The sequence below is a fragment of the Macaca fascicularis genome, chromosome 8 (assembly GCF_037993035.2).
Source record: "Macaca fascicularis isolate 582-1 chromosome 8, T2T-MFA8v1.1".
NCBI classification, from domain to species: Eukaryota; Metazoa; Chordata; class Mammalia; order Primates; family Cercopithecidae; genus Macaca; species Macaca fascicularis.
The window spans coordinates 49,952,304-50,024,392 of NC_088382.1; positions in this window are offsets into that span (position 1 = coordinate 49,952,304).

Consider the following 72,089-nt stretch of genomic DNA (forward strand, 5'->3'; position numbering starts at 1 on the left):
CTTTCTGAGAAACTGCTCTGTGACGTGTGACTTCCACTCACAGAGTTACATCTGTATTTCGTGGATCTCTTTGCTAGCCTTATTTCTGTGGAATCTCAGAACAGATATTTCCGATCCCTTTGAAGACTATAGGGCCAAAGGAAATATCCTCCGATAACAAAGAGAAAGAAACTTTCTGAGTAACTTCTTTGTGTTCTGTGAAATCATCTCACAGAGTTACAGCTTTCCCCTCAAGATGCCTTTCGCTAAGACAGTTCTTGTGGAATTGGCAAAGTGATATTTGGAAGCTCATAGAGGGCTGTGGTGAAAAAGGAAATATCCTCAGATGAAATCTGGAAAGAAGCTTTCTGAGAAACTACTTAGTGTTCTGTTAATTCATCTCACAGAGTTACATCTGTATTTCGTGGATCTCTTTGCTAGCCTTATTTCTGTGGAATCTGAGAACAGATATTTCGGATCCCTTTTGAAGACTATAGGGCCATAGGAAATATCCTCCGATAACAAAGAGAAACAAGCTTTCTGAGAAACTTCTTTGTGTTCTGTGAAATCATCTCACAGAGTTAGAGCTTTCCCCTCAAGAAGCATTTCGCTGAGACAGTTCGTGTGGAATTGGTAATGTGATATTTGGAAACCCATAGAGGGCTATGGTGAAAAAGGAAATATCCTCAGATGAAATCTGGAAAGAAGCTTTCTGAGAAACTGCTCTGTGATGTGTGACTTCCACTCACAGAGTTACATCTGTATTTCGTGGATCTCTTTGCTAGCCTTATTTCTGTGGAATCTGAGAACAGATATTTCTGATCCCTTTGAAGAATATAGGGCCAAAGGAAATATCCTCCGATAACAAAGAGAAAGAAGCTTTCTGAGAAACTTCTTTGTGTTCTGTGAAATCATCTCACTGAGTTACAGCTTTCCCCTCAAGAAGCCTTTCGCTAACACAGTTCTTGTGGAATTGGCAAAGTGATATTTGGAAGCCCATAGAGGGCTACGGTGAAAAAGGAAATATCCTTAGATGAAATCTGGAAAAAAGCTTTCTGAGAAACTGCTCTGTGACGTGTGACTTCCACTCACAGAGTTACATCTGTATTTCGTGGATCTCTTTGCTAGCCTTATTTCTGTGTAATCTGAGAACAGATATTTTTGATCCCTTTGAAGACTACAGAGCCAAAGGAACTATCCTCCGATAACAAAGAGAAAGAAGCTTTCTGAGAAACTTCTTTGTGTTCTGTGAAATCATCTCACAGAGTCACAGCTTTCCCCTCAAGAAGCCTTTCGCTAAGACAGTTCTTGTGGAATTGGCAAAGTGATATTTGGAAGCCCCTACAGGGCTATGGTCAAAAAGGAAATATCGTCAGATAAAATCTGGAAAGAAGCTTTCTGAGAAACTGCTCTGTGACGTGTGACTTCCACTCACAGAGTTACATCTGTATTTCGTGGATCTCTTTGCTAGCCTTATTTCTGTGGAATCTCAGAACAGATATTTCCGATCCCTTTGAAGACTATAGGGCCAAAGGAAATATCCTCCGATAACAAAGAGAAAGAAGCTTTCTGAGAAACTTCTTTGTGTTCTGTGAAATCATCTCACAGAGTTACAGCTTTCCCGTCAAGAAGCCTTTCGGTAAGACATTTCTTATGGAATTGACAAAGTGATATTTGGAAGCCCATAGAGGGCTATGGTGAAAAGGAAATATCCTCAGATGAAATCTGGAAAGAAGATTTCTGAGAAACTGCTTAGTGTTCTCTTCATTCATCTCACAGAGTTACATCTGTATTTCGTGGATCTCTTTCCTAGCCTTATTTCTGTGGAATCTGAGAACAGATAATCAGATCCTTTGAAGACTATAGGGCCAAAGGAAATATCCTCCGATAATAAAGAGAAAGAAGCTTTCTGAGAAACTTCTTTGTGTTTTGTGAAATCATCTCACAGAGTTACAGCTTTCCCCTCAAGAAGCCTTTCGCTAAGACAGTTCTTGTGGAAATGGCAAAGTGATATTTGGAAGCCCATAGAGGGCTATGTTGAAAAAGGAAATATCCTCAGATGAAATTTGGAAAGAAGCTTTCTGAGAAACTGCTCTGTGACGTGTGACTTCCACTCACAGAGTTACATCTGTATTTCGTGGATCTCTTTGCTAGCCTTATTTCTGTGGAATCTGAGAACAGATATTTCGGATCCCTTTGAAGACTATAGGACCAAAGGAAATATCCTCCGATAACAAAGAGAAAGAAACTTTCTGAGAAACTTCTTTGTGTTCTGTGAAATCATCTCACAGAGTTACAGCTTTCCCCTCAAGATGCCTTTCGCTAAGACAGTTCTTGTGGAATTGGCAAAGTGATATTTGGAAGCTCATAGAGGGCTGTCTTGAAAAAGGAAATATCCTCAGATGAAATCTGGAAAGAAGCTTTCTGAGAAACTACTTAGTGTTCTGTTAATTCATCTCACAGAGTTACATCTCTATTTCGTGGATCTCTTTGCTAGCCTTATTTCTGTGGAATCTGAGAACAGATATTTCCGATCCCTTTTGAAGACTATAGGGCCATAGGAAATATCCTCCGATAACAAAGAGAAAGAAGCTTTCTGAGAAACTTCTTTGTGTTCTGTGAAATCATCTCACAGAGTTACAGCTTTCCCCACAAGAAGCCTTTCGCTAAGATAGTTCTTGTGGAATTGGCAAGGTGATATTTTGAAGCCCATAGAGGGCTATGGTGTAAAAGGAAATATCCTCAGATGAAATCTGGAAAGAAACTTTCTGAGAAACCTCTCTGTGATGTGTGACTTCCACTCACAGAGTTACACCTGCATTTCGTGGATCTCTTTGCTAGTCTTATTTCTGTGGAGTCTGAGAACAGATATTTGGATCCCTTTGAAGAGTACAGGGCCAAAGGAAATATCCTCCGATAACAAAGAGAAAGAAGCTTTCTGAGAAACTTCTTTGTGTATTGTGAAATCATCTCACAGAGTTACAGCTTTCCCCTCAAGAAGCCTTTCGCTAAGACAGTTCTTGTGGAATTGGCAAAGTGATATTTGGAAGCCCATAGAGGGCTATGGTGAAAAAGGAAATATCCTCAGATGAAATCTGGAAAGAAGCTTTCTTGGAAACTCCTTAGTGTTCTGTTCATTCATCTCACAGAGTTACATCTGTATTTCGTGGATCTCTTTGCTAGCCTTATTTCTCTGGAATCTGAGAACAGATATTCAGATCCCTTTGAAGACTAGAGCCAAAGGAAATATCCTCCGATAACAAAGCGAAAGAAGCTTTCTGAGAAACTTCTTTGTGTTCTGTGAAATCATCTCACTGAGTTACAGCTTTCCCCTCAAGAAGCCTTTCGCTAACACAGTTCTTGTGGAATTGGCAAAGTGATATTTGGAAGCCCATAGAGGGCTACGGTGAAAAAGGAAATATCCTTAGATAAAATCTGGAAAAAAGCTTTCTGAGAAACTGCTCTGTGACGTGTGACTTCCACTCACAGAGTTACATCTGTATTTCGTGGATCTCTTTGCTAGCCTTATTTCTGTGTAATCTGAGAACAGATATTTTTGATCCCTTTGAAGACTACAGAGCCAAAGGAACTATCCTCCGATAACAAAGAGAAAGAAGCTTTCTGAGAAACTTCTTTGTGTTCTGTGAAATCATCTCACAGAGTCACAGCTTTCCCCTCAAGAAGCCTTTCGCTAAGACAGTTCTTGTGGAATTGGCAAAGTGATATTTGGAAGCCCCTACAGGGCTATGGTCAAAAAGGAAATATCGTCAGATGAAATCTGGAAAGAAGCTTTCTGAGAAACTGCTCTGTGACGTGTGACTTCCACTCAGAGAGTTACATCTGTATTTCGTGGATCTCTTTGCTAGCCTTATTTCTGTGGAATCTCAGAACAGATATTTCCGATCCCTTTGAAGACTATAGGGCCAAAGGAAATATCCTCCGATAACAAAGAGAAAGAAGCTTTCTGAGAAACTTCTTTGTGTTCTGTGAAATCATCTCACAGAGTTACAGCATTCCCCTCAAGAAGCCTTTCGCTAAGACATTTCTTGTGGAATTGACAAAGTGATATTTGGAAGCCCATAGAGGGCTACGGTGAAAAGGAAATATCCTCAGATGAAATCTGGAAAGAAGCTTTCTGAGAAACTGCTTAGTGTTCTCTTCATTCATCTCACAGAGTTACATCTGTATTTCGTGGATCTCTTTGCTAGCCTTATTTCTGTGGAATCTGAGAACAGATAATCAGATCCTTTGAAGACCATAGGGCCAAAGGAAATATCCTCCGATAATAAAGAGAAAGAAGCTTTCTGAGAAACTTCTTTGTGTTTTGTGAAATCATCTCACAGAGTTACAGCTTTCCCCTCAAGAAGCCTTTCGCTAAGACAGTTCTTGTGGAATTGGCAAAGTGATATTTGGAAGCCCATAGAGGGCTATGTTGAAAAAGGAAATATCCTCAGATGAAATTTGGAAAGAAGCTTTCTGAGAAACTGCTCTGTGACGTGTGACTTCCACTCACAGAGTTACATCTGTATTTCGTGGATCTCTTTGCTAGCCTTATTTCTGTGGAATCTCAGAACAGATATTTCCGATCCCTTTGAAGACTATAGGGCCAAAGGAAATATCCTCCGATAACAAAGAGAAAGAAACTTTCTGAGTAACTTCTTTGTGTTCTGTGAAATCATCTCACAGAGTTACAGCTTTCCCCTCAAGATGCCTTTCGCTAAGACAGTTCTTGTGGAATTGGCAAAGTGATATTTGGAAGCTCATAGAGGGCTGTGGTGAAAAAGGAAATATCCTCAGATGAAATCTGGAAAGAAGCTTTCTGAGAAACTACTTAGTGTTCTGTTAATTCATCTCACAGAGTTACATCTGTATTTCGTGGATCTCTTTGCTAGCCTTATTTCTGTGGAATCTGAGAACAGATATTTCGGATCCCTTTTGAAGACTATAGGGCCATAGGAAATATCCTCCGATAACAAAGAGAAACAAGCTTTCTGAGAAACTTCTTTGTGTTCTGTGAAATCATCTCACAGAGTTAGAGCTTTCCCCTCAAGAAGCATTTCGCTGAGACAGTTCGTGTGGAATTGGTAATGTGATATTTGGAAACCCATAGAGGGCTATGGTGAAAAAGGAAATATCCTCAGATGAAATCTGGAAAGAAGCTTTCTGAGAAACTGCTCTGTGATGTGTGACTTCCACTCACAGAGTTACATCTGTATTTCGTGGATCTCTTTGCTAGCCTTATTTCTGTGGAATCTGAGAACAGATATTTCTGATCCCTTTGAAGACTACAGAGCCAAAGGAAATATCCTCCGATAACAAAGAGAAAGAAGCTTTCTGAGAAACTTCTTTGTGTTCTGTGAAATCATCTCACAGAGTCACAGCTTTCCCCTCAAGAAGCCTTTCGCTAAGACAGTTCTTGTGGAATTGGCAAAGTGATATTTGGAAGCCCCTACAGGGCTATGGTCAAAAAGGAAATATCGTCAGATAAAATCTGGAAAGAAGCTTTCTGAGAAACTGCTCTGTGACGTGTGACTTCCACTCACAGAGTTACATCTGTATTTCGTGGATCTCTTTGCTAGCCTTATTTCTGTGGAATCTCAGAACAGATATTTCCGATCCCTTTGAAGACTATAGGGCCAAAGGAAATATCCTCTGATAACAAAGAGAAAGAAGCTTTCTGAGAAACTTCTTTGTGTTCTGTGAAATCATCTCACAGAGTTACAGCATTCCCCTCAAGAAGCCTTTCGCTAAGACATTTCTTGTGGAATTGACAACGTGATATTTGGAAGCCCATAGAGGGCTATGGTGAAAAGGAAATATCCTCAGATGAAATCTGGAAAGAAGCTTTCTGAGAAACTGCTTAGTGTTCTCTTCATTCATCTCACAGAGTTACATCTGTATTTCGTGGATCTCTTTGCTAGCCTTATTTCTGTGGAATCTGAGAACAGATAATCAGATCCTTTGAAGACCATAGGGCCAAAGGAAATATCCTCCGATAATAAAGAGAAAGAAGCTTTCTGAGAAACTTCTTTGTGTTTTGTGAAATCATCTCACAGAGTTACAGCTTTCCCCTCAAGAAGCCTTTCGCTAAGACAGTTCTTGTGGAATTGGCAAAGTGATATTTGGAAGCCCATAGAGGGCTATGGTGAAAAAGGAAATATCCTCAGATGAAATTTGGAAAGAAGCTTTCTGAGAAACTGCTCTGTGACGTGTGACTTCCACTCACAGAGTTACATCTGTATTTCGTGGATCTCTTTGCTAGCCTTATTTCTGTGGAATCTGAGAACAGATATTTCGGATCCCTTTGAAGACTATAGGGCCAAAGGAAATATCCTCCGATAACAAAGAGAAAGAAACTTTCTGAGAAACTTCTTTGTGTTCTGTGAAATCATCTCACAGAGTTACAGCTTTCCCCTCAAGATGCCTTTCGCTAAGACAGTTCTTGTGGAATTGGCAAAGTGATATTTGGAAGCTCATAGAGGGCTGTGGTGAAAAAGGAAATATCCTCAGATGAAATCTGGAAAGAAGCTTTCTGAGATACTACTTAGTGTTCTGTTAATTCATCTCACAGAGTTACATCTGTATTTCGTGGATCTCTTTGCTAGCCTTATTTCTGTGGAATCTGAGAACAGATATTTCGGATCCCTTTTGAAGACTATAGGGCCATAGGAAATATCCTCCGATAACAAAGAGAAAGAAGCTTTCTGAGAAACTTCTTTGTGTTCTGTGAAATCATCTCACAGAGTTACAGCTTTCCCCTCAAGAAGCCTTTCGGTAAGACAGTTCTTGTGGAATTGGCAAAGGGATATTTGGAAGCCCATAGAGGGCTACGGTGAAATAGGAAATATCCTCAGATGAAATTTGGAAAGAAACTTTCTGAGAAACTGCTCTGTGATGTGTGACTTCCACTCACAGAGTTACATCTCTATTTCGTGGATCTCTTTGCTGGCCTTATTTCTGTGATATCTGAGAACAGATATTTAGGATCCCTTTGAAGACTATAGGTCCAAAGGAAATATACTCCGATAACAAAGAGAAAGAAGCTTTCTGAGAAACTTCTTTGTGTTCTGTGAAATCATCTCACAGAGTTACAGCTTTCGCCTCAAGAAGCCTTTCGCTAAGACAGTTCTTGTGGAATTGAGAAAGTGATATTTGGAAGCCCATAGAGGGCTATGGTGAAAAGGAAATGTCCTCAGATGAAATCTGGAAAGAAGCTTTCTGAGAAACTGCTTAGTGTTCTCTTCATTGATCTCACAGAGTTACATCTGTATTTCCTGGATCTCTTTGCTAGCCTTATTTCTGTGGAATCTGAGAACAGATATTTCGGATCCCTTTGAAGACTATAGGGCCAAAGGAAATATCCTCCGATAACAAAGAGAAAGAAGCTTTCTGAGAAACTACTTTGTGTTCTGTGAAATCATCTCACACAGTTACAGCTTTCCCCTCAAGAAGACTTTCACTAAGACAGTTCTTATGGAATTGGCAAAGTGATATTTGGAAGCCCATAGAGGGCTATGGTGAAAAAGGAAATATCCTCAGATGAAATTTGGAAAGAAGCTTTCTGAGAAACTGCTCTGTGATGTGTTACTTCCACTCACAGAGTTACATCTGTATTTCGTGGATCTCTTTGCTAGCCTTATTTCTGTGGAATCTGAGAACAGATATTTCGGATCCCTTTGAAGTCTATAGGGCCAAAGGAAATATCCTCCGATAACAAAGAGAAAGAAGCTTTCTGAGAAACGTCTTTGTGTTCTGTGAAATCATCTCACAGAGTTAGAGCTTTCCCCTCAAGAAGCCTTTCGCTGAGACAGTTCGTGTGGAATTGGCAATGTGATATTTGGAAACCCATAGAGGGCTATGGTGAAAAAGGAAATATCCTCAGATGAAATCTGGAAAGAAGCTTTCTGAGAAACTGCTCTGTGATGTGTGACTTCCACTCACAGAGTTACATCTGTATTTCGTGGATCTCTTTGCTAGCCTTATTTCTGTGGAATCTGAGAACAGATATTTCTGATCCCTTTGAAGAATATAGGGCCAAAGGAAATATCCTCCGATAACAAAGAGAAAGAAGCTTTCTGAGAAACTTCTTTGTATTCTGTGAAATCATCTCACAGAGTTACAGCTTTCCCCTCAAGAAGCCTTTCGCTAAGACAGTTCTTGTGGAATTGGCAAAGTGATATTTGGAATCCCATAGAGGGCTATGGTGAAAAAGGAAATATCCTCAGATGAAATCTGAAAGAAGCTTTCTGAGAAACTGCTTGCAGTTCTGTCCATTCATCTAACAGAGTTACATCTCTATTTCGTGGATCTCTTTGCTAGCCTTATTTCTGTGGAATCTGAGAACAGATATTTTCGATCCCTTTGAAGACTAGAGGGCCAAAGGAAATATCCTCCGATAACAAAGAGAAAGAAGCTTTCTGAGAAACTTCTTTCTGTTCTGTGAAATCATCTCACAGAGTTACAGCTTTCCCCGCAAGAAGCCTTTCGCTAAGATAGTTCTTGTGGAATTGGCAAGGTGATATTTTGAAGCCCATAGAGGGCTATGGTGTAAAAGGAAATATCCTCAGATGAAATCTGGAAAGAAACTTTCTGAGAAACTGCTCTGTGATGTGTGACTTCCACTCACAGAGTTACACCTGCGTTTCGTGGATCTCTTTGCTAGCCTTATTTCTGTGGAGTCTGAGAACAGATATTTCGGATCCCTTTGAAGAGTATAGGGCCAAAGGAAATATCCTCCGATAACAAAGAGAAAGAAGCTTTCTGAGAAACTTCTTTGTGTATTGTGAAATCATCTCACAGAGTTACAGCTTTCCCCTCAAGAAGCCTTTCGCTAAGACAGTTCTTGTGGAATTGGCAAAGTGATATTTGGAAGCCCATAGAGGGCTATGGTGAAAAAGGAAATATCCTCAGATGAAATCTGGAAAGATGCTTTCTGAGAAACTGCTTACAGTTCTGTTCATTCATCTCACAGAGTTACATCTGTATTTCGTGGATCTCTTTGCTAGCCTTATTTCTGTGGAATCTGAGAACAGATATTTCGGATCTCTTTGAAGACTATAGGGCCAAAGGAAATATCCTCCGATAACAAAGAGAAAGAAGCTTTCTGAGAAACTTCTTAGAGTTCTGTGAAATCGTCTACCACAGTTACAGCTTTCCCCTCAAGAAGCCTTTCGCTAAGACAGTTCTTGTGGAATTAGCAAAGTGATATTTGGAAGCCCATAGAGGGCTATGGTGAAACAGGAAATATCCTCAGATGAAATCTGGAAAGAAGCTGTCTGAGAAACTGCTCTGTGATGTGTGACTTCCACTCACAGAGTTACATCTGTATTTCGTGGATCTCTTTGCTAGCCCTATTTCTGTGGAATATGAGAAGACATATTTCGGATCCATTTGAAGACTATTGGGCCAAAGGAAATATCCTCCGATAACAAAGAGAAAGAAGCTTTCTGAGAAACTTCTTTGTGTTCTGTGAAATCATCTCACAGAGTAACAGCTTTCCTCTCAAGAAGCCTTTCGCTAAGACAGTTCTTGTGGAATTGGCAAAGTGATATTTGGAAGCCCATAGAGAGCTATAGTGAAAAAGGAAATATCCTCAGATGAAATCGGAAAAGAAGCTTTCTGAGAAACTGCTTAGTGTTCTGTTCATTCATCTCACAGAGTTACATCTGTATTTCGTGGATCTCTTTGCTAGCCTTATTTCTGTGGAATCTGAGAACAGATATTTCTGATCCCTTTGAAGACTATAGGGCCAAAGGAAATATCCTCCGATAACAAAGAGAAAGAAGCTTTCTGAGAAACTACTTTGTGTTCTGTGAAATCATCTCACACAGTTACAGCTTTCAACTCAAGAAGACTTTCACTAAGACAGTTCTTGTGGAATTGGCAAAGTGATATTTGGAAGGCCATAGAGGGCTATGGTGAAAAAGGAAATATCCTCAGATGAAATCGGGAAAGAAGCTTTCTGAGAAACTGCTCTGTGATGTGTGACTTCCATTCACAGAGTTACATCTGTATTTCGTGGATCTCTTTGCTAGCCCTATTTCTGTGGAATATGAGAAGACATATTTCGGATCCATTTGAAGACTATAGGGCCAAAGGAAATATCCTCCGATAACAAAGAGAAAGAAGCTTTCTGAGAAACTTCTTTGTGTTCTGTGAAATCATCTTACAGAGTAACAGCTTTGCCCTCAAGAAGCCTTTCGCGAATGCAGTTCTTGTGGAATTGGCAAAGTGATATTTGGAAGCCCATAGAGGGCTATAGTGAAAAAGGAAATATCCTCAGATGAAATCGGAAAAGAAGCTTTCTGAGAAACTGCTTAGTGTTCTGTTCATTCATCTCAGAGAGTTACATCTGTATTTCGTGGATCTCTTTGCTAGCCTTATTTCTGTGGAATCTGAGAACAGATATTTCGGATCCCTTTGAAGACTATAGGGCCAAAGGAAATATACTACGATAACAAAGAGAAAGAAGCTTTCTGAGAAACTACTTTGTGTTCTGTGAAATCATCTCACACAGTTACAGCTTTCCCCTCAAGAAGACTTTCACTAAGACAGTTCTTATGGAATTGGCAAAGTGATATTTGGAAGCCCATAGAGGGCTATGGTGAAAAAGGAAATATCCTCAGATGAAATCGGGAAAGAAGCTTTCTGAGAAACTGCTCTGTGATGTGTTACTTCCACTCACAGAGTTACATCTGTATTTCGTGGATCTCTTTGCTTGCCTTATTTCTGTGGAATCTGAGAACAGATATTTCGGATCCCTTTGAAGTCTATAGGGCCAAAGGAAATATCCTCCGATAACAAAGAGAAAGAAGCTTTCTGAGAAACTTCTTTGTGTTCTGTGAAATCATCTCACAGAGTTACAGCTTTCCCCTCAAGAAGCCTTTCGCTGAGACAGTTCGTGTGGAATTGGCAATGTGATATTTGGAAACCCTTAGAGGGCTATGGTGAAAAAGGAAATATCCTCAGATGAAATCTGGAAAGAAGCTTTCTTAGAAACTGCTGTGTGATGTGTGACTTCCACTCACAGAGTTACATCTGTATTTCGTGGATCTCTTTGCTAGCCTTATTTCTGTGGAATCTGAGAACAGATATTTCTGATCCCTTTGAAGAATATAGGGCCAAAGGAAATATCCTCCGATAACAAAGAGAAAGAAGCTTTCTGAGAAACTTCTTTGTATTCTGTGAAATCATCTCACAGAGTTACAGCTTTCCCCTCAAGAAGCCTTTCGCTAAGACAGTTCTTGTGGAATTGGCAAAGTGATATTTGGAATCCCATAGAGGGCTATGGTGAAAAAGGGAATATCCTCAGATGAAATCTGAAAGAAGCTTTCTGAGAAACTGCTTGCAGTTCTGTCCATTCATCTAACAGAGTTACATCTCTATTTCGTGGATCTATTTGCTAGCCTTATTTCTGTGGAATCTGAGAACAGATATTTCCGATCCCTTTGAAGACTAGAGGGCCAGAGGAAATATCCTCCGATAACAAAGAGAAAGAAGCTTTCTGAGAAACTTCTTTCTGTTCTGTGAAATCATCTCACAGAGTTACAGCTTTCCCCTCAAGAAGCCTTTCGGTAAGACAGTTCTTGTGGAATTGGCAAAGGGATATTTGGAAGCCCATAGAGGGCTACGGTGAAATAGGAAATATTCTCAGATGAAATCTGGAAAGAAATTTTCTGAGAAACTGCTCTGTGATGTGTGACTTCCACTCACAGAGTTACATCTCTATTTCGTGGATCTCTTTGCTAGCCTTATTTCTGTGGAATCTGAGAACAGATATTTAGGATCCCTTTGAAGACTATAGGTCCAAAGGAAATATACTCCGATAACAAAGAGAAAGAAGCTTTCTGAGAAACTTCTTTGTGTTCTGTGAAATCATCTCACAGAGTTACAGCTTTCCCCTCAAGAAGCCTTTCGCTAAGACAGTTCTTGTGGAATTGACAAAGTGATATTTGGAAGCCCATAGAGGGCTATGGTGAAAAGGAAATGTCCTCAGATGAAATCTGGAAAGAAGCTTTCTGAGAAACTGCTTAGTGTTCTCTTCATTGATCTCACAGAGTTACATCTGTATTTCCTGGATCTCTTTGCTAGCCTTATTTCTGTGGAATCTGAGAACAGATATTTCGGATCCCTTTGAAGACTATAGGGCCAAAGGAAATATCCTCCGATAACAAAGAGAAAGAAGCTTTCTGAGAAACTACTTTGTGTTCTGTGAAATCATCTCACACAGTTACAGCTTTCCCCTCAAGAAGACTTTCACTAAGACAGTTCTTATGGAATTGGCAAAGTGATATTTGGAAGCCCATAGAGGGCTATGGTGAAAAAGGAAATATCCTCAGATGAAATTTGGAAAGAAGCTTTCTGAGAAACTGCTCTGTGATGTGTTACTTCAACTCACAGAGTTACATCTGTATTTCGTGGATCTCTTTGCTAGCCTTATTTCTGTGGAATCTGAGAACAGATATTTCGGATCCCTTTGAAGTCTATAGGGCCAAAGGAAATATCCTCCGATAACAAAGAGAAAGAAGCTTTCTGAGAAACTTCTTTGTGTTCTGTGAAATCATCTCACAGAGTTAGAGCTTTCCCCTCAAGAAGCCTTTCGCTGAGACAGTTCGTGTGGAATTGGCAATGTGATATTTGGAAACCCTTAGAGGGCTATGGTGAAAAAGGAAATATCCTCAGATGAAATCTGGAAAGAAGCTTTCTGAGAAACTGCTCTGTGATGTGTGACTTCCACTCACAGAGTTACATCTGTATTTCGTGGATCTCTTTGCTAGCCTTATTTCTGTGGAATCTGAGAACAGATATTTCTGATCCCTTTGAAGAATATAGGGCCAAAGGAAATATCCTCCGATAACAAAGAGAAAGAAGCTTTCTGAGAAACTTCTTTGTATTCTGTGAAATCATCTCACAGAGTTACAGCTTTCCCCTCAAGAAGCCTTTCGCTAAGACAGTTCTTGTGGAATTGGCAAAGTGATATTTGGAATCCCATAGAGGGCTATGGTGAAAAAGAAATATCCTCAGATGAAATCTGAAAGAAGCTTTCTGAGAAACTGCTTGCAGTTCTGTCCATTCATCTAACAGAGTTACATCTCTATTTCGTGGATCTCTTTGCTAGCCTTATTTCTGTGGAATCTGAGAACAGATATTTCCGATCCCTTTGAAGACTAGAGGGCCAAAGGAAATATCCTCCGATAACAAAGAGAAAGAAGCTTTCTGAGAAACTTCTTTCTGTTCTGTGAAATCATCTCACAGAGTTACAGCTTTCCCCTCAAGAAGCCTTTCGGTAAGACAGTTCTTGTGGAATTGGCAAAGGGATATTTGGAAGCCCATAGAGGGCTATGGTGAAAAAGGAAATATCCTCAGATGAAATCTGGAAAGAAACTTTCTGAGAAACTGCTCTGTGATGTGTGACTTCCACTCACAGAGTTACAGGTGTATTTCGTGGATCTCTTTGCTAGCCTTATTTCTGTGGAATCTGAGAACAGATATTTCGGATCCCTTTGAAGACTATAGGTCCAAAGGAAATATACTCCGATAACAAAGAGAAAGAAGCTTTCTGAGAAACTTCTTTGTGTTCTGTGAAATCATCTCACAGAGTTACAGCTTTCCCCTCAAGAAGCCTTTCGCTAAGACAGTTCTTGTGGAATTGACAAAGTGATATTTGGAAGCCCATAGAGGGCTATGGTGAAAAGGAAATGTCCTCAGATGAAATCTGGAAAGAAGCTTTCTGAGAAACTGCTTAGTGTTCTCTTCATTGATCTCACAGAGTTACATCTGTATTTCGTGGATCTCTTTGCTAGCCTTATTTCTGTGGAATCTGAGAACAGATAATCAGATCCTTTTGAAGACTATAGGGCCAAAGGAAATATCCTCCGATAACAAAGAGAAAGAAGCTTTCTGAGAAACTTCTTTGTGTTTTGTGAAATCATCTCACAGAGTTAAAGCTTACCCCTCAAGAAGCCTTTCGCTAAGACAGTTCTTGTGGAATTGGCAAAGTGATATTTGGAAGCCCATAGAGGGCTATGGTGAAAAAGGAAATATCCTCAGATGAAATTTGGAAAGAAGCTTTCTGAGAAACTGCTCTGTGACGTGTGACTTCCACTCACAGATTTACATCTGTATTTCGTGGATCCCTTTGCTAGCCTTATTTCTGTGGAATCTGAGAACAGATATTTCGGATCCCTTTGAAGACTATAAGGCCAAAGGAAATATCCTCCGATAACAAAGAGAAAGAAACTTTCTGAGAAACGTCTTTGTGTTCTGTGAAATCATCTCACAGAGTTAGAGCTTTCCCCTCAAGAAGCCTTTCGCTGAGACAGTTCGTGTGGAATTGGCAATGTGATATTTGGAAACCCATAGAGGGCTATGGTGAAAAAGGAAATATCCTCAGATGAAATCTGGAAAGAAGCTTTCTGAGAAACTGCTCTGTGATGTGTGACTTCCACTCACAGAGTTACATCTGTATTTCGTGGATCTCTTTGCTAGCCTTATTTCTGTGGAATCTGAGAACAGATATTTCTGATCCCTTTGAAGAATATAGGGCCAAAGGAAATATCCTCCGATAACAAAGAGAAAGAAGCTTTCTGAGAAACTTCTTTGTATTCTGTGAAATCATCTCACAGAGTTACAGCTTTCCCCTCAAGAAGCCTTTCGCTAAGACAGTTCTTGTGGAATTGGCAAAGTGATATTTGGAATCCCATAGAGGGCTATGGTGAAAAAGGAAATATCCTCAGATGAAATCTGAAAGAAGCTTTCTGAGAAACTGCTTCCAGTTCTGTCCATTCATCTAACAGAGTTACATCTCTATTTCGTGGATCTCTTTGCTAGCCTTATTTCTGTGGAATCTGAGAACAGATATTTTCGATCCCTTTGAAGACTAGAGGGCCAAAGGAAATATCCTCCGATAACAAAGAGAAAGAAGCTTTCTGAGAAACTTCTTTCTGTTCTGTGAAATCATCTCACAGAGTTACAGCTTTCCCCGCAAGAAGCCTTTCGCTAAGATAGTTCTTGTGGAATTGGCAAGGTGATATTTTGAAGCCCATAGAGGGCTATGGTGTAAAAGGAAATATCCTCAGATGAAATCTGGAAAGAAACTTTCTGAGAAACTGCTCTGTGATGTGTGACTTCCACTCACAGAGTTACACCTGCATTTCGTGGATCTCTTTGCTAGCCTTATTTCTGTGGAGTCTGAGAACAGATATTTCGGATCCCTTTGAAGAGTATAGGGCCAAAGGAAATATCCTCCGATAACAAAGAGAAAGAAGCTTTCTGAGAAACTTCTTTGTGTATTGTGAAATCATCTCACAGAGTTACAGCTTTCCCCTCAAGAAGCCTTTCGCTAAGACAGTTCTTGTGGAATTGGCAAAGTGATATTTGGAAGCCCATAGAGGGCTATGGTGAAAAAGGAAATATCCTCAGATGAAATCTGGAAAGATGCTTTCTGAGAAACTGCTTACAGTTCTGTTCATTCATCTCACAGAGTTACATCTGTATTTCGTGGATCTCTTTGCTAGCCTTATTTCTGTGGAATCTGAGAACAGATATTTCGGATCTCTTTGAAGACTATAGGGCCAAAGGAAATATCCTCCGATAACAAAGAGAAAGAAGCTTTCTGAGAAACTTCTTAGAGTTCTGTGAAATCGTCTACCACAGTTACAGCTTTCCCCTCAAGAAGCCTTTCGCTAAGACAGTTCTTGTGGAATTAGCAAAGTGATATTTGGAAGCCCATAGAGGGCTATGGTGAAACAGGAAATATCCTCAGATGAAATCTGGAAAGAAGCTGTCTGAGAAACTGCTCTGTGATGTGTGACTTCCACTCACAGAGTTACATCTGTATTTCGTGGATCTCTTTGCTAGCCCTATTTCTGTGGAATATGAGAAGACATATTTCGGATCCATTTGAAGAGTATAGGGCCAAAGGAAATATCCTCCGATAACAAAGAGAAAGAAGCTTTCTGAGAAACTTCTTTGTGTTCTGTGAAATCATCTCACAGAGTAACAGCTTTCCTCTCAAGAAGCCTTTCGGTAAGACAGTTCTTGTGGAATTGGCAAAGTGATATTTGGAAGCCCATAGAGAGCTATAGTGAAAAAGGAAATATCCTCAGATGAAATCGGAAAAGAAGCTTTCTGAGAAACTGCTTAGTGTTCTGTTCATTCATCTCACAGAGTTACATCTGTATTTCGTGGATCTCTTTGCTAGCCTTATTTCTGTGGAATCTGAGAACAGATATTTCGGATCCCTTTGAAGACTATAGGGCCAAAGGAAATATCCTCCGATAACAAAGAGAAAGAAGCTTTCTGAGAAACTACTTTGTGTTCTGTGAAATCATCTCACACAGTTACAGCTTTCACCTCAAGAAGACTTTCACTAAGACAGTTCTTGTGGAATTGGCAAAGTGATATTTGGAAGGCCATAGAGGGCTATGGTGAAAAAGGAAATATCCTCAGATGAAATCGGGAAAGAAGCTTTCTGAGAAACTGCTCTGTGATGTGTGACTTCCATTCACAGAGTTACATCTGTATTTCGTGGATCTCTTTGCTAGCCCTATTTCTGTGGAATATGAGAAGACATATTTCGGATCCATTTGAAGACTATAGGGCCAAAGGAAATATCCTCCGATAACAAAGAGAAAGAAGCTTTCTGAGAAACTTCTTTGTGTTCTGTGAAATCATCTTACAGAGTAACAGCTTTGCCCTCAAGAAGCCTTTCGCGAAGACAGTTCTTGTGGAATTGGCAAAGTGATATTTGGAAGCCCATAGAGGGCTACAGTGAAAAAGGAAATATCCTCAGATGAAATCGGAAAAGAAGCTTTCTGAGAAACTGCTTAGTGTTCTGTTCATTCATCTCAGAGAGTTACATCTGTATTTCGTGGATCTCTTTGCTAGCCTTATTTCTGTGGAATCTGAGAACAGATATTTCGGATCCCTTTGAAGACTATAGGGCCAATGGAAATATACTACGATAACAAAGAGAAAGAAGCTTTCTGAGAAACTACTTTGTGTTCTGTGAAATCATCTCACACAGTTACAGCTTTCCCCTCAAGAAGACTTTCACTAAGACAGTTCTTATGGAATTGGCAAAGTGATATTTGGAAGCCCATAGAGGGCTATGGTGAAAAAGGAAATATCCTCAGATGAAATCGGGAAAGAAGCTTTCTGAGAAACTGCTCTGTGATGTGTTACTTCCACTCACAGAGTTACATCTGTATTTCGTGGATCTCTTTGCTAGCCTTATTTCTGTGGAATCTGAGAACAGATAATCAGATCCTTTGAAGACCATAGGGCCAAAGGAAATATCCTCCGATAATAAAGAGAAAGAAGCTTTCTGAGAAACTTCTTTGTGTTTTGTGAAATCATCTCACAGAGTTACAGCTTTCCCCTCAAGAAGCCTTTCGCTAAGACAGTTCTTGTGGAATTGGCAAAGTGATATTTGGAAGCCCATAGAGGGCTATGGTGAAAAAGGAAATATCCTCAGATGAAATTTGGAAAGAAGCTTTCTGAGAAACTGCTCTGTGACGTGTGACTTCCACTCACAGAGTTACATCTGTATTTCGTGGATCTCTTTGCTAGCCTTATTTCTGTGGAATCTGAGAACAGATATTTCGGATCCCTTTGAAGACTATAGGGCCAAAGGAAATATCCTCCGATAACAAAGAGAAAGAAACTTTCTGAGAAACTTCTTTGTGTTCTGTGAAATCATCTCACAGAGTTACAGCTTTCCCCTCAAGATGCCTTTCGCTAAGACAGTTCTTGTGGAATTGGCAAAGTGATATTTGGAAGCTCATAGAGGGCTGTGGTGAAAAAGGAAATATCCTCAGATGAAATCTGGAAAGAAGCTTTCTGAGATACTACTTAGTGTTCTGTTAATTCATCTCACAGAGTTACATCTGTATTTCGTGGATCTCTTTGCTAGCCTTATTTCTGTGGAATCTGAGAACAGATATTTCGGATCCCTTTTGAAGACTATAGGGCCATAGGAAATATCCTCCGATAACAAAGAGAAAGAAGCTTTCTGAGAAACTTCTTTGTGTTCTGTGAAATCATCTCACAGAGTTACAGCTTTCCCCTCAAGAAGCCTTTCGGTAAGACAGTTCTTGTGGAATTGGCAAAGGGATATTTGGAAGCCCATAGAGGGCTACGGTGAAATAGGAAATATCCTCAGATGAAATTTGGAAAGAAACTTTCTGAGAAACTGCTCTGTGATGTGTGACTTCCACTCACAGAGTTACATCTCTATTTCGTGGATCTCTTTGCTGGCCTTATTTCTGTGGAATCTGAGAACAGATATTTAGGATCCCTTTGAAGACTATAGGTCCAAAGGAAATATACTCCGATAACAAAGAGAAAGAAGCTTTCTGAGAAACTTCTTTGTGTTCTGTGAAATCATCTCACAGAGTTACAGCTTTCGCCTCAAGAAGCCTTTCGCTAAGACAGTTCTTGTGGAATTGAGAAAGTGATATTTGGAAGCCCATAGAGGGCTATGGTGAAAAGGAAATGTCCTCAGATGAAATCTGGAAAGAAGCTTTCTGAGAAACTGCTTAGTGTTCTCTTCATTGATCTCACAGAGTTACATCTGTATTTCCTGGATCTCTTTGCTAGCCTTATTTCTGTGGAATCTGAGAACAGATATTTCGGATCCCTTTGAAGACTATAGGGCCAAAGGAAATATCCTCCGATAACAAAGAGAAAGAAGCTTTCTGAGAAACTTCTTTGTGTTCTGTGAAATCATCTCACACAGTTACAGCTTTCCCCTCAAGAAGACTTTCACTAAGACAGTTCCTATGGAATTGGCAAAGTGATATTTGGAAGCCCATAGAGGGCTATGGTGAAAAAGGAAATATCCTCAGATGAAATTTGGAAAGAAGCTTTCTGAGAAACTGCTCTGTGATGTGTTACTTCCACTCACAGAGTTACATCTGTATTTCGTGGATCTCTTTGCTAGCCTTATTTCTGTGGAATCTGAGAACAGATATTTCGGATCCCTTTGAAGTCTATAGGGCCAAAGGAAATATCCTCCGATAACAAAGAGAAAGAAGCTTTCTGAGAAACGTCTTTGTGTTCTGTGAAATCATCTCACAGAGTTAGAGCTTTCCCCTCAAGAAGCCTTTCGCTGAGACAGTTCGTGTGGAATTGGCAATGTGATATTTGGAAACCCATAGAGGGCTATGGTGAAAAAGGAAATATCCTCAGATGAAATCTGGAAAGAAGCTTTCTGAGAAACTGCTCTGTGATGTGTGACTTCCACTCACAGAGTTACATCTGTATTTCGTGGATCTCTTTGCTAGCCTTATTTCTGTGGAATCTGAGAACAGATATTTCTGATCCCTTTGAAGAATATAGGGCCAAAGGAAATATCCTCCGATAACAAAGAGAAAGAAGCTTTCTGAGAAACTTCTTTGTATTCTGTGAAATCATCTCACAGAGTTACAGCTTTCCCCTCAAGAAGCCTTTCGCTAAGACAGTTCTTGTGGAATTGGCAAAGTGATATTTGGAATCCCATAGAGGGCTATGGTGAAAAAGGAAATATCCTCAGATGAAATCTGAAAGAAGCTTTCTGAGAAACTGCTTGCAGTTCTGTCCATTCATCTAACAGAGTTACATCTCTATTTCGTGGATCTCTTTGCTAGCCTTATTTCTGTGGAATCTGAGAACAGATATTTTCGATCCCTTTGAAGACTAGAGGGCCAAAGGAAATATCCTCCGATAACAAAGAGAAAGAAGCTTTCTGAGAAACTTCTTTCTGTTCTGTGAAATCATCTCACAGAGTTACAGCTTTCCCCGCAAGAAGCCTTTCGCTAAGATAGTTCTTGTGGAATTGGCAAGGTGATATTTTGAAGCCCATAGAGGGCTATGGTGTAAAAGGAAATATCCTCAGATGAAATCTGGAAAGAAACTTTCTGAGAAACTGCTCTGTGATGTGTGACTTCCACTCACAGAGTTACACCTGCGTTTCGTGGATCTCTTTGCTAGCCTTATTTCTGTGGAGTCTGAGAACAGATATTTCGGATCCCTTTGAAGAGTATAGGGCCAAAGGAAATATCCTCCGATAACAAAGAGAAAGAAGCTTTCTGAGAAACTTCTTTGTGTATTGTGAAATCATCTCACAGAGTTACAGCTTTCCCCTCAAGAAGCCTTTCGCTAAGACAGTTCTTGTGGAATTGGCAAAGTGATATTTGGAAGCCCATAGAGGGCTATGGTGAAAAAGGAAATATCCTCAGATGAAATCTGGAAAGATGCTTTCTGAGAAACTGCTTACAGTTCTGTTCATTCATCTCACAGAGTTACATCTGTATTTCGTGGATCTCTTTGCTAGCCTTATTTCTGTGGAATCTGAGAACAGATATTTCGGATCTCTTTGAAGACTATAGGGCCAAAGGAAATATCCTCCGATAACAAAGAGAAAGAAGCTTTCTGAGAAACTTCTTAGAGTTCTGTGAAATCGTCTACCACAGTTACAGCTTTCCCCTCAAGAAGCCTTTCGCTAAGACAGTTCTTGTGGAATTAGCAAAGTGATATTTGGAAGCCCATAGAGGGCTATGGTGAAACAGGAAATATCCTCAGATGAAATCTGGAAAGAAGCTGTCTGAGAAACTGCTCTGTGATGTGTGACTTCCACTCACAGAGTTACATCTGTATTTCGTGGATCTCTTTGCTAGCCCTATTTCTGTGGAATATGAGAAGACATATTTCGGATCCATTTGAAGACTATTGGGCCAAAGGAAATATCCTCCGATAACAAAGAGAAAGAAGCTTTCTGAGAAACTTCTTTGTGTTCTGTGAAATCATCTCACAGAGTAACAGCTTTCCTCTCAAGAAGCCTTTCGCTAAGACAGTTCTTGTGGAATTGGCAAAGTGATATTTGGAAGCCCATAGAGAGCTATAGTGAAAAAGGAAATATCCTCAGATGAAATCGGAAAAGAAGCTTTCTGAGAAACTGCTTAGTGTTCTGTTCATTCATCTCACAGAGTTACATCTGTATTTCGTGGATCTCTTTGCTAGCCTTATTTCTGTGGAATCTGAGAACAGATATTTCTGATCCCTTTGAAGACTATAGGGCCAAAGGAAATATCCTCCGATAACAAAGAGAAAGAAGCTTTCTGAGAAACTACTTTGTGTTCTGTGAAATCATCTCACACAGTTACAGCTTTCAACTCAAGAAGACTTTCACTAAGACAGTTCTTGTGGAATTGGCAAAGTGATATTTGGAAGGCCATAGAGGGCTATGGTGAAAAAGGAAATATCCTCAGATGAAATCGGGAAAGAAGCTTTCTGAGAAACTGCTCTGTGATGTGTGACTTCCATTCACAGAGTTACATCTGTATTTCGTGGATCTCTTTGCTAGCCCTATTTCTGTGGAATATGAGAAGACATATTTCGGATCCATTTGAAGACTATAGGGCCAAAGGAAATATCCTCCGATAACAAAGAGAAAGAAGCTTTCTGAGAAACTTCTTTGTGTTCTGTGAAATCATCTTACAGAGTAACAGCTTTGCCCTCAAGAAGCCTTTCGCGAATGCAGTTCTTGTGGAATTGGCAAAGTGATATTTGGAAGCCCATAGAGGGCTATAGTGAAAAAGGAAATATCCTCAGATGAAATCGGAAAAGAAGCTTTCTGAGAAACTGCTTAGTGTTCTGTTCATTCATCTCAGAGAGTTACATCTGTATTTCGTGGATCTCTTTGCTAGCCTTATTTCTGTGGAATCTGAGAACAGATATTTCGGATCCCTTTGAAGACTATAGGGCCAAAGGAAATATACTACGATAACAAAGAGAAAGAAGCTTTCTGAGAAACTACTTTGTGTTCTGTGAAATCATCTCACACAGTTACAGCTTTCCCCTCAAGAAGACTTTCACTAAGACAGTTCTTATGGAATTGGCAAAGTGATATTTGGAAGCCCATAGAGGGCTATGGTGAAAAAGGAAATATCCTCAGATGAAATCGGGAAAGAAGCTTTCTGAGAAACTGCTCTGTGATGTGTTACTTCCACTCACAGAGTTACATCTGTATTTCGTGGATCTCTTTGCTTGCCTTATTTCTGTGGAATCTGAGAACAGATATTTCGGATCCCTTTGAAGTCTATAGGGCCAAAGGAAATATCCTCCGATAACAAAGAGAAAGAAGCTTTCTGAGAAACTTCTTTGTGTTCTGTGAAATCATCTCACAGAGTTACAGCTTTCCCCTCAAGAAGCCTTTCGCTGAGACAGTTCGTGTGGAATTGGCAATGTGATATTTGGAAACCCTTAGAGGGCTATGGTGAAAAAGGAAATATCCTCAGATGAAATCTGGAAAGAAGCTTTCTTAGAAACTGCTGTGTGATGTGTGACTTCCACTCACAGAGTTACATCTGTATTTCGTGGATCTCTTTGCTAGCCTTATTTCTGTGGAATCTGAGAACAGATATTTCTGATCCCTTTGAAGAATATAGGGCCAAAGGAAATATCCTCCGATAACAAAGAGAAAGAAGCTTTCTGAGAAACTTCTTTGTATTCTGTGAAATCATCTCACAGAGTTACAGCTTTCCCCTCAAGAAGCCTTTCGCTAAGACAGTTCTTGTGGAATTGGCAAAGTGATATTTGGAATCCCATAGAGGGCTATGGTGAAAAAGGGAATATCCTCAGATGAAATCTGAAAGAAGCTTTCTGAGAAACTGCTTGCAGTTCTGTCCATTCATCTAACAGAGTTACATCTCTATTTCGTGGATCTCTTTGCTAGCCTTATTTCTGTGGAATCTGAGAACAGATATTTCCGATCCCTTTGAAGACTAGAGGGCCAGAGGAAATATCCTCCGATAACAAAGAGAAAGAAGCTTTCTGAGAAACTTCTTTCTGTTCTGTGAAATCATCTCACAGAGTTACAGCTTTCCCCTCAAGAAGCCTTTCGGTAAGACAGTTCTTGTGGAATTGGCAAAGGGATATTTGGAAGCCCATAGAGGGCTACGGTGAAATAGGAAATATTCTCAGATGAAATCTGGAAAGAAATTTTCTGAGAAACTGCTCTGTGATGTGTGACTTCCACTCACAGAGTTACATCTCTATTTCGTGGATCTCTTTGCTAGCCTTATTTCTGTGGAATCTGAGAACAGATATTTAGGATCCCTTTGAAGACTATAGGTCCAAAGGAAATATACTCCGATAACAATGAGAAAGAAGCTTTCTGAGAAACTTCTTTGTGTTCTGTGAAATCATCTCACAGAGTTACAGCTTTCCCCTCAAGAAGCCTTTCGCTAAGACAGTTCTTGTGGAATTGACAAAGTGATATTTGGAAGCCCATAGAGGGCTATGGTGAAAAGGAAATGTCCTCAGATGAAATCTGGAAAGAAGCTTTCTGAGAAACTGCTTAGTGTTCTCTTCATTGATCTCACAGAGTTACATCTGTATTTCCTGGATCTCTTTGCTAGCCTTATTTCTGTGGAATCTGAGAACAGATATTTCGGATCCCTTTGAAGACTATAGGGCCAAAGGAAATATCCTCCGATAACAAAGAGAAAGAAGCTTTCTGAGAAACTACTTTGTGTTCTGTGAAATCATCTCACACAGTTACAGCTTTCCCCTCAAGAAGACTTTCACTAAGACAGTTCTTATGGAATTGGCAAAGTGATATTTGGAAGCCCATAGAGGGCTATGGTGAAAAAGGAAATATCCTCAGATGAAATTTGGAAAGAAGCTTTCTGAGAAACTGCTCTGTGATGTGTTACTTCAACTCACAGAGTTACATCTGTATTTCGTGGATCTCTTTGCTAGCCTTATTTCTGTGGAATCTGAGAACAGATATTTCGGATCCCTTTGAAGTCTATAGGGCCAAAGGAAATATCCTCCGATAACAAAGAGAAAGAAGCTTTCTGAGAAACTTCTTTGTGTTCTGTGAAATCATCTCACAGAGTTAGAGCTTTCCCCTCAAGAAGCCTTTCGCTGAGACAGTTCGTGTGGAATTGGCAATGTGATATTTGGAAACCCTTAGAGGGCTATGGTGAAAAAGGAAATATCCTCAGATGAAATCTGGAAAGAAGCTTTCTGAGAAACTGCTCTGTGATGTGTGACTTCCACTCACAGAGTTACATCTGTATTTCGTGGATCTCTTTGCTAGCCTTATTTCTGTGGAATCTGAGAACAGATATTTCTGATCCCTTTGAAGAATATAGGGCCAAAGGAAATATCCTCCGATAACAAAGAGAAAGAAGCTTTCTGAGAAACTTCTTTGTATTCTGTGAAATCATCTCACAGAGTTACAGCTTTCCCCTCAAGAAGCCTTTCGCTAAGACAGTTCTTGTGGAATTGGCAAAGTGATATTTGGAATCCCATAGAGGGCTATGGTGAAAAAGAAATATCCTCAGATGAAATCTGAAAGAAGCTTTCTGAGAAACTGCTTGCAGTTCTGTCCATTCATCTAACAGAGTTACATCTCTATTTCGTGGATCTCTTTGCTAGCCTTATTTCTGTGGAATCTGAGAACAGATATTTCCGATCCCTTTGAAGACTAGAGGGCCAAAGGAAATATCCTCCGATAACAAAGAGAAAGAAGCTTTCTGAGAAACTGCTCTGTGATGTGTGACTTCCACTCACAGAGTTACATCTGTATTTCGTGGATCTCTTTGCTAGCCTTATTTCTGTGGAATCTGAGAACAGATATTTCTGATCCCTTTGAAGAATATAGGGCCAAAGGAAATATCCTCCGATAACAAAGAGAAAGAAGCTTTCTGAGAAACTTCTTTGTATTCTGTGAAATCATCTCACAGAGTTACAGCTTTCCCCTCAAGAAGCCTTTCGGTAAGACAGTTCTTGTGGAATTGGCAAAGGGATATTTGGAAGCCCATAGAGGGCTATGGTGAAAAAGGAAATATCCTCAGATGAAATCTGGAAAGAAACTTTCTGAGAAACTGCTCTGTGATGTGTGACTTCCACTCACAGAGTTACAGGTGTATTTCGTGGATCTCTTTGCTAGCCTTATTTCTGTGGAATCTGAGAACAGATATTTCGGATCCCTTTGAAGACTATAGGTCCAAAGGAAATATACTCCGATAACAAAGAGAAAGAAGCTTTCTGAGAAACTTCTTTGTGTTCTGTGAAATCATCTCACAGAGTTACAGCTTTCCCCTCAAGAAGCCTTTCGCTAAGACAGTTCTTGTGGAATTGACAAAGTGATATTTGGAAGCCCATAGAGGGCTATGGTGAAAAGGAAATGTCCTCAGATGAAATCTGCAAAGAAGCTTTCTGAGAAACTGCTTAGTGTTCTCTTCATTGATCTCACAGAGTTACATCTGTATTTCGTGGATCTCTTTGCTAGCCTTATTTCTGTGGAATCTGAGAACAGATAATCAGATCCTTTTGAAGACTATAGGGCCAAAGGAAATATCCTCCGATAACAAAGAGAAAGAAGCTTTCTGAGAAACTTCTTTGTGTTTTGTGAAATCATCTCACAGAGTTAAAGCTTACCCCTCAAGAAGCCTTTCGCTAAGACAGTTCTTGTGGAATTGGCAAAGTGATATTTGGAAGCCCATAGAGGGCTATGGTGAAAAAGGAAATATCCTCAGATGAAATTTGGAAAGAAGCTTTCTGAGAAACTGCTCTGTGACGTGTGACTTCCACTCACAGATTTACATCTGTATTTCGTGGATCCCTTTGCTAGCCTTATTTCTGTGGAATCTGAGAACAGATATTTCGGATCCCTTTGAAGACTATAAGGCCAAAGGAAATATCCTCCGATAACAAAGAGAAAGAAACTTTCTGAGAAACGTCTTTGTGTTCTGTGAAATCATCTCACAGAGTTAGAGCTTTCCCCTCAAGAAGCCTTTCGCTGAGACAGTTCGTGTGGAATTGGCAATGTGATATTTGGAAACCCATAGAGGGCTATGGTGAAAAAGGAAATATCCTCAGATGAAATCTGGAAAGAAGCTTTCTGAGAAACTGCTCTGTGATGTGTGACTTCCACTCACAGAGTTACATCTGTATTTCGTGGATCTCTTTGCTAGCCTTATTTCTGTGGAATCTGAGAACAGATATTTCTGATCCCTTTGAAGAATATAGGGCCAAAGGAAATATCCTCCGATAACAAAGAGAAAGAAGCTTTCTGAGAAACTTCTTTGTATTCTGTGAAATCATCTCACAGAGTTACAGCTTTCCCCTCAAGAAGCCTTTCGCTAAGACAGTTCTTGTGGAATTGGCAAAGTGATATTTGGAATCCCATAGAGGGCTATGGTGAAAAAGGAAATATCCTCAGATGAAATCTGAAAGAAGCTTTCTGAGAAACTGCTTCCAGTTCTGTCCATTCATCTAACAGAGTTACATCTCTATTTCGTGGATCTCTTTGCTAGCCTTATTTCTGTGGAATCTGAGAACAGATATTTTCGATCCCTTTGAAGACTAGAGGGCCAAAGGAAATATCCTCCGATAACAAAGAGAAAGAAGCTTTCTGAGAAACTTCTTTCTGTTCTGTGAAATCATCTCACAGAGTTACAGCTTTCCCCGCAAGAAGCCTTTCGCTAAGATAGTTCTTGTGGAATTGGCAAGGTGATATTTTGAAGCCCATAGAGGGCTATGGTGTAAAAGGAAATATCCTCAGATGAAATCTGGAAAGAAACTTTCTGAGAAACTGCTCTGTGATGTGTGACTTCCACTCACAGAGTTACACCTGCATTTCGTGGATCTCTTTGCTAGCCTTATTTCTGTGGAGTCTGAGAACTGATATTTCGGATCCCTTTGAAGAGTATAGGGCCAAAGGAAATATCCTCCGATAACAAAGAGAAAGAAGCTTTCTGAGAAACTTCTTTGTGTATTGTGAAATCATCTCACAGAGTTACAGCTTTCCCCTCAAGAAGCCTTCCGCTAAGACAGTTCTTGTGGAATTGGCAAAGTGATATTTGGAAGCCCATAGAGGGCTATGGTGAAAAAGGAAATATCCTCAGATGAAATCTGGAAAGATGCTTTCTGAGAAACTGCTTACAGTTCTGTTCATTCATCTCACAGAGTTACATCTGTATTTCGTGGATCTCTTTGCTAGCCTTATTTCTGTGGAATCTGAGAACAGATATTTCGGATCTCTTTGAAGACTATAGGGCCAAAGGAAATATCCTCCGATAACAAAGAGAAAGAAGCTTTCTGAGAAACTTCTTAGAGTTCTGTGAAATCGTCTACCACAGTTACAGCTTTCCCCTCAAGAAGCCTTTCGCTAAGACAGTTCTTGTGGAATTAGCAAAGTGATATTTGGAAGCCCATAGAGGGCTATGGTGAAAAAGGAAATATCCTCAGATGAAATCTGGAAAGAAGCTGTCTGAGAAACTGCTCTGTGATGTGTGACTTCCACTCACAGAGTTACATCTGTATTTCGTGGATCTCTTTGCTAGCCCTATTTCTGTGGAATATGAGAAGACATATTTCGGATCCATTTGAAGAGTATAGGGCCAAAGGAAATATCCTCCGATAACAAAGAGAAAGAAGCTTTCTGAGAAACTTCTTTGTGTTCTGTGAAATCATCTCACAGAGTAACAGCTTTCCTCTCAAGAAGCCTTTCGGTAAGACAGTTCTTGTGGAATTGGCAAAGTGATATTTGGAAGCCCATAGAGAGCTATAGTGAAAAAGGAAATATCCTCAGATGAAATCGGAAAAGAAGCTTTCTGAGAAACTGCTTAGTGTTCTGTTCATTCATCTCACAGAGTTACATCTGTATTTCGTGGATCTCTTTGCTAGCCTTATTTCTGTGGAATCTGAGAACAGATATTTCGGATCCCTTTGAAGACTATAGGGCCAAAGGAAATATCCTCCGATAACAAAGAGAAAGAAGCTTTCTGAGAAACTACTTTGTGTTCTGTGAAATCATCTCACACAGTTACAGCTTTCACCTCAAGAAGACTTTCACTAAGACAGTTCTTGTGGAATTGGCAAAGTGATATTTGGAAGGCCATAGAGGGCTATGGTGAAAAAGGAAATATCCTCAGATGAAATCGGGAAAGAAGCTTTCTGAGAAACTGCTCTGTGATGTGTGACTTCCATTCACAGAGTTACATCTGTATTTCGTGGATCTCTTTGCTAGCCCTATTTCTGTGGAATATGAGAAGACATATTTCGGATCCATTTGAAGACTATAGGGCCAAAGGAAATATCCTCCGATAACAAAGAGAAAGAAGCTTTCTGAGAAACTTCTTTGTGTTCTGTGAAATCATCTTACAGAGTAACAGCTTTGCCCTCAAGAAGCCTTTCGCGAAGACAGTTCTTGTGGAATTGGCAAAGTGATATTTGGAAGCCCATAGAGGGCTACAGTGAAAAAGGAAATATCCTCAGATGAAATCGGAAAAGAAGCTTTCTGAGAAACTGCTTAGTGTTCTGTTCATTCATCTCAGAGAGTTACATCTGTATTTCGTGGATCTCTTTGCTAGCCTTATTTCTGTGGAATCTGAGAACAGATATTTCGGATCCCTTTGAAGACTATAGGGCCAATGGAAATATACTACGATAACAAAGAGAAAGAAGCTTTCTGAGAAACTACTTTGTGTTCTGTGAAATCATCTCACACAGTTACAGCTTTCCCCTCAAGAAGACTTTCACTAAGACAGTTCTTATGGAATTGGCAAAGTGATATTTGGAAGCCCATAGAGGGCTATGGTGAAAAAGGAAATATCCTCAGATGAAATCGGGAAAGAAGCTTTCTGAGAAACTGCTCTGTGATGTGTTACTTCCACTCACAGAGTTACATCTGTATTTCGTGGATCTCTTTGCTTGCCTTATTTCTGTGGAATCTGAGAACAGATATTTCGGATCCCTTTGAAGTCTATAGGGCCAAAGGAAATATCCTCCGATAACAAAGAGAAAGAAGCTTTCTGAGAAACTTCTTTGTGTTCTGTGAAATCATCTCACAGAGTTACAGCTTTCCCCTCAAGAAGCCTTTCGCTGAGACAGTTCGTGTGGAATTGGCAATGTGATATTTGGAAACCCATAGAGGGCTATGGTGAAAAAGGAAATATCCTCAGATGAAATCTGGAAAGAAGCTTTCTGAGAAACTGCTGTGTGATGTGTGACTTCCACTCACAGAGTTACATCTGTATTTCGTGGATCTCTTTGCTAGCCTTATTTCTGTGGAATCTGAGAACAGATATTTCTGATCCCTTTGAAGAATATAGGGCCAAAGGAAATATCCTCCGATAACAAAGAGAAAGAAGCTTTCTGAGAAACTTCTTTGTATTCTGTGAAATCATCTCACAGAGTTACAGCTTTCCCCTCAAGAAGCCTTTCGCTAAGACAGTTCTTGTGGAATTGGCAAAGTGATATTTGGAATCCCATAGAGGGCTATGGTGAAAAAGGAAATATCCTCAGATGAAATCTGAAAGAAGCTTTCTGAGAAACTGCTTGCAGTTGTGTCCATTCATCTAACAGAGTTACATCTCTATTTCGTGGATCTCTTTGCTAGCCTTATTTCTGTGGAATCTGAGAACAGATATTTCCGATCCCTTTGAAGACTAGAGGGCCAGAGGAAATATCCTCCGATAACAAAGAGAAAGAAGCTTTCTGAGAAACTTCTTTCTGTTCTGTGAAATCATCTCACAGAGTTACAGCTTTCCCCTCAAGAAGCCTTTCGGTAAGACAGTTCTTGTGGAATTGGCAAAGGGATATTTGGAAGCCCATAGAGGGCTACGGTGAAATAGGAAATATTCTCAGATGAAATCTGGAAAGAAACTTTCTGAGAAACTGCTCTGTGATGTGTGACTTCCACTCACAGAGTTACATCTCTATTTCGTGGATCTCTTTGCTAGCCTTATTTCTGTGCAATCTGAGAACAGATATTTAGGATCCCTTTGAAGACTATAGGTCCAAAGGAAATATACTCCGATAACAAAGAGAAAGAAGCTTTCTGAGAAACTTCTTTGTGTTCTGTGAAATCATCTCACAGAGTTACAGCTTTCCCCTCAAGAAGCCTTTCGCTAAGACAGTTCTTGTGGAATTGACAAAGTGATATTTGGAAGCCCATAGAGGGCTATGGTGAAAAGGAAATGTCCTCAGATGAAATCTGGAAAGAAGCTTTCTGAGAAACTGCTTAGTGTTCTCTTCATTGATCTCACAGAGTTACATCTGTATTTCCTGGATCTCTTTGCTAGCCTTATTTCTGTGGAATCTGAGAACAGATATTTCGGATCCCTTTGAAGACTATAGGGCCAAAGGAAATATACTCCGATAAAAAAGAGAAAGAAGCTTTCTGAGAAACTACTTTGTGTTCTGTGAAATCATCTCACACAGTTACAGCTTTCCCCTCAAGAAGACTTTCACTAAGACAGTTCTTATGGAATTGGCAAAGTGATATTTGGAAGCCCATAGAGGGCTATGGTGAAAAAGGAAATATCCTCAGATGAAATTTGGAAAGAAGCTTTCTGAGAAACTGCTCTGTGATGTGTTACTTCAACTCACAGAGTTACATCTGTATTTCGTGGATCTCTTTGCTAGCCTTATTTCTGTGGAATCTGAGAACAGATATTTCGGATCCCTTTGAAGTCTATAGGGCCAAAGGAAATATCCTCCGATAACAAAGAGAAAGAAGCTTTCTGAGAAACTTCTTTGTGTTCTGTGAAATCATCTCACAGAGTTAGAGCTTTCCCCTCAAGAAGCCTTTCGCTGAGACAGTTCGTGTGGAATTGGCAATGTGATATTTGGAAACCCATAGAGGGCTATGGTGAAAAAGGAAATATCCTCAGATGAAATCTGGAAAGAAGCTTTCTGAGAAACTGCTCTGTGATGTGTGACTTCCACTCACAGAGTTACATCTGTATTTCGTGGATCTCTTTGCTAGCCTTATTTCTGTGGAATCTGAGAACAGATATTTCTGATCCCTTTGAAGAATATAGGGCCAAAGGAAATATCCTCCGATAACAAAGAGAAAGAAGCTTTCTGAGAAACTTCTTTGTATTCTGTGAAATCATCTCACAGAGTTACAGCTTTCCCCTCAAGAAGCCTTTCGCTTAGACAGTTCTTGTGGAATTGGCAAAGTGATATTTGGAATCCCATAGAGGGCTATGGTGAAAAAGGAAATATCCTCAGATGAAATCTGAAAGAAGCTTTCTGAGAAACTGCTTGCAGTTCTGTCCATTCATCTAACAGAGTTACATCTCTATTTCGTGGATCTCTTTGCTAGCCTTATTTCTGTGGAATCTGAGAACAGATATTTCCGATCCCTTTGAAGACTAGAGGGTCAAAGGAAATATCCTCCGATAACAAAGAGAAAGAAGCTTTCTGAGAAACTTCTTTCTGTTCTGTGAAATCATCTCACAGAGTTACAGCTTTCCCCTCAAGAAGCCTTTCGGTAAGACAGTTCTTGTGGAATTGGCAAAGGGATATTTGGAAGCCCATAGAGGGCTATGGTGAAAAAGGAAATATCCTCAGATGAAATCTGGAAAGAAACTTTCTGAGAAACTGCTCTGTGATGTGTGACTTCCACTCACAGAGTTACAGGTGTATTTCGTGGATCTCTTTGCTAGCCTTATTTCTGTGGAATCTGAGAACAGATATTTAGGATCCCTTTGAAGACTATAGGTCCAAAGGAAATATACTCCGATAACAAAGAGAAAGAAGCTTTCTGAGAAACTTCTTTGTGTTCTGTGAAATCATCTCACAGAGTTACAGCTTTCCCCTCAAGAAGCCTTTCGCTAAGACAGTTCTTGTGGAATTGACAAAGTGATATTTGGAAGCCCATAGAGGGCTATGGTGAAAAGGAAATGTCCTCAGATGAAATCTGGAAAGAAGCTTTCTGAGAAACTGCTTAGTGTTCTCTTCATTGATCTCACAGAGTTACATCTGTATTTCGTGGATCTCTTTGCTAGCCTTATTTCTGTGGAATCTGAGAACAGATAATCAGATCCTTTTGAAGACTATAGGGCCAAAGGAAATATCCTCCGATAACAAAGAGAAAGAAGCTTTCTGAGAAACTTCTTTGTGTTTTGTGAAATCATCTCACAGAGTTAAAGCTTACCCCTCAAGAAGCCTTTCGCTAAGACAGTTCTTGTGGAATTGGCAAAGTGATATTTGGAAGCCCATAGAGGGCTATGGTGAAAAAGGAAATATCCTCAGATGAAATTTGGAAAGAAGCTTTCTGAGAAACTGCTCTGTGACGTGTGACTTCCACTCACAGATTTACATCTGTATTTCGTGGATCCCTTTGCTAGCCTTATTTCTGTGGAATCTGAGAACAGATATTTAGGATCCCTTTGAAGACTATAAGGCCAAAGGAAATATCCTCGGATAACAAAGAGAAAGAAACTTTCTGAGAAACTTCTTTGTGTTCTGTGAAATCATCTCACGGAGTTACAGCTTTCCCCTCAAGAAGCCTTTCGCTAAGACAGTTCTTGTGGAATTGGCAAAGTGATATTTGTAAGCCCGTAGAGGGCTATGGTGAAAAAGGAAATATCCTCAGATGAAATCTGGAAAGAAGTTTCTGAGAAAATGCTTAGTGTTCTGTTAATTCATCTCACAGAGTTACATCTGTATTTCGTGGATCTCTTTGCTAGCCTTATTTCTATGGAATCTGAGAACAGATATTTCGGATCCCTTTGAAGACTATAGGGCCATAGGAAATATCCTCCGATAACAAAGAGAAAGAAGCTTTCTGAGAAACTTCTTTGTGTTCTGTGAAATCATCTCAGAGAGTTACAGCTTTCCCCTCAAGAAGCCTTTCGCTAAGACAGTTCTTGTGGAATTGGCAAAGTGATATTTGGAAGCCCATAGAGGGCTATGGTGAAAAAGGAAATATCCTCAGATAAAATCTGGAAAGAAGCTTTCTGAGAAAATGCTTACAGTTCTGTTCATTCATCTCACAGAGTTACATCTGTATTTCGTGGATCTCTTTGCTAGCCTTATTTCTCTGGAATCTGAGAACAGATATTCAGATCCCTTTGAAGACTATAGGGCCAAAGGAAATATCCTCCGATAACAAAGAGAAAGAAGCTGTCTGAGAAACTTCTTTGTGTTCTGTGAAATCATCTCACTGAGTTACAGCTTTCCCCTCAGGAAACCTTTCGCTAACACAGTTCTTGTGGAATTGGCAAGGTGATATTTTGAAGCCCATAGAGGGCTATGGTGTAAAAGGAAATATCCTCAGATGAAATCTGGAAAGAAACCTTCTGAGAAACTGCTCTGTGATGTGTGACTTCCACTCACAGAGTTACACCTGCATTTCGTGGATCTCTTTGCTAGTCTTATTTCTGTGGAGTCTGAGAACAGATATTTGGATCCCTTTGAAGAGTACAGGGCCAAAGGAAATATCCTCCGATAACAAAGAGAAAGAAGCTTTCTGAGAAACTTCTTTGTGTATTGTGAAATCATCTCACAGAGTTACAGCTTTCCCCTCAAGAAGCCTTTCGCTAAGACAGTTCTTGTGGAATTGGCAAAGTGATATTTGGAAGCCCATAGAGGGCTATGGTGAAAAAGGAAATATCCTCAGATGAAATCTGGAAAGAAGCTTTCTTGGAAACTCCTTAGTGTTCTGTTCATTCATCTCACAGAGTTACATCTGTATTTCGTGGATCTCTTTGCTAGCCTTATTTCTCTGGAATCTGAGAACAGATATTCAGATCCCTTTGAAGACTAGGGCCAAAGGAAATATACTCCGATAACAAAGAGAAAGAAGCTTTCTGAGAAACTTCTTTGTGTTCTGTGAAATCGTCTCACTGAGTTACAGCTTTCCCCTCAAGAAGCCTTTCGCTAACACAGTTCTTGTGGAATTGGCAAAGTGATATTTGGAAGCCCATAGAGGGCTACGGTGAAAAAGGAAATATCCTTAGATGAAATCTGGAAAAAAGCTTTCTGAGAAACTGCTCTGTGACGTGTGACTTCCACTCACAGAGTTACATCTGTATTTCGTGGATCTCTTTGCTAGCCTTATTTCTGTGTAATCTGAGAACAGATATTTTTGATCCCTTTGAAGACTACAGAGCCAAAGGAACTATCCTCCGATAACAAAGAGAAAGAAGCTTTCTGAGAAACTTCTTTGTGTTCTGTGAAATCATCTCACAGAGTCACAGCTTTCCCCTCAAGAAGCCTTTCGCTAAGACAGTTCTTGTGGAATTGGCAAAGTGATATTTGGAAGCCCCTACAGGGCTATGGTCAAAAAGGAAATATCGTCAGATGAAATCTGGAAAGAAGCTTTCTGAGAAACTGCTCTGTGACGTGTGACTTCCACTCACAGAGTTACATCTGTATTTCGTGGATCTCTTTGCTAGCCTTATTTCTGTGGAATCTCAGAACAGATATTTCCGATCCCTTTGAAGACTATAGGGCCAAAGGAAATATCCTCCGATAACAAAGAGAAAGAAGCTTTCTGAGAAACTTCTTTGTGTTCTGTGAAATCATCTCACAGAGTTACAACTTTCCCCTCAAGATGCCTTTCGCTAAGACAGTTCTTGTGGAATTGGCAAAGTGATATTTGGAAGCTCATAGAGGGCTGTGGTGAAAAAGGAAATATCCTCAGATGAAATCTGGAAAGAAGCTTTCTGAGAAACTACTTAGTGTTCTGTTAATTCATCTCACAGAGTTACATCTGTATTTCGTGGATCTCTTTGCTAGCCTTATTTCTGTGGAATCTGAGAACAGATATTTCGGATCCCTTTTGAAGACTATAGGGCCATAGGAAATATCCTCCGATAACAAAGAGAAACAAGCTTTCTGAGAAACTTCTTTGTGTTCTGTGAAATCATCTCACAGAGTTACAGCTTTCCCCTCAAGAAGCCTTTCGCTAAGATAGTTCTTGTGGAATTGGCAAGGTGATATTTTGAAGCCCATAGAGGGCTATGTTGTAAAAGGAAATATCCTCAGATGAAATCTGGAAAGAAACTTTCTGAGAAACTGCTCTGTGATGTGTGACTTCCACTCACAGAGTTACACCTGCATTTCGTGGATCTCTTTGCTAGCCTTATTTCTGTGGAGTCTGAGAACAGATATTTCGGATCCCTTTGAAGAGTATAGGGCCAAAGGAAATATCCTCCGATAACAAAGAGAAAGAAGCTTTCTGAGAAACTTCTTTGTGTATTGTGAAATCATCTCACAGAGTTACAGCTTTCCCCTCAAGAAGCCTTTCGCAAAGACAGTTCTTGTGGAATTGGCAAAGTGATATTTGGAAGCCCATAGAGGGCTATGGTGAAAAAGGAAATATCCTCAGATGAAATCTGGAAAGATGCTTTCTGAGAAACTGCTTACAGTTCTGTTCATTCATCTCACAGAGTTACTTCTGTATTTCGTGGATCTCTTTGCTAGCCTTATTTCTGTGGAATCTGAGAACAGATATTTCGGATCTCTTTGAAGACTATAGGGCCAAAGGAAATATCCTCCGATAACAAAGAGAAAGAAGCTTTCTGAGAAACTTCTTAGAGTTCTGTGAAATCGTCTACCACAGTTACAGCTTTCCCCTCAAGAAGCCTTTCGCTAAGACAGTTCTTGTGGAATTAGCAAAGTGATATTTGGAAGCCCATAGAGGGCTATGGTGAAAAAGGAAATATCCTCAGATGAAATCTGGAAAGAAGCTGTCTGAGAAACTGCTCTGTGATGTGTGACTTCCACTCACAGAGTTACATCTGTATTTCGTGGGTCTCTTTGCTAGCCCTATTTCTGTGGAATATGAGAAGACATATTTCGGATCCATTTGAAGACTATAGGGCCAAAGGAAATATCCTCCGATAACAAAGAGAAAGAAGCTTTCTGAGAAACTTCTTTGTGTTCTGTGAAATCATCTCACAGAGTAACAGCTTTGCTCTCAAGAAGCCTTTCGCTAAGACAGTTCTTGTGGAATTGGCAAAGTGATATTTGGAAGCCCATAGAGAGCTATAGTGAAAAAGGAAATATCCTCAGATGAAATCGGAAAAGAAGCTTTCTGAGAAACTGCTTAGTGTTCTGTTCATTCATCTCACAGAGTTACATCTGTATTTCGTGGATCTCTTTGCTAGCCTTATTTCTGTGGAATCTGAGAACAGATATTTCGGATCCCTTTGAAGACTATAGGGCCAAAGGAAATATCCTCCGATAACAAAGAGAAAGAAGCTTTCTGAGAAACTACTTTGTGTTCTGTGAAATCATCTCACACAGTTACAGCTTTCCCCTCAAGAAGCCTTTCGCTAAGACAGTTCTTGTGGAATTGGCAAAGTGATATTTGGAAGGCCATAGAGGGCTATGGTGAAAAAGGAAATATCCTCAGATGAAATCGGGAAAGAAGCTTTCTGAGAAACTGCTCTGTGATGTGTGACTTCCACTCACAGAGTTACATCTGTATTTCGTGGATCTCTTTGCTAGCCCTATTTCTGTGGAATATGAGAAGACATATTTCGGATCCATTTGAAGACTATAGGGCCAAAGGAAATATCCTCCGATAACAAAGAGAAAGAAGCTTTCTGAGAAACTTCTTTGTGTTCTGTGAAATCATCTTACAGAGTAACAGCTTTGCCCTCAAGAAGCCTTTCGCGAAGACAGTTCTTGTGGAATTGGCAAAGTGATATTTGGAAGCCCATAGAGGGCTATAGTGAAAAAGGAAATATCCTCAGATGAAATCGGAAAAGAAGCTTTCTGAGAAACTGCTTAGTGTTCTGTTCATTCATCTCAGAGAGTTACATCTGTATTTCGTGGATCTCTTTGCTAGCCTTATTTCTGTGGAATCTGAGAACAGATATTTCGGATCCCTTTGAAGACTATAGGGCCAAAGGAAATATACTCCGATAACAAAGAGAAAGAAGCTTTCTGAGAAACTACTTTGTGTTCTGTGAAATCATCTCACACAGTTACAGCTTTCCCCTCAAGAAGACTTTCACTAAGACAGTTCTTATGGAATTGGCAAAGTGATATTTGGAAGCCCATAGAGGGCTATGGTGAAAAAAGAAATATCCTCAGATGAAATCGGGAAAGAAGCTTTCTGAGAAACTGCTCTGTGATGTGTTACTTCCACTCACAGAGTTACATCTGTATTTCGTGGATCTCTTTGCTTGCCTTATTTCTGTGGAATCTGAGAACAGATATTTCGGATCCCTTTGAAGTCTATAGGGCCAAAGGAAATATCCTCCGATAACAAAGAGAAAGACGCTTTCTGAGAAACATCTTTGTGTTCTGTGAAATCATCTCACAGAGTTACAGCTTTCCCCTCAAGAAGCCTTTCGCTGAGACAGTTCGTGTGGAATTGGCAATGTGATATTTGGAAACCCATAGAGGGCTATGGTGAAAAAGGAAATATCCTCAGATGAAATCTGGAAAGAAGCTTTCTGAGAAACTCCTTAGTGTTCTGTTCATTCATCTCACAGAGTTACATCTGTATTTCGTGGATCTCTTTGCTAGCCTTATTTCTCTGGAATCTGAGAACAGATATTCAGATCCCTTTGAAGACTATAGGGCCAAAGGAAATATCCTCCGATAACAAAGAGAAAGAAGCTTTCTGAGAAACTTCTTTGTGTTCTGTGAAATCATCTCACTGAGTTACAGCTTTCCCCTCAAGAAGCCTTTCGCTAACACAGTTCTTGTGGAATTGGGAAAGTGATATTTGGAAGCCCATAGAGGTCTACGGTGAAAAAGGAAATATCCTTAGATGAAATCTGGAAAAAAAGCTTTCTGAGAAACTGCTCTGTGACGTGTGACTTCCACTCACAGAGTTACATCTCTATTTCGTGGATCTGTTTGCTAGCCTTATTTCTGTGGAATCTGAGAACAGATATTTTTGATCCCTTTGAATACTATAGAGCCAAAGGAAATGTCCTCCGATAACAAAGAGAAAGAAGCTTTCTGAGAAACTTCTTTGTGTTCTGTGAAATCATCTCACAGAGTTACAGCTTTCCCCTCAAGAAGCCTTTCGCTAAGACAGTTCTTGTGGAATTGGCAAAGTGATATTTGGAAGCCCCTACAGGGCTATGGTCAAAAAGGAAATATCGTCAGATGAAATCTGGATAGAAGCTTTCTGAGAAACTGCTCTGTGACGTGTGACTTCCACTCACAGAGTTACATCTGTATTTCGTGGATCTCTTTGCTAGCCTTATTTCTGTGGAATCTGAGAACAGATATTTCGGATCCCTTTGAAGACTATAGGGCCAAAGGAAATATCCTCCGATAACTAAGAGAAGAAACTTTCTGAGAAACTTCTTTGTGTTCTGTGAAATCATCTCACAGAGTTACAGCTTTCCCCTCAAGAAGCCTTTCGCTAAGACAGTTCTTGTGGAATTGGCAAAGTGATATTTGGAAGCCCATAGAGGGCTGTGGTGAAAAAGGAAATATCCTCAGATGAAATCTGGAAAGAAGCTTTCTGAGAAACTGCTTAGTGTTCTGTTAATTCATCTCACAGAGTTACATCTGTATTTCGTGGATCTCTTTGCTAGCCTTATTTCTGTGGAATCTGAGAACAGATATTTCGGATCCCTTTGAAGACTATAGGGCCAAAGGAAACATCCTCCGATAACAAAGAGAAAGAGTTTTCTGAGAAACTTCTTTGGGTTCTGTGAAATCGTCTACCACAGTTACAGCTTTCCCCTCAAGAAGCCTTTCTCTAAGACAGTTCTTGTGGAATTGGCAAAGTGATATTTGGAAGCCCATAGAGGGCTATGGTGAAAAAGGAAATATCCTCAGATGAAATCAGGAAAGAAGCTTTCTGAGAAACTGCTCTGTGATGTGTGACTTCCACTCACAGAGTTACATCTGTATTTCGTGGATCTCTTTGCTAGCCCTATTTCTGTGGAATATGAGAACACATATTTCGGATCCCTTTGAAGACTATAGGGCCAAAGGAAATATCCTCCGATAACAAAGAGAAAGACGCTTTCTGAGAAACTTCTTTGTGTTCTGTGAAATCATCTCACAGAGTAACAGCTTTCCCCTCAAGAAGGCTTTCGCTAAGACAGTTCTTGTGGAATTGGCAATGTGATATTTGGAAGCCCATAGAGGGCTACGGTGAAAAAGGAATTATCCTCAGATGAAATCGGGAAAGAAGCTTTCTGAGAAACTGCTCTGTGATGAGTGACTTCCACTCACAGATTTACATCTGTATTTCGTGGATCTCTTTGCTAGCCTTATTTCTGTGGAATCTGAGAACAGATATTTCGTATCCCGTTGAAGACTATAGGGCCAAAGGAAATATTCCTCCGATAACAAAGAGAAAGAAACTTTCTGAGAAACTTCTTTGTGTTCTGTGAAATCATCTCACAGAGTTACAGCTTTCCCCTCAAGATGCCTTTCGCTAAGACAGTTCTTGTGGAATTGGCAAAGTGATATTTGGAAGCTCATAGAGGGCTGTGGTGAAAAAGGAAATATCCTCAGATGAAATCTGGAAAGAAGCTTTCTGAGAAACTACTTAGTGTTCTGTTAATTCATCTAACAGAGTTACATCTGTATTTCGTGGATCTCTTTGCTAGCCTTATTCCTGTGGAATCTGAGAACAGATATTTCCGATCCCTTTTGAAGACTATAGGGCCATAGGAAATATCCTCCGATAACAAAGAGAAAGAAGCTTTCTGAGAAACTTCTTTGTGTTCTGTGAAATCATCTCACAGAGTTACAGCTTTCCCCTCAAGAAGCCTTTCGCTAAGATAGTTCTTGTGGAATTGGCAAGGTGATATTTTGAAGCCCATAGAGGGCTATGGTGTAAAAGGAAATATCCTCAGATGAAATCTGGAAAGAAACTTTCTGAGAAACTGCTCTGTGATGTGTGACTTCCACTCACAGAGTTACACCTGCATTTCGTGGATCTCTTTGCTAGCCTTATTTCTGTGGAGTCTGAGAACAGATATTTGGATCCCTTTGAAGAGTACAGGGCCAAAGGAAATATCCTCCGATAACAAAGAGAAAGAAGCTTTCTGAGAAACTTCTTTGTGTATTGTGAAATCATCTCACAGAGTTACAGCTTTCCCCTCAAGAAGCCTTTCGCTAAGACAGTTCTTGTGGAATTGGCAAAGTGATATTTGGAAGCCCATAGAGGGCTATGGTGAAAAAGGAAATATCCTCAGATGAAATCTGGAAAGATGCTTTTTGAGAAACTGCTTACAGTTCTGTTCATTCATCTCACAGAGTTACATCTGTATTTCGTGGATCTCTTTGCTAGCCTTATTTCTGTGGAATCTGAGAACAGATATTTCGGATCTCTTTGAAAACTATAGGGCCAAAGGAAATATCCTCCGATAACAAAGAGAAAGAAGCTTTCTGAGAAACTTCTTAGAGTTCTGTGAAATCGTCTACCACAGTTACAGCTTTCCCCTCAAGAAGCCTTTCGTTAAGACAGTTCTTGTGGAATTAGCAAAGTGATATTTGGAAGCCCATAGAGGGCTATGGTGAAACAGGAAATATCCTCAGATGAAATCTGGAAAGAAGCTGACTGAGAAACTGCTCTGTGATGTGTGACTTCCACTCACAGAGTTACATCTGTATTTCGTGGATCTCTTTGCTAGACCTATTTCTGTGGAATATGAGAACACATATTTCGGATCCATTTGAAGACTATAGAGCCAAAGGAAATATCCTCCGATAACAAAGAGAAAGAAGCTTTCTGAGAAACTTCTTTGTGTTCTGTGAAATCATCTCACAGAGTAACAGCTTTCCTCTCAAGAAGCCTTTCGCTAAGACAGTTCTTGTGGAATTGGCAAAGTGATATTTGGAAGCCCATAGAGAGCTATAGTGAAAAAGGAAATATCCTCAGATGAAATCGGAAAAGAAGCTTTCTGAGAAACTGCTTAGTGTTCTGTTCATTCATCTCACAGAGTTACATCTGTATTTCGTGGATCTCTTTGCTAGCCTTATATCTGTGGAATCTCAGAACAGATATTTCCGATCCCTTTTAAGACTATAGGGCCAAAGGAAATATACTACGATAACAAAGAGAAAGAAGCTTTCTGAGAAACTACTTTGTGTTCTGTGAAATCATCTCACACAGTTACAGCTTTCCCCTCAAGAAGACTTTCACTAAGACAGTTCTTATGGAATTGGCAAAGTGATATTTGGAAGCCCATAGAGGGCTATGGTGAAAAAGGAAATATCCTCAGATGAAATGGGAAAGAAGCTTTCTGAGAAACTGCTCTGTGATGTGTTACTTCCACTCACAGAGTTACATCTGTATTTCGTGGATCTCTTTGCTAGCCTTATTTCTGTGGAATCTGAGAACAGATATTTCGGATCCCTTTGAAGTCTATAGGGCCAAAGGAAATATCCTCCGATAACAAAGAGAAAGAAGCTTTCTGAGAAACTTCTTTGTGTTCTGTGAAATCATCTCACAGAGTTAGAGCTTTCCCCTCAAGAAGCCTTTCGCTGAGACAGTTCGTGTGGAATTGGCAATGTGATATTTGGAAACCCATAGAGGGCTATGGTGAAAAAGGAAATATCCTCAGATGAAATCTGGAAAGAAGCTTTCTGAGAAACTGCTCTGTGATGTGTGACTTCCACTCACAGAGTTACATCTGTATGTCGTGGATCTCTTTGCTAGCCTTATTTCTGTGGAATCTGAGAACAGATATTTCTGATCCCTTTGAAGAATATAGGGCCAAAGGAAATATCCTCCGATAACAAAGAGAAAGAAGCTTTCTGAGAAACTTCTTTGTATTCTGTGAAATCATCTCACAGAGTTACAGCTTTCCCCTCAAGAAGCCTTTCGCTAAGACAGTTCTTGTGGAATTGGCAAAGTGATATTTGGAATCCCATAGAGGGCTATGGTGAAAAAGGAAATATCCTCAGATGAAATCTGAAAGAAGCTTTCTGAGAAACTGCTTGCAGTTCTGTCCATTCATCTAACAGAGTTACATCTCTATTTCGTGGATCTCTTTCCTAGCCTTATTTCTGTGGAATCTGAGAACAGATATTTCCGATCCCTTTGAAGACTAGAGGGCCAAAGGAAATATCCTCCGATAACAAAGAGAAAGAAGCTTTCTGAGAAACTTCTTTCTGTTCTGTGAAATCATCTCACAGAGTTACAGCTTTCCCCTCAAGAAGCCTTTCGGTAAGACAGTTCTTGTGGAATTGGCAAAGGGATATTTGGACCCCATAGAGGGCTACGGTGAAAAAGGAAATATCCTCAGATGAAATCTGGAAAGAAACTTTCTGAGAAACTGCTCTGTGATGTGTGACTTCCACTCACAGAGTTACATCTCTATTTCGTGGATCTCTTCGCTAGCCTTATTTCTGTGGAATCTGAGAACAGATATTTAGGATCCCTTTGAAGACTATAGGTCCAAAGGAAATATACTCCGATAACAAAGAGAAAGAAGCTTTCTGAGAAACTTCTTTGTGTTCTGTGAAATCATCTCACAGAGTTACAGCTTTCCCCTCAAGAAGCCTTTCGCTAAGTCAGTTCTTGTGGAATTGACAAAGTGATATTTGGAAGCCCATAGAGGGCTATGGTGAAAAGGAAATGTCCTCAGATGAAATCTGGAAAGAAGCTTTCTGAGAAACTACTTAGTGTTCTCTTCATTGATCTCACAGAGTTACATCTGTATTTCGTGGATCTCTTTGCTAGCCTTATTTCTGTGGAATCTGAGAACAGATATTTCGGATCCCTTTGAAGACTATAGGGCCAAAGGAAATATACTCCGATAACAAAGTGAAAGAAGCTTTCTGAGAAACTACTTTGTGTTCTGTGAAATCATCTCACACAGTTACAGCTTTCCCCTCAAGAAGACTTTCACTAAGACAGTTCTTATGGAATTGGCAAAGTGATATTTGGAAGCCCATAGAGGGCTATGGTGAAAAAGGAAATATCCTCAGATGAAATCGGGAAAGAAGCTTTCTGAGAAACTGCTCTGTGATGTGTTACTTCCACTCACAGAGTTACATCTGTATTTCGTGGATCTCTTTGCTAGCCTTATTTCTGTGGAATCTGAGAACAGATATTTCGGATCCCTTTGAAGTCTATAGGGCCAAAGGAAATATCCTCCGATAACAAAGAGAAAGAAGCTTTCTGAGAAACTTCTTTGTGTTCTGTGAAATCATCTCACAGAGTTACAGCTTTCCCCTCAAGAAGCCTTTCGCTGAGACAGTTCGTGTGGAATTGGCAATGTGATATTTGGAAACCCATAGAGGGCTATGGTGAAAAAGGAAATATCCTCAGATGAAATCTGGAAAGAAGCTTTCTGAGAAACTGCTCTGTGATGTGTGACTTCCACTCACAGAGTTACATCTGTATTTCGTGGATCTCTTTGCTAGCCTCATTTGTGTGGAATCTGAGAACAGATATTTCTGATCCCTTTGAAGAATATAGGGCCAAAGGAAATATCCTCCGATAACAAAGAGAAAGAAGCTTTCTGAGAAACTTCTTTGTATTCTGTGAAATCATCTCACAGAGTTACAGCTTTCCCCTCAAGAAGCCTTTCGCTAAGACAGTTCTTGTGGAATTGGCAAAGTGATATTTGGAATCCCATAGAGGGCTATGGTGAAAAAGGAAATATCCTCAGATGAAATCTGAAAGAAGCTTTCTGAGAAACTGCTTGCAGTTCTGTCCATTCATCTAACAGAGTTACATCTCTATTTCGTTTATCTCTTTGCTAGCCTTATTTCTGTGGAATCTGAGAACAGATATTTCCGATCCCTTTGAAGACTAGAGGGCCAAAGGAAATATCCTCCGATAACAAAGAGAAAGAAGATTTCTGAGAAACTTCTTTCTGTTCTGTGAAATCATCTCACAGAGTTACAGCTTTCCCCTCAAGAAGCCTTTCGGTAAGACAGTTCTTGTGGAATTGGCAAAGGGATATTTGGAAGCCCATAGGGGGCTACGGTGAAAAAGGAAATATCCTCAGATGAAATCTGGAAAGAAACTTTCTGAGAAACTGCTCTGTAATGTGTGACTTCAACTCACAGAGTTACATCTCTATTTCGTGGATCTCTTTGCTTGCCTTATTTATGTGGAATCTGAGAACAGATATTTAGGATCCCTTTGAAGACTATAGGTCCAAAGGAAATATACTCCGATAACAAAGAGAAAGAAGCTTTCCGAGAAACTTCTTTGTGTTCTGTGAAATCATCTCACAGAGTTACAGCTTTCCCCTCAAGAAGCCTTTCGCTAAGACAGTTCTTGTGGAATTGACAAAGTGATATTTGGAAGCCCATAGAGGGCTATGGTGAAAAGGAAATGTCCTCAGATGAAATCTGGAAAGAAGCTTTCTGAGAAACTACTTAGTGTTCTCTTCATTGATCTCACAGAGTTACATCTGTATTTCGTGGATCTCTTTGCTAGCCTTATTTCTGTGGAATCTGAGAACAGATATTTCGGATCCCTTTGAAGACTATAGGGCCAAAGGAAATATACTCCGATAACAAAGTGAAAGAAGCTTTCTGAGAAACTACTTTGTGTTCTGTGAAATCATCTCACACAGTTACAGCTTTCCCCTCAAGAAGACTTTCACTAAGACAGTTCTTATGGAATTGGCAAAGTGATATTTGGAAGCCCATAATGGGCTATGGTGAAAAAGGAAATATCCTCAGATGAAATCGGGAAAGAAGCTTTCTGAGAAACTGCTCTGTGATGTGTTACTTCCACTCACAGAGTTACATCTGTATTTCGTGGATCTCTTTGCTAGCCTTATTTCTGTGGAATCTGAGAACAGATATTTCGGATCCCTTTGAAGTCTATAGGGCCAAAGGAAATATCCTCCGATAACAAAGAGAAAGAAGCTTTCTGAGAAACTTCTTTGTGTTCTGTGAAATCATCTCACAGAGTTACAGCTTTCCCCTCAAGAAGCCTTTCGCTGAGACAGTTCGTGTGGAATTGGCAATGTGATATTTGGAAACCCATAGAGGGCTATGGTGAAAAAGGAATTATCCTCAGATGAAATCTGGAAAGAAGCTTTCTGAGAAACTGCTCTGTGATGTGTGACTTCCACTCACAGAGTTACATCTGTATTTCGTGGATCTCTTTGCTAGCCTTATTTCTGTGGAATCTGAGAACAGATATTTCTGATCCCTTTGAAGAATATAGGGCCAAAGGAAATATCCTCCGATAACAAAGAGAAAGAAGCTTTCTGAGAAACTTCTTTGTATTCTGTGAAATCATCTCACAGAGTTACAGCTTTCCCCTCAAGAAGCCTTTCGCTAAGACAGTTCTTGTGGAATTGGCAAAGTGATATTTGGAATCCCATAGAGGGCTATGGTGAAAAAGGAAATATCCTCAGATGAAATCTGAAAGAAGCTTTCTGAGAAACTGCTTGCAGTTCTGTCCATTCATCTAACAGAGTTACATCTCTATTTCGTTTATCTCTTTGCTAGCCTTATTTCTGTGGAATCTGAGAACAGATATTTCCGATCCCTTTGAAGACTAGAGGGCCAAAGGAAATATCCTCCGATAACAAAGAGAAAGAAGCTTTCTGAGAAACTTCTTTCTGTTCTGTGAAATCATCTCACAGAGTTACAGCTTTCCCCTCAAGAAGCCTTTCGGTAAGACAGTTCTTGTGGAATTGGCAAAGGGATATTTGGAAGCCCATAGGGGGCTACGGTGAAAAAGGAAATATCCTCAGATGAAATCTGGAAAGAAACTTTCTGAGAAACTGCTCTGTGATGTGTGACTTCCACTCACAGAGTTACATCTCTATTTCGTGGATCTCTTTGCTAGCCTTATTTATGTGGAATCTGAGAACAGATATTTAGGATCCCTTTGAAGACTATAGGTCCAAAGGAAATATACTCCGATAACAAAGAGAAAGAAGCTTTCTGAGAAACTTCTTTGTGTTCTGTGAAATCATCTCACAGAGTTACAGCTTTCCCCTCAAGAAGCTTTTCGCTAAGACAGTTCTTGTGGAATTGACAAAGTGATATTTGGAAGCCCATAGAGGGCTATGGTGAAAGGGAAATGTCCTCAGATGAAATCTGGAAAGAAGCTTTCAGAGAAACTGCTTAGTGTTCTCTTCATTGATCTCACAGAGTTACATCTGTATTTCGTGGATCTCTTTGCTAGCCTTATTTCTGTGGAATCTGAGAACAGATAATCAGATCCTTTTGAAGACTATAGGGCCAAAGGAAATATCCTCCGATAACAAAGAGAAAGAAGCTTTCTGAGAAACTTCTTTGTGTTTTGTGAAATCATCTCACAGAGTTAAAGCTTTCCCCTCAAGAAGCCTTTCGCGAAGACAGTTCTTGTGGAATTGGCAAAGTGATATTTGGAAGCCCATAGAGGGCTATGGTGAAAAAGGAAATATCCTCAGATGAAATTTGGAAAGAAGCTTTCTGAGAAACTGCTCTGTGACGTGTGACTTCCACTCACAGATTTACATCTGTATTTCGTGGATCCCTTTGCTAGCCTTATTTCTGTGGAATCTGAGAACAGATATTTCGGATCCCTTTGAAGACTATACGGCCAAAGGAAATATCCTCCGATAACAAAGAGAAAGAAGCTTTCTGAGAAACTTCTTTGTGTTCTGTGAAATCATCTCACAGAGTTACAGCTTTCCCCTCAAGAAGCCTTTCGCTAAGACAGTTCTTGTGGAATTGGCAAAGTGATATTTGGAAGCCCATAGAGGGCTATGGTGAAAAAGGAAATATCCTCAGATGAAATCTGGAAAGAAGCTTTCTGAGAAACTCCTTAGTGTTCTGTTCATTCATCTCAAAGAGTTACATCTGTATTTCGTGGATCTCTTTGCTAGCCTTATTTCTCTGGAATCTGAGAACAGATATTCAGATCCCTCTGAAGTCTATAGGGCCAAAGGAAATATCCTCCGATAACAAAGAGAAAGAAGCTTTCTGAGAAACCTCTTTGTGTTCTGTGAAATCATCTCACTGAGTTACAGCTTTCCCCTCAAGAAGCCTTTCGCTAACAGAGTTCTTGTGGAATTGGGAAAGTGATATTTGGAAGCCCATAGAGGTCTACGGTGAAAAAGGAAGTATCCTTAGATGAAATCTGGAAAAAAAGCTTTCTGAGAAACTGCTCTGTGACGTGTGACTTCCACTCACAGAGTTACATCTCTATTTCGTGGATCTCTTTGCTAGCCTTATTTCTGTGGAATCTGAGAACAGATATTTTTGATCCCTTTGAATACCATAGAGCCAAAGGAAATATCCTCCGATAACAAAGAGAAAGAAGCTTTCTGAGAAACTTCTTTGTGTTCTGTGAAATCATCTCACAGAGTTTCAGCTTTACCCTCAAGAAGCCTTTCGCTAAGACAGTTCTTGTGGAATTGGCAAAGTGATATATGGAAGCCCCTACAGGGCTATGGTCAAAAAGGAAATATCGTCAGATGAAATCTGGATAGAAGCTTTCTGAGAAACTGCTCTGTGACGTGTGACTTCCACTCACAGAGTTACATCTGTATTTCGTGGATCTCTTTGCTAGCCTTATTTCTGTGGAATCTGAGAACAGATATTTCGGATCCCTTTGAAGACTATAGGGCCAAAGGAAATATCCTCCGATAACAAAGAGAAAGAAGCTTTCTGAGAAACTTCTTAGAGTTCTGTGAAATCGTCTACCACAGTTACAGCTTTCCCCTCAAGAAGCCTTTCGCTAAGACAGTTCTTGTGGAATTAGCAAAGTGATATTTGGAAGCCCATAGAGGGCTATGGTGAAAAAGGAAATATCCTCCGATGAAATCTGGAAAGAAGATTTCTGAGAAACTGCTCTGTGATGTGTGACTTCCACTCACAGAGTTACATCTGTATTTCGTGGATCTCTTTACTAGCCCTATATCTGTGGAATATGAGAAGACATATTTCGGATCCATTTGAAGACTATAGGGCCAAAGGAAATATCCTCCGATAACAAAGAGAAAGAAGCTTTCTGAGAAACTTCTTTGTGTTCTGTGAAATCATCTCACAGAGTAACAGCTTTCCCCTCAAGAAGCCTTTCGCTAAGACAATTCTTGTGGAATTGGCAAAGTGATATTTGGAAGCCCTTACAGAGCTATAGTGAAAAAGGAAATATCCTCAGAAGAAATCGGAAAAGAAGCTTTCTGAGAAACTGCTTAGTGTTCTGTTCATTCATCTCAGAGAGTTACATCTGTATTTCGTGGATCTCTTTGCTAGCCTTATTTCTGTAGAATCTGAGAACAGATATTTCGGATCCCTTTGAAGACTATAGGGCCAAAGGAAATATCCTCCGATAACAAAGAGAAAGAAGCTTTCTGAGAAACTACTTTGTGTTCTGTGAAATCATCTCACACAGTTACAGCTTTCCCCTCAAGAAGACTTTCACTAAGACAGTTCTTGTGGAATTGGCAAAGTGATATTTGGAAGACATAGAGGGCTATGGTGAAAAAGGAAATATCCTCAGATGAAATCGGGAAAGAAGCTTTCTGAGAAACTGCTCTGTGATGTGTGACTTCCACTCACAGAGTTACATCTGTATTTCGTGGATCTCTTTGCTAGCCTTATTTCTGTGGAATCTGAGAACAGATATTTCGGATCCCTTTGAAGACTATAGGGCCAAAGGAAATATCCTCCGATAACAAAGAGAAAGAAGATTTCTGAGAAACTTCTTTGTGTTCTGTGAAATCATCTCACAGAGTTAGAGCTTTCCCCTCAAGAAGCCTTTCGCTGAGACAGTTCGTGTGGAATTGGCAATGTGATATTTGGAAACCCATAGAGGGTATGGTGAAAAAAGAAATATCCTCAGATGAAATCTGGAAAGAAGCTTTCTGAGAAACTCCTCTGTGATGTGTGACTTCCACTGACAGAGTTACATCTGTATTTCGTGGATCTCTTTGCTAGCCTTATTTCTGTGGAATCTGAGAAAAGATATTTCGGATCCCTTTGAAGACTCTAGGGCCTACGAAATATCCTCCTATAACAAAGAGAAAGAAGCTTTCTGAGAAACTTCTTTGTGTTCTGTGAAATCATCTCACAGAGTTACAGCTGTCCCCTCAAGAAGCCTTTCGCTAAGACATTTCTTGTGGAATTGAAAAAGTGATATTTGGAAGCCCAAAGAGGGCTATGGTGAAAAAGGAAATATCCTCAGATGAAATCTGGAAAGAAGCTTTCTGAGAAACTGCTCTGTGATGTGTGACTTCCACTCACAGAGTTACATCTGTATTTCGTGGATCTCCTTGCTAGCCTTATTTCTGTGGAATCTGAGAACAGATATTTCGGATCCCTTTGAAGACTAAAGGGCCAAAGGAAATATCCTCCGATAACAAAGAGAAAGAAGCTTTCTGAGAAACTTCTCTGTGTTCTGTGAAATCATCTCACAGAGTTACAGCTTTCCCCTCAAGAAGCCTTTCGCTAAGACAGTTCTTGTGGAATTGGCAAAGTGATATTTGGAAGCCCATACAGGGCTATGGTGAAAAAGGAAATATCCTCCGATGAAATCTGGAAAGAATCTTTCTGAGAAACTGCTCCGTGACTTGTGACTTCCACTCACAGAGTTACATCTGTATTTCGTGGATCTCTTTGCTAGCCTTATTTCTCTGGAATCTGAGAACAGATATTTCTGATCCCTTTGAAGACTAGAGGGCCATAGGAAATATCCTCCGATAACAAAGAGAAAGAAGCTTTCTGAGAAACTTCTTTGTGTTCTGTGAAATCATCTCACAGAGTTACACCTTTCCCCTCAAGAAGCCTTTCGCTAAGACAGTTCTTGTGGAATTGGCAAAGTGATATTTGGAAGCCCATAGAGGGCTGTGGTGAAAAAGGAAATATCCTCAGATGAAATCTGGAAAGAAGCTTTCTGAGAAACTGCTTAGTGTTCTGTTAATTCATCTCACAGAGTTACATCTGTATTTCGTGGATCTCTTTGCTAGCCTTATTTCTGTGGAATCTGAGAACAGATATTTCCGATCCCTTTTGAAGACTATAGGGCCATAGGAAATATCCTCCAATAACAAAGAGAAAGAAGCTTTCTGAGAAACTTCTTTGTGTTCTTTGAAATCATCTCACAGAGTTACTGCTTTCCCCTCAAGAAGCCTTTCGCTAAGATAGTTCTTGTGGAATTGGCAAAGTGATATTTGGAAGCCCATAGAGGGCTATGGTGTAAAAGGAAATATCCTCAGATGAAATCTGGAAAGAAGCTTTCTGAGAAACTGCTCTGTGATGTGTGACTTCCACTCACAGAGTTACACCTGTATTTCGTGGATCTCTTTGCTAGCCTTATTTCTGTGGAATCTGAGAACAGATATTTCGGATCCCTTTGAAGACTATAGGGCCAAAGGAAATATCCTCCGATAACAAAGAGAAAGAGTTTTCTGAGAAACTTCTTTGGGTTCTGTGAAATCGTCTACCACAGTTACAGCTTTCCCCTCAAGAAGCCTTTCTCTAAGACAGTTCTTGTGGAATTGGCAAAGTGATATTTGGAAGCCCATAGAGGGCTATGGTGAAAAAGGAAATATCCTCAGATGAAATCTGGAAAGAAGCTTTCTGAGAAACTGCTCTGTGATGTGTGACTTCCACTCACAGAGTTACATCTGTATTTCGTGGAGCTCTTTGCTAGCCCTATGTCTGTGGTATATGAGAAGACATATTTCGGATCCTTTTGAAGACTATAGGGCCAAAGGAAATATCCTCCGATAACAAAGAGAAAGAAGCTTTCTGAGAAACTTCTTTGTGTTCTGTGAAATCATCTCACAGAGTAACAGCTTTCCCCTCAAGAAGGCTTTCGCTAAGACAGTTCTTGTGGAATTAGCAAAGTGATATTTGGAAGCCCATAGAGGGCTACGGTGAAAAAGGAAATATCCTCAGATGAAATCGGGAAAGAAGCTTTCTGAGAAACTGCTCTGTGATGTGTGACTTCCACTCACGGATTTACATCTGTATTTCGTGGATCTCTTTGCTAGCCTTATTTCTGTGGAATCTGAGAACAGATATTTCGTATCCCGTTGAAGACTATACGGCCAAAGGAAATATCCTCCGATAATAAAGAGAAAGAAGCTTTCTGAGAAACTTCTTTGTGTTCTGTGAAATCATCTCACAGAGTTACAGCTTTCCCCTCAAGAAGCCTTTCGCTAAGACAGTTCTTGTGGAATTGGCAAAGTGATATTTGGAAGCCCATAGAGGGCTATGGTGAAAAAGGAAATATCCTCAGATGAAATCTGGAAAGAAGCTTTCTGAGAAACTCCTTAGTGTTCTGTTCATTCATCTCACAGAGTTACATCTGTATTTCGTGGATCTCTTTGCTAGCCTTATTTGTCTGGAATCTGAGAACAGATATTCAGATCCCTTTGAAGACTAGGGCCAAAGGAAATATCCTCCGATAACAAAGAGAAAGAAGCTTTCTGAGAAACTTCTTTGTGTTCTGTGAAATCATCTCACTGAGTTACAGCTTTCCCTTCAAGAAGCCTTTCGCTAACACAGTTCTTGTGGAATTGGGAAAGTGATATTTGGAAGCCCATAGAGGTCTACGGTGAAAAAGGAAATATCCTTAGATGAAATCTGGAAAAAAAGCTTTCTGAGAAACTGCTCTGTGACGTGTGACTTCCACTCACAGAGTTACATCTCTATTTCGTGGATCTCTTTTCTAGCCTTATTTCTGTGAAATCTGAGAACAGATATTTTTGATCCCTTTGAATACTATAGAGCCAAAGGAAATATCCTCCGATAACAAAGAGAAAGAAGCTTTCTGAGAAACTTCTTTGTGTTCTGTGAAATCATCTCACAGAGTTACAGCTTTCCCCTCAAGAAGCCTTTCGGTAAGACAGTTCTTGTGTAATTGGCAAAGTGATATTTGGAAGCCCCTACAGGGCTATGGTCAAAAAGGAAATATCGTCAGATGAAATCTGGATAGAAGCTTTCTGAGAAACTGCTCTGTGACGTGTGACTTCCACTCACAGAGTTACATCTGTATTTCGTGGATCTCTTTGCTAGCCTTATTTCTGTGGAATCTGAGAACAGATATTTCGGATCCCTTTGAAGACTATAGGGCCAAAGGAAATATCCTCCGATAACAAAGAGAAAGAAACTTTCTGAGAAACTTCTTTGTGTTCTGTGAAATCATCTCACAGAGTTACACCTTTCCCCTCAAGAAGCCTTTCGCTAAGACAGTTCTTGTGGAATTGGCAAAGTGATATTTGGAAGCCCATAGAGGGCTGTGGTGAAAAAGGAAATATCCTCAGATGAAATCTGGAAAGAAGCTTTCTGAGAAACTGCTTAGTGTTCTGTTAATTCATCTCACAGAGTTACATCTGTATTTCGTGGATCTCTTTGCTAGCCTTATTTCTGTGGAATCTGAGAACAGATATTTCCGATCCCTTTTGAAGACTATAGGGCCATAGGAAATATCCTCCAATAACAAAGAGAAAGAAGCTTTCTGAGAAACTTCTTTGTGTTCTGTGAAATCATCTCACAGAGTTACAGCTTTCCCCTCAAGAAGCCTTTCGCTAAGATAGTTCTTGTGGAATTGGCAAAGTGAGATTTGGAAGCCCATAGAGGGCTAAGGTGTAAAAGGAAGTATCCGCAGATGAAATCTGGAAAGAAGCTTTCTGAGAAACTGCTCTGTGATGTGTGACTTCCACTCACAGAGTTACACCTGTATTTCGTGGATCTCTTTACTAGCCCTATATCTGTGGAATATGAGAAGACATATTTCGGATCCATTTGAAGACTATAGGGCCAAGGGAAATATCCTCCGATAACAAAGAGAAAGAAGCTTTCTGAGAAACTTCTTTGTGTTCTGTGAAATCATCTCAGAGAGTTACAGCTTTCCCCTCAAGAAGCCTTTCGCTAAGACAGTTCTTGTGGAATTGGCAAAGTGATATTTGGAAGCCCATAGAGGGCTATGGTGAAAAAGGAAATATCCTCAGATAAAATCTGGAAAGAAGCTTTCTGAGAAAATGCTTACAGTTCTGTTCATTCATCTCACAGAGTTACATCTGTATTTCGTGGATCTCTTTGCTAGCCTTATTTCTCTGGAATCTGAGAACAGATATTCAGATCCCTTTGAAGACTATAGGGCCAAAGGAAATATCCTCCGATATCAAAGAGAAAGAAGCTGTCTGAGAAACTTCTTTGTGTTCTGTGAAATCATCTCACAGAGTTACAGCTTTCCCCTCAAGAAGCCTTTCGCTAAGACAGTTCTTGTGGAATTGGCAAAGTGATATTTGGAAGCCCATACAGGGCTATGGTGAAAAAGGAAATATCCTCCGATGAAATCTGGAAAGAATCTTTCTGAGAAACTGCTCCGTGACTTGTGACTTCCACTCACAGAGTTACATCTGTATTTCGTGGATCTCTTTGCTAGCCTTATTTCTCTGGAATCTGAGAACAGATATTTCTGATCCCTTTGAAGACTATAGGGCCAAAGGAAATATCCTCCGATAACAAAGAGAAAGAAGCTTTCTGAGAAACTTCTTTGTGTTCTGTGAAATCATCTCACAGAGTTACACCTTTCCCCTCAAGAAGCCTTTCGCTAAGACAGTTCTTGTGGAATTGGCAAAGTGATATTTGGAAGCCCATAGAGGGCTGTGGTGAAAAAGGAAATATCCTCAGATGAAATCTGGAAAGAAGCTTTCTGAGAAACTGCTTAGTGTTCTGTTAATTCATCTCACAGAGTTACATCTGTATTTCGTGGATCTCTTTGCTAGCCTTATTTCTGTGGAATCTGAGAACAGATATTTCCGATTCCTTTTGAAGACTATAGGGCCATAGGAAATATCCTCCAATAACAAAGAGAAAGAAGCTTTCTGAGAAACTTCTTTGTGTTCTTTGAAATCATCTCACAGAGTTACTGCTTTCCCCTCAAGAAGCCTTTCGCTAAGATAGTTCTTGTGGAATTGGCAAAGTGATATTTGGAAGCCCATAGAGGGCTATGGTGTAAAAGGAAATATCCTCAGATGAAATCTGGAAAGAAGCTTTCTGAGAAACTGCTCTGTGATGTGTGACTTCCACTCACAGAGTTACACCTGTATTTCGTGGATCTCTTTGCTAGCCTTATTTCTGTGGAATCTGAGAACAGATATTTCGGATCCCTTTGAAGACTATAGGGCCAAAGGAATTATCCTCCGATAACAAAGAGAAAGAGTTTTCTGAGAAACTTCTTTGGGTTCTGTGAAATCGTCTACCACAGTTACAGCTTTCCCCTCAAGAAGCCTTTCTCTAAGACAGTTCTTGTGGAATTGGCAAAGTGATATTTGGAAGCCCATAGAGGGCTATGGTGAAAAAGGAAATATCCTCAGATGAAATCTGGAAAGAAGCTTTCTGAGAAACTGCTCTGTGATGTGTGACTTCCACTCACAGAGTTACATCTGTATTTCGTGGATCTCTTTGCTAGCCCTATGTCTGTGGTATATGAGAAGACATATTTCGGATCCTTTTGAAGACTATAGGGCCAAAGGAAATATCCTCCGATAACAAAGAGAAAGAAGCTTTCTGAGAAACTTCTTTGTGTTCTGTGAAATCATCTCACAGAGTAACAGCTTTCCCCTCAAGAAGGCTTTCGCTAAGACAGTTCTTGTGGAATTGGCAAAGTGATATTTGGAAGCCCATAGAGGGCTACGGTGAAAAAGGAAATATCCTCAGATGAAATCGGGAAAGAAGCTTTCTGAGAAACTGCTCTGTGATGTGTGACTTCCACTCACGGATTTACATCTGTATTTCGTGGATCTCTTTGCTAGCCTTATTTCTGTGGAATCTGAGAACAGATATTTCGTATCCCGTTGAAGACTATACGGCCAAAGGAAATATCCTCCGATAATAAAGAGAAAGAAGCTTTCTGAGAAACTTCTTTGTGTTCTGTGAAATCATCTCACAGAGTTACAGCTTTCCCCTCAAGAAGCCTTTCGCTAAGACAGTTCTTGTGGAATTGGCAAAGTGATATTTGGAAGCCCATAGAGGGCTATGGTGAAAAAGGAAATATCCTCAGATGAAATCTGGAAAGAAGCTTTCTGAGAAACTCCTTAGTGTTCTGTTCATTCATCTCACAGAGTTACATCTGTATTTCGTGGATCTCTTTGCTAGCCTTATTTGTCTGGAATCTGAGAACAGATATTCAGATCCCTTTGAAGACTAGGGCCAAAGGAAATATCCTCCGATAACAAAGAGAAAGAAGCTTTCTGAGAAACTTCTTTGTGTTCTGTGAAATCATCTCACTGAGTTACAGCTTTCCCTTCAAGAAGCCTTTCGCTAACACAGTTCTTGTGGAATTGGGAAAGTGATATTTGGAAGCCTATAGAGGTCTACGGTGAAAAAGGAAATATCCTTAGATGAAATCTGGAAAAAAAGCTTTCTGAGAAACTGCTCTGTGACGTGTGACTTCCACTCACAGAGTTACATCTCTATTTCGTGGATCTCTTTTCTAGCCTTATTTCTGTGAAATCTGAGAACAGATATTTTTGATCCCTTTGAATACTATAGAGCCAAAGGAAATATCCTCCGATAACAAAGAGAAAGAAGCTTTCTGAGAAACTTCTTTGTGTTCTGTGAAATCATCTCACAGAGTTACAGCTTTCCCCTCAAGAAGCCTTTCGGTAAGACAGTTCTTGTGTAATTGGCAAAGTGATATTTGGAAGCCCCTACAGGGCTATGGTCAAAAAGGAAATATCGTCAGATGAAATCTGGATAGAAGCTTTCTGAGAAACTGCTCTGTGACGTGTGACTTCCACTCACAGAGTTACATCTGTATTTCGTGGATCTCTTTGCTAGCCTTATTTCTGTGGAATCTGAGAACAGATATTTCGGATCCCTTTGAAGACTATAGGGCCAAAGGAAATATCCTCCGATAACAAAGAGAAAGAAACTTTCTGAGAAACTTCTTTGTGTTCTGTGAAATCATCTCACAGAGTTACACCTTTCCCCTCAAGAAGCCTTTCGCTAAGACAGTTCTTGTGGAATTGGCAAAGTGATATTTGGAAGCCCATAGAGGGCTGTGGTGAAAAAGGAAATATCCTCAGATGAAATCTGGAAAGAAGCTTTCTGAGAAACTGCTTAGTGTTCTGTTAATTCATCTCACAGAGTTACATCTGTATTTCGTGGATCTCTTTGCTAGCCTTATTTCTGTGGAATCTGAGAACAGATATTTCCGATCCCTTTTGAAGACTATAGGGCCATAGGAAATATCCTCCAATAACAAAGAGAAAGAATCTTTCTGAGAAACTTCTTTGTGTTCTGTGAAATCATCTCACAGAGTTACAGCTTTCCCCTCAAGAAGCCTTTCGCTAAGATAGTTCTTGTGGAATTGGCAAAGTGAGATTTGGAAGCCCATAGAGGGCTAAGGTGTAAAAGGAAGTATCCTCAGATGAAATCTGGAAAGAAGCTTTCTGAGAAACTGCTCTGTGATGTGTGACTTCCACTCACAGAGTTACACCTGTATTTCGTGGATCTCTTTACTAGCCCTATATCTGTGGAATATGAGAAGACATATTTCGGATCCATTTGAAGACTATAGGGCCAAAGGAAATATCCTCCGATAACAAAGAGAAAGAAGCTTTCTGAGAAACTTCTTTGTGTTCTGTGAAATCATCTCAGAGAGTTACAGCTTTCCCCTCAAGAAGCCTTTCGCTAAGACAGTTCTTGTGGAATTGGCAAAGTGATATTTGGAAGCCCATAGAGGGCTATGGTGAAAAAGGAAATATCCTCAGATAAAATCTGGAAAGAAGCTTTCTGAGAAAATGCTTACAGTTCTGTTCATTCATCTCACAGAGTTACATCTGTATTTCGTGGATCTCTTTGCTAGCCTTATTTCTCTGGAATCTGAGAACAGATATTCAGATCCCTTTGAAGACTATAGGGCCAAAGGAAATATCCTCCGATAACAAAGAGAAAGAAGCTGTCTGAGAAACTTCTTTGTGTTCTGTGAAATCATCTCACAGAGTTACAGCTTTCCCCTCAAGAAGCCTTTCGCTAAGACAGTTCTTGTGGAATTGGCAAAGTGATATTTGGAAGCCCATACAGGGCTATGGTGAAAAAGGAAATATCCTCCGATGAAATCTGGAAAGAATCTTTCTGAGAAACTGCTCCGTGACTTGTGACTTCCACTCACAGAGTTACATCTGTATTTCGTGGATCTCTTTGCTCGTCTTATTTCTCTGGAATCTGAGAACAGATATTTCTGATCCCTTTGAAGACTATAGGGCCAAAGGAAATATCCTCCGATAACAAAGAGAAAGAAGCTTTCTGAGAAACTTCTTTGTGTTCTGTGAAATCATCTCACAGAGTTACACCTTTCCCCTCAAGAAGCCTTTCGCTAAGACAGTTCTTGTGGAATTGGCAAAGTGATATTTGGAAGCCCATAGAGGGCTGTGGTGAAAAAGGAAATATCCTCAGATGAAATCTGGAAAGAAGCTTTCTGAGAAACTGCTTAGTGTTCTGTTAATTCATCTCACAGAGTTACATCTGTATTTCGTGGATCTCTTTGCTAGCCTTATTTCTGTGGAATCTGAGAACAGATATTTCCGATTCCTTTTGAAGACTATAGGGCCATAGGAAATATCCTCCAATAACAAAGAGAAAGAAGCTTTCTGAGAAACTTCTTTGTGTTCTTTGAAATCATCTCACAGAGTTACTGCTTTCCCCTCAAGAAGCCTTTCGCTAAGATAGTTCTTGTGGAATTGGCAAAGTGATATTTGGAAGCCCATAGAGGGCTATGGTGTAAAAGGAAATATCCTCAGATGAAATCTGGAAAGAAGCTTTCTGAGAAACTGCTCTGTGATGTGTGACTTCCACTCACAGAGTTACACCTGTATTTCGTGGATCTCTTTGCTAGCCTTATTTCTGTGGAATCTGAGAACAGATATTTCGGATCCCTTTGAAGACTATAGGGCCAAAGGAATTATCCTCCGATAACAAAGAGAAAGAGTTTTCTGAGAAACTTCTTTGGGTTCTGTGAAATCGTCTACCACAGTTACAGCTTTCCCCTCAAGAAGCCTTTCTCTAAGACAGTTCTTGTGGAATTGGCAAAGTGATATTTGGAAGCCCATAGAGGGCTATGGTGAAAAAGGAAATATCCTCAGATGAAATCTGGAAAGAAGCTTTCTGAGAAACTGCTCTGTGATGTGTGACTTCCACTCACAGAGTTACATCTGTATTTCGTGGATCTCTTTGCTAGCCCTATGTCTGTGGTATATGAGAAGACATATTTCGGATCCTTTTGAAGACTATAGGGCCAAAGGAAATATCCTCCGATAACAAAGAGAAAGAAGCTTTCTGAGAAACTTCTTTGTGTTCTGTGAAATCATCTCACAGAGTAACAGCTTTCCCCTCAAGAAGGCTTTCGCTAAGACAGTTCTTGTGGAATTGGCAAAGTGATATTTGGAAGCCCATAGAGGGCTACGGTGAAAAAGGAAATATCCTCAGATGAAATCGGGAAAGAAGCTTTCTGAGAAACTGCTCTGTGATGTGTGACTTCCACTCACGGATTTACATCTGTATTTCGTGGATCTCTTTGCTAGCCTTATTTCTGTGGAATCTGAGAACAGATATTTCGTATCCCGTTGAAGACTATACGGCCAAAGGAAATATCCTCCGATAATAAAGAGAAAGAAGCTTTCTGAGAAACTTCTTTGTGTTCTGTGAAATCATCTCACAGAGTTACAGCTTTCCCCTCAAGAAGCCTTTCGCTAAGACAGTTCTTGTGGAATTGGCAAAGTGATATTTGGAAGCCCATAGAGGGCTATGGTGAAAAAGGAAATATCCTCAGATGAAATCTGGAAAGAAGCTTTCTTGGAAACTCCTTAGTGTTCTGTTCATTCATCTCACAGAGTTACATTTGTATTTCGTGGATCTCTTTGCTAGCCTTATTTCTCTGGAATCTGAGAACAGATATTCAGATCCCTTTGAAGACTAGGGCCAAAGGAAATATCCTCCGATAACAAAGAGAAAGAAGCTTTCTGAGAAACTTCTTTGTGTTCTGTGAAATCATCTCACTGAGTTACAGCTTTCCCCTCAAGAAGCCTTTCGCTAAGACAGTTCTTGTGGAATTGGCAAAGTGATATTTGGAAGCCCATAGAGGGCTATGTTGAAAAAGGAAATATCCTCAGATGAAATTTGGAAAGAAGCTTTCTGAGAAACTGCTCTGTGACGTGTGACTTCCACTCACAGAGTTACATCTGTATTTCGTGGATCTCTTTGCTAGCCTTATTTCTGTGGAATCTGAGAACAGATATTTCGGATCCCTTTGAAGACTATAGGGACAAAGGAAATATCCTCCGATAACAAAGAGAAAGAAACTTTCTGAGAAACTTCTTTGTGTTCTGTGAAATCATCTCACAGAGTTACAACTTTCCCCTCAAGATGCCTTTCGCTAAGACAGTTCTTGTGGAATTGGCAAAGTGATATTTGGAAGCTCATAGAGGGCTGTGGTGAAAAAGGAAATATCCTCAGATGAAATCTGGAAAGAAGCTTTCTGAGAAACTACTTAGTGTTCTGTTAATTCATCTCACAGAGTTACATCTGTATTTCGTGGATCTCTTTGCTAGCCTTATTTCTGTGGAATCTGAGAACAGATATTTCGGATCCCTTTTGAAGACTATAGGGCCATAGGAAATATCCTCCGATAACAAAGAGAAACAAGCTTTCTGAGAAACTTCTTTGTGTTCTGTGAAATCATCTCACAGAGTTACAGCTTTCCCCTCAAGAAGCCTTTCGCTAAGATAGTTCTTGTGGAATTGGCAAGGTGATATTTTGAAGCCCATAGAGGGCTATGGTGTAAAAGGAAATATCCTCAGATGAAATCTGGAAAGAAATTTTCTGAGAAACTGCTCTGTGATGTGTGACTTCCACTCACAGAGTTACACCTGCATTTCGTGGATCTCTTTGCTAGCCTTATTTCTGTGGAGTCTGAGAACAGATATTTCGGATCCCTTTGAAGAGTATAGGGCCAAAGGAAATATCCTCCGATAACAAAGAGAAAGAAGCTTTCTGAGAAACTTCTCTGTGTTCTGTGAAATCATCTCACAGAGTTACAGCTTTCCCCTCAAGAAGCCTTTCGCAAAGACAGTTCTTGTGGAATTGGCAAAGTGATATTTGGAAGCCCATAGAGGGCTATGGTGAAAAAGGAAATATCCTCAGATGAAATCTGGAAAGATGCTTTCTGAGAAACTGCTTACAGTTCTGTTCATTCATCTCACAGAGTTACATCTGTATTTCGTGGATCTCTTTGCTAGCCTTATTTCTGTGGAATCTGAGAACAGATATTTCGGATCTCTTTGAAGACTATAGGGCCAAAGGAAATATCCTCCGATAACAAAGAGAAAGAAGCTTTCTGAGAAACTTTTTAGAGTTCTGTGAAATCGTCTACCACAGTTACAGCCTTCCCCACAAGAAGCCTTTCGCTAAGACAGTTCTTGTGGAATTAGCAAAGTGATATTTGGAAGCCCATAGAGGGCTATGGTGAAAAAGGAAATATCCTCAGATGAAATCTGGAAAGAAGCTGTCTGAGAAACTGCTCTGTGATGTGTGACTTCCACTCACAGAGTTACATCTGTATTTCGTGGATCTCTTTGCTAGCCCTATTTCTGTGGAATATGAGAAGACATATTTCGGATCCATTTGAAGACTATAGGGCCAAAGGAAATATCCTCCGATAACAAAGAGAAAGAAGCTTTCTGAGAAACTTCTTTGTGTTCTGTGAAATCATCTCACAGAGTAACAGCTTTCCTCTCAAGAAGCCTTTCGCTAAGACAGTTCTTGTGGAATTGGCAAAGTGATATTTGGAAGCCCATAGAGAGCTATAGTGAAAAAGGAAATATCCTCAGATGAAATCGGAAAAGAAGCTTTCTGAGAAACTGCTTAGTGTTCTGTTCATTCATCTCACAGAGTTACATCTGTATTTCGTGGATCTCTTTGCTAGCCTTATTTCTGTGGAATCTGAGAACAGATATTTCGGATCCCTTTGAAGACTATAGGGCCAAAGGAAATATCCTCCGATAACAAAGAGAAAGAAGCTTTCTGAGAAACTACTTTGTGTTCTGTGAAATCATCTCACACAGTTACAGCTTTCCCCTCAAGAAGCCTTTCGCTAAGACAGTTCTTTTGGAATTGGCAAAGTGATATTTGGAAGGCCATAGAGGGCTATGGTGAAAAAGGAAATATCCTCAGATGAAATCGGGAAAGAAGCTTTCTGAGAAACTGCTCTGTGATGTGTGACTTCCACTCACAGAGTTACATCTGTATTTCGTGGATCTCTTTGCTAGCCCTATTTCTGTGGAATATGAGAAGACATATTTCGGATCCATTTGAAGACTATAGGGCCAAAGGAAATATCTTCCGATAACAAAGAGAAAGAAGCTTTCTGAGAAACTTCTTTGTGTTCTTTGAAATCATCTTACAGAGTAACAGCTTTGCCCTCAAGAAGCCTTTCGCGAAGACAGTTCTTGTGGAATTGGCAAAGTGATATTTGGAAGCCCATAGAGGGCTATAGTGAAAAAGGAAATATCCTCAGACGAAATCGGAAAAGAAGCTTTCTGAGAAACTGCTTAGTGTTCTGTTCATTCATCTCAGAGAGTTACATCTGTATTTCGTGGATCTCTTTGCTAGCCTTATTTCTGTGGAATCTGAGAACAGATATTTCGGATCCCTTTGAAGACTATAGGGCCAAAGGAAATATACTCCGATAACAAAGAGAAAGAAGCTTTCTGAGAAACTACTTTGTGTTCTGTGAAATCATCTCACACAGTTACAGCTTTCCCCTCAAGAAGACTTTCACTAAGACAGTTCTTATGGAATTGGCAAAGTGATATTTGGAAGCCCATAGAGGGCTACGGTGAAAAAGGAAATATCCTCAGATGAAATCGGGAAAGAAGCTTTCTGAGAAACTGCTCTGTGATGTGTTACTTCCACTCACAGAGTTACATCTGTATTTCGTGGATCTCTTTGCTTGCCTTATTTCTGTGGAATCTGAGAACAGATATTTCGGATCCCTTTGAAGTCTATAGGGCCAAAGGAAATATCCTCCGATAACAAAGAGAAAGAAGCTTTCTGAGAAACTTCTTTGTGTTCTGTGAAATCATCTCACAGAGTTACAGCTTTCCCCTCAAGAAGCCTTTCGCTGAGACAGTTCGTGTGGAATTGGCAATGTGATATTTGGAAACCCATAGAGGGCTATGGTGAAAAAGGAAATATCTTCAGATGAAATCTGGAAAGAAGCTTTCTGAGAAACTCCTTAGTGTTCTGTTCATTCATCTCACAGAGTTGCATCTGTATTTCGTGGATCTCTTTGCTAGCCTTATTTCTCTGGAATCTGAGAACAGATATTCAGATCCCTTTGAAGACTATAGGGCCAAAGGAAATATCCTCCGATAACAAAGAGAAAGAAGCTTTCTGAGAAACTTCTTTGTGTTCTGTGAAATCATCTCACTGAGTTACAGCTTTCCCCTCAAGAAGCCTTTCGCTAACACAGTTCTTGTGGAATTGGGAAAGTGATATTTGGAAGCCCATAGAGGTCTACGGTGAAAAAGGAAATATCCTTAGATGAAATCTGGAAAAAAAGCTTTCTGAGAAACTGCTCTGTGACGTGTGACTTCCACTCACAGAGTTACATCTCTATTTCGTGGATCTCTTTGCTAGCCTTATTTCTGTGGAATCTGAGAACAGATATTTTTGATCCCTTTGAATACTATAGAGCCAAAGGAAATGTCCTCCGATAACAAAGAGAAAGAAGCTTTCTGAGAAACTTCTTTGTGTTCTGTGAAATCATCTCACAGAGTTACAGCTTTCCCCTCAAGAAGCCTTTCGCTAAGACAGTTCTTGTGGAATTGGAAAAGTGATATTTGGAAGCCCCTACAGGGCTATGGTCAAAAAGGAAATATCGTCAGATGAAATCTGGATAGAAGCTTTCTGAGAAACTGCTCTGTGACGTGTGACTTCCACTCACAGAGTTACATCTGTATTTCGTGGATCTCTTTGCTAGCCTTATTTCTGTGGAATCTGAGAACAGATATTTCGGATCCCTTTGAAGACTATAGGGCCAAAGGAAATATCCTCCGATAACTAAGAGAAGAAACTTTCTGAGAAACTTCTTTGTGTTCTGTGAAATCATCTCACAGAGTTACAGCTTTCCCCTCAAGAAGCCTTTCGCTAAGACAGTTCATGTGGAATTGGCAAAGTGATATTTGGAAGCCCATAGAGGGCTGTGGTGAAAAAGGAAATATCCTCAGATGAAATCTGGAAAGAAGCTCTCTGAGAAACTGCTTAGTGTTCTGTTAATTCATCTCACAGAGTTACATCTGTATTTCGTGGATCTCTTTGCTAGCCTTATTTCTGTGGAATCTGAGAACAGATATTTCGGATCCCTTTGAAGACTATAGGGCCAAAGGAAATATCCTCCGATAACAAAGAGAAAGAGTTTTCTGAGAAACTTTTTTGGGTTCTGTGAAATCGTCTACCACTGTTACAGCTTTCCCCTCAAGAAGCCTTTCTCTAAGACAGTTCTTGTGGAATTGGCAAAGTGATATTTGGAAGCCCATAGAGGGCTATGGTGAAAAAGGAAATATCCTCAGATGAAATCAGGAAAGAAGCTTTCTGAGAAACCGCTCTGTGATGTGTGACTTCCACTCACAGAGTTACATCTGTATTTCGTGGATCTCTTTGCTAGCCCTATGTCTGTGGTATATGAGAAGACATATTTCGGATCCTTTTGACGACTATACGGCCAAAGGAAATATCCTCCGATAACAAAGAGAAAAAAGCTTTCTGAGAAACTTCTTTGTGTTCTGTGAAATCATCTCACAGAGTAACAGCTTTCCCCTCAAGAAGGCTTTCGCTAAGACAGTTCTTGTGGAATTGGCAAAGTGATATTTGGAAGCCCATAGAGGGCTACGGTGAAAAAGGAAATGTCCTCAGATGAAATCGGGAAAGAAGCTTTCTGAGAAACTGCTCTGTGATGTGTGACTTCCACTCACGGATTTACATCTGTATTTCGTGGATCTCTTTGCTAGCCTTATTTCTGTGGAATCTGAGAACAGATATTTCGTATCCCGTTGAAGACTATACGGCCAAAGGAAATATCCTCCGATAACAAAGAGAAAGAAGCTTTCTGAGAAACTTCTTTGTGTTCTGTGAAATCATCTCACAGAGTTACAGCTTTCCCCTCAAGAAGCCTTTCGCTAAGACAGTTCTTGTGGAATTGGCAAAGTGATATTTGGAAGCCCATAGAGGGCTATGGTGAAAAAGGAAATATCCTCAGATGAAATCTGGAAAGAAGCTTTCTGAGAAACTCCTTAGTGTTCTGTTCATTCATCTCACAGAGTTACATCTGTATTTCGTGGATCTCTTTGCTAGCCTTATTTCTCTGGAATCTGAGAACAGATATTCAGATCCCTTTGAAGACTATAGGGCCAAAGGAAATATCCTCCGATAACAAAGAGAAAGAAGCTTTCTGAGAAACTTCTTTGTGTTCTGTGAAATCATCTCACTGAGTTACAGCTTTCCCCTCATGAAGCCTTTCTCTAAGGCAGTTCTTGTGGAACTGGCAAAGTGATATTTGGAAGCCCATAGAGGGCTATGGTGAAAAAGGAAATATCCTCAGATGAAATCTGGAAAGAAGCTTTCTGAGAAACTGCTCTGTGATGTGTGACTTCCACTCACAGAGTTACATCTGTATTTCGTGGATCTCTTTGCTAGCCCTATTTCTGTGGAATATGAGAACACATATTTCGGATCCCTTTGAAGACTATAGGGCCAAAGGAAATATCCTCCGATAACAAAGAGAAAGACGCTTTCTGAGAAACTTCTTTGTGTTCTGTGAAATCATCTCACAGAGTAACAGCTTTCCCCTCAAGAAGGCTTTCGCTAAGACAGTTCTTGTGGAATTGGCAATGTGATATTTGGAAGCCCATAGAGGGCTACGGTGAAAAACGAATTATCCTCAGATGAAATCGGGAAAGAAGCTTTCTGAGAAACTGCTCTGTGATGTGTGACTTCCACTCACAGATGTACATCTGTATTTCGTGGATCTCTTTGCTAGCCTTATTTCTGTGGAATCTGAGAACAGATATTTCGTATCCCGTTGAAGACTATAGGGCCAAAGGAAATATTCCTCCGATAACAAAGAGAAAGAAACTTTCTGAGAAACTTCTTTGTGTTCTGTGAAATCATCTCACAGAGTTACAGCTTTCCCCTCAAGATGCCTTTCGCTAAGACAGTTCTTGTGGAATTGGCAAAGTGATATTTGGAAGCTCATAGAGGGCTGTGGTGAAAAAGGAAATATCCTCAGATGAAATCTGGAAAGAAGCTTTCTGAGAAACTACTTAGTGTTCTGTTAATTCATCTAACAGAGTTACATCTGTATTTCGTGGATCTCTTTGCTAGCCTTATTTCTGTGGAATCTGAGAACAGATATTTCCGATCCCTTTTGAAGACTATAGGGCCATAGGAAATATCCTCCGATAACAAAGAGAAAGAAGCTTTCTGAGAAACTTCTTTGTGTTCTGTGAAATCATCTCACAGAGTTACAGCTTTCCCTTCAAGAAGCCTTTCGCTAAGATAGTTCTTGTGGAATTGGCAAGGTGATATTTTGAAGCCCATAGAGGGCTATGGTGTAAAAGGAAATATCCTCAGATGAAATCTGGAAAGAAAGATTCTGAGAAACTGCTCTGTGATGTGTGACTTCCACTCACAGAGTTACACCTGCATTTCGTGGATCTCTTTGCTAGCCTTATTTCTGTGGAGTCTGAGAACAGATATTTGGATCCCTTTGAAGAGTACAGGGCCAAAGGAAATATCCTCCGATAACAAAGAGAAAGAAGCTTTCTGCGAAACTTCTTTGTGTATTGTGAAATCATCTCACAGAGTTACAGCTTTCCCCTCAAGAAGCCTTTCGCTAAGACAGTTCTTGTGGAATTGGGAAAGTGATATTTGGAAGCCCATAGAGGGCTATGGTGAAAAAGGAAATATCCTCAGATGAAATCTGGAAAGATGCTTTCTGAGAAACTGCTTACAGTTCTGTTCATTCATCTCACAGAGTTACATCTGTGTTTCGTGGATCTCTTTGCTAGCCTTATTTCTGTGGAATCTGAGAACAGATATTTCGGATCTCTTTGAAGACTATAGGGCCAAAGGAAATATCCTCCGATAACAAAGAGAAAGAAGCTTTCTGAGAAACTTCTTAGAGTTCTGTGAAATCGTCTACCACAGTTACAGCTTTCCCCTCAAGAAGCCTTTCGCTAAGACAGTTCTTGTGGAATTAGCAAAGTGATATTTGGAAGCCCATAGAGGGCTATGGTGAAAAAGGAAATATCCTCAGATGAAATCTGGAAAGAAGCTGACTGAGAAACTGCTCTGTGATGTGTGACTTCCACTCACAGAGTTACATCTGTATTTCGTGGATCTCTTTGCTAGCCCTATTTCTGTGGAATATGAGAAGACATATTTCGGATCCATTTGAAGACTATAGGGCCAAAGGAAATATCCTCCGATAACAAAGAGAAAGAAGCTTTCTGAGAAACTTCTTTGTGTTCTGTGAAATCATCTCACAGAGTAACAGCTTTCCTCTCAAGAAGCCTTTCGCTAAGACAGTTCTTGTGGAATTGGCAAAGTGATATTTGGAAGCCCATAGAGAGCTATAGTGAAAAAGGAAATATCCTCAGATCAAATCGGAAAAGAAGCTTTCTGAGAAACTGCTTAGTGTTCTGTTCATTCATCTCACAGAGTTACATCTGTATTTCGTGGATCTCTTTGCTAGCCTTATTTCTGTGGAATCTGAGAACAGATATTTCGGATCCCTTTGAAGACTATAGGGCAAAGGAAATATCCTCCGATAACAAAGAGAAAGAAGCTTTCTGAGAAACTACTTTGTGTTCTGTGAAATCATCTCACACAGTTACAGCTTTCCCCTGAAGAAGACTTTCACTAAGACAGTTCTTGTGGAATTGGCAAAGTGATATTTGGAAGCCCATAGAGGGCTATGGTGAAAAAGGAAATATCCTCAGATGAAATCGGGAAAGAAGCTTTCTGAGAAACTGCTCTGTGATGTGTGACTTCCACTCACAGAATTACATCTGTATTTCGTGGATCTCTTTGCTAGCCCTATTTCTGTGGAATATGAGAAGACATATTTCGGATCCATTTGAAGACTATAGGGCCAAAGGAAATATCCTCCGATAAAAAAGAGAAAGAAACTTTCTGAGAAACTTCTTTGTGTTCTGTGAAATCATCTTACAGAGTAACAGCTTTGCCCTCAAGAAGCCTTTCGCTAAGACAGTTCTTGTGGAATTGGCAAAGTGATATTTGGAAGCCCATAGAGGGCTATAGTGAAAAAGGAAATATCCTCAGATGAAATCGGAAAAGAAGCTTTCTGAGAAACTGCTTAGTGTTCTGTTCATTCATCTCAGAGAGTTACATCTGTATTTCGTGGATCTCTTTGCTAGCCTTATATCTGTGGAATCTCAGAACAGATATTTCCGATCCCTTTGAAGACTATAGGGCCAAAGGAAATATACTCCGATAACAAAGAGAAAGAAGCTTTCTGAGAAACTACTTTGTGTTCTGTGAAATCATCTCACACAGTTACAGCTTTTCCCTCAAGAAGACTTTCACTAAGACAGTTCTTATGGAATTGGCAAAGTGATATTTGGAAGCCCATAGAGGGCTATGGTGAAAAAGGAAATATCCTCAGATGAAATCGGGAAAGAATCTTTCTGAGAAACTGCTCTGTGATGTGTTACTTCCACTCACAGAGTTACATCTGTATTTCGTGGATCTCTTTGCTAGCCTTATTTCTGTGGAATCTGAGAACAGATATTTCGGATCCCTTTGAAGTCTATAGGGCCAAAGGAAATATCCTCCGATAACAAAGAGAAAGAAGCTTTCTGAGAAACTTCTTTGTGTTCTGTGAAATCATCTCACAGAGTTACAGCTTTCCCCTCAAGAAGCCTTTCGCTGAGACAGTTCGTGTGGAATTGGCAATGTGATATTTGGAAACCCATAGAGGGCTATGGTGAAAAAGGAAATATCCTCAGATGAAATCTGGAAAGAAGCTTTCTGAGAAACTGCTCTTTGATGTGTGACTTCCACTCACAGAGTTACATCTGTATTTCGTGGATCTCTTTGCTAGCCTTATTTCTCTGGAATCTGAGAACAGATATTCAGATCCCTTTGAAGACTATAGGGCCAAAGGAAATATCCTCCGATAACAAAGAGAAAGAAGCTTTCTGAGAAACTTCTTTGTGTTCTGTGAAATCATCTCACTGAGTTACAGCTTTCCCCTCATGAAGCCTTTCTCTAAGGCAGTTCTTGTGGAACTGGCAAAGTGATATTTGGAAGCCCATAGAGGGCTATGGTGAAAAAGGAAATATCCTCAGATGAAATCTGGAAAGAAGCTTTCTGAGAAACTGCTCTGTGATGTGTGACTTCCACTCACAGAGTTACATCTGTATTTCGTGGATCTCTTTGCTAGCCCTATTTCTGTGGAATATGAGAACACATATTTCGGATCCCTTTGAAGACTATAGGGCCAAAGGAAATATCCTCCGATAACAAAGAGAAAGACGCTTTCTGAGAAACTTCTTTGTGTTCTGTGAAATCATCTCACAGAGTAACAGCTTTCCCCTCAAGAAGGCTTTCGCTAAGACAGTTCTTGTGGAATTGGCAATGTGATATTTGGAAGCCCATAGAGGGCTACGGTGAAAAACGAATTATCCTCAGATGAAATCGGGAAAGAAGCTTTCTGAGAAACTGCTCTGTGATGTGTGACTTCCACTCACAGATTTACATCTGTATTTCGTGGATCTCTTTGCTAGCCTTATTTCTGTGGAATCTGAGAACAGATATTTCGTATCCCGTTGAAGACTATAGGGCCAAAGGAAATATTCCTCCGATAACAAAGAGAAAGAAACTTTCTGAGAAACTTCTTTGTGTTCTGTGAAATCATCTCACAGAGTTACAGCTTTCCCCTCAAGATGCCTTTCGCTAAGACAGTTCTTGTGGAATTGGCAAAGTGATATTTGGAAGCTCATAGAGGGCTGTGGTGAAAAAGGAAATATCCTCAGATGAAATCTGGAAAGAAGCTTTCTGAGAAACTACTTAGTGTTCTGTTAATTCATCTAACAGAGTTACATCTGTATTTCGTGGATCTCTTTGCTAGCCTTATTTCTGTGGAATCTGAGAACAGATATTTCCGATCCCTTTTGAAGACTATAGGGCCATAGGAAATATCCTCCGATAACAAAGAGAAAGAAGCTTTCTGAGAAACTTCTTTGTGTTCTGTGAAATCATCTCACAGAGTTACAGCTTTCCCCTCAAGAAGCCTTTCGCTAAGATAGTTCTTGTGGAATTCGCAAGGTGATATTTTGAAGCCCATAGAGGGCTATGGTGTAAAAGGAAATATCCTCAGATGAAATCTGGAAAGAAAGTTTCTGAGAAACTGCTCTGTGATGTGTGACTTCCACTCACAGAGTTACACCTGCATTTCGTGGATCTCTTTGCTAGCCTTATTTCTGTGGAGTCTGAGAACAGATATTTGGATCCCTTTGAAGAGTACAGGGCCAAAGGAAATATCCTCCGATAACAAAGAGAAAGAAGCTTTCTGCGAAACTTCTTTGTGTATTGTGAAATCATCTCACAGAGTTACAGCTTTCCCCTCAAGAAGCCTTTCGCTAAGACAGTTCTTGTGGAATTGGCAAAGTGATATTTGGAAGCCCATAGAGGGCTATGGTGAAAAAGTAAATATCCTCAGATGAAATCTGGAAAGATGCTTTCTGAGAAACTGCTTACAGTTCTGTTCATTCATCTAACAGAGTTACATCTGTATTTCGTGGATCTCTTTGCTAGCCTTATTTCTGTGGAATCTGAGAACAGATATTTCGGATCTCTTTGAAGACTATAGGGCCAAAGGAAATATCCTCCGATAACAAAGAGAAAGAAGCTTTCTGAGAAACTTCTTAGAGTTCTGTGAAATCGTCTACCACAGTTACAGCTTTCCCCTCAAGAAGCCTTTCGCTAAGACAGTTCTTGTGGAATTAGCAAAGTGATATTTGGAAGCCCATAGAGGGCTATGGTGAAAAAGGAAATATCCTCAGATGAAATCTGGAAAGAAGCTGACTGAGAAACTGCTCTGTGATGTGTGACTTCCACTCACAGAGTTACATCTGTATTTCGTGGATCTCTTTGCTAGCCCTATTTCTGTGGAATATGAGAAGACATATTTCGGATCCATTTGAAGACTATAGGGCCAAAGGAAATATCCTCCGATAACAAAGAGAAAGAAGCTTTCTGAGAAACTTCTTTGTGTTCTGTGAAATCATCTCACAGAGTAACAGCTTTCCTCTCAAGAAGCCTTTCGCTAAGACAGTTCTTGTGGAATTGGCAAAGTGATATTTGGAAGCCCATAGAGAGCTATAGTGAAAAAGGAAATATCCTCAGATGAAATCGGAAAAGAAGCTTTCTGAGAAACTGCTTAGTGTTCTGTTCATTCATCTCACAGAGTTACATCTGTATTTCGTGGATCTCTTTGCTAGCCTTATTTCTGTGGAATCTGAGAACAGATATTTCGGATCCCTTTGAAGACTATAGGGCAAAGGAAATATCCTCCGATAACAAAGAGAAAGAAGCTTTCTGAGAAACTACTTTGTGTTCTGTGAAATCATCTCACACAGTTACAGCTTTCCCCTCAAGAAGACTTTTACTAAGACAGTTCTTGTGGAATTGGCAAAGTGATATTTGGAAGCCCATAGAGGGCTATGGTGAAAAAGGAAATATCCTCAGATGAAATCGGGAAAGAAGCTTTCTGAGAAACTGCTCTGTGATGTGTGACTTCCACTCACAGAGTTACATCTGTATTTCGTGGATCTCTTTGCTAGCCCTATTTCTGTGGAATATGAGAAGACATATTTCGGATCCATTTGAAGACTATAGGGCCAAAGGAAATATCCTCCGATAAAAAAGAGAAAGAAGCTTTCTGAGAAACTTCTTTGTGTTCTGTGAAATCATCTTACAGAGTAACAGCTTTGCCCTCAAGAAGCCTTTCGCTAAGACAGTTCTTGTGGAATTGGCAAAGTGATATTTGGAAGCCCATAGAGGGCTATAGTGAAAAAGGAAATATCCTCAGATGAAATCGGAAAAGAAGCTTTCTGAGAAACTGCTTAGTGTTCTGTTCATTCATCTCAGAGAGTTACATCTGTATTTCGTGGATCTCTTTGCTAGCCTTATATCTGTGGAATCTCAGAACAGATATTTCCGATCCCTTTGAAGACTATAGGGCCAAAGGAAATATACTCCGATAACAAAGAGAAAGAAGCTTTCTGAGAAACTACTTTGTGTTCTGTGAAATCATCTCACACAGTTACAGCTTTTCCCTCAAGAAGACTTTCACTAAGACAGTTCTTATGGAATTGGCAAAGTGATATTTGGAAGCCCATAGAGGGCTATGGTGAAAAAGGAAATATCCTCAGATGAAATCGGGAAAGAAGCTTTCTGAGAAACTGCTCTGTGATGTGTTACTTCCACTCACAGAGTTACATCTGTATTTCGTGGATCTCTTTGCTAGCCTTATTTCTGTGGAATCTGAGAACAGATATTTCGGATCCCTTTGAAGTCTATAGGGCCAAAGGAAATATCCTCCAATAACAAAGAGAAAGAAGCTTTCTGAGAAACTTCTTTGTGTTCTGTGAAATCATCTCACAGAGTTACAGCTTTCCCCTCAAGAAGCCTTTCGCTGAGACAGTTCGTGTGGAATTGGCAATGTGATATTTGGAAACCCATAGAGGGCTATGGTGAAAAAGGAAATATCCTCAGATGAAATCTGGAAAGAAGCTTTCTGAGAAACTGCTCTGTGATGTGTGACTTCCACTCACAGAGTTACATCTGTATGTCGTGGATCTCTTTGCTAGCCTTATTTCTGTGGAATCTGAGAACAGATATTTCTGATCCCTTTGAAGAATATAGGGCCAAAGGAAATATCCTCCGATAACAAAGAGAAAGAAGCTTTCTGAGAAACTTCTTTGTATTCTGTGAAATCATCTCACAGAGTTACAGCTTTCCCCTCAACAAGCCTTTCGCTAAGACAGTTCTTGTGGAATTGGCAAAGTGATATTTGGAATCCCATAGAGGGCTATGGTGAAAAACGAAATATCCTCAGATGAAATCTGAAAGAAGCTTTCTGAGAAAGTGCTTGCAGTTCTGTCCATTCATCTAACAGAGTTACATCTCTATTTCGTGGATCTCTTTCCTAGCCTTATTTCTGTGGAATCTGAGAACAGATATTTCCGATCCCTTTGAAGACTAGAGGGCCAAAGGAAATATCGTCCGATAACAAAGAGAAAGAAGCTTTCTGAGAAACTTCTTTGTGTTCTGTGAAATCATCTCACAGAGTTACAGCTTTCCCCTCAAGAAGCCTTTCGGTAAGACAGTTCTTGTGGAATTGGCAAAGGGATATTTGGACCCCATAG